The 72089-nt window shown below is 42.1% G+C and overlaps 1 protein-coding gene and 1 pseudogene across 3 annotated transcripts; one reads left to right on the top strand and one right to left on the bottom strand.

Annotated features, from left to right (window-relative positions):
- The first annotated feature begins 4188 nt into the window (after positions 1 to 4188).
- Positions 4189 to 5170, top strand: LOC133055549 (olfactory receptor 4C15-like; annotated as a pseudogene).
- A 30307-nt stretch (positions 5171 to 35477) lies between these two features.
- Positions 35478 to 63031, bottom strand: TMEM192 (transmembrane protein 192). Of its 3 annotated transcripts, none has more exons than XM_061142563.1 (6): positions 62933 to 63031; positions 55015 to 55161; positions 50702 to 50966; positions 43992 to 44126; positions 38354 to 38456; positions 35478 to 38032 (listed from the first exon to the last, which is right to left on the bottom strand). In XM_061142563.1, the coding sequence occupies exons 1-6, from the start codon at positions 62939 to 62941 to the stop codon at positions 37894 to 37896; spliced, it is 798 nt and encodes a 265-aa protein (XP_060998546.1). In that variant the 5' UTR covers positions 62942 to 63031; the 3' UTR covers positions 35478 to 37893. The 3 variants fall into 3 exon arrangements, with proteins under 3 accessions (XP_060998546.1, XP_060998545.1, XP_060998547.1); XM_061142562.1 differs by having other exon boundaries at positions 62915 to 63021; XM_061142564.1 differs by lacking the exon at positions 43992 to 44126 and having other exon boundaries at positions 62915 to 63021.
- Between the last annotated feature and the right edge of the window lie 9058 nt (positions 63032 to 72089).

Here is a 72089-nt window from a genome sequence, read left to right as displayed (position 1 = left end):
TGAATATATAAAAGGATGAGTACAGATATTTGTAAGCCTAGGTCATGGTAAAGCAGAAATTAGGAGTAAAAGGATTGTCACTTCTGCTCTCTGTCAAGGCTCTGGGAGTTTGTTCTCACTGATGGCAATTTTCTCCAGTGCATCTAACTGCATTAATGGTTTTATCAATATCAATATTGCCTTATCTGATTCTTCCAAGAACCTTATCAGTAGGTATTGTTATTATACACAATTACAGAATAGAATCTGAGCTCTTGAGAATTTTAAGTAACTTTTCTTATCACATAATATAACTTAGTACAAGAGCTTTGATTTGAACATAGGTCTCTATGAATCTGGACCTGATGTCTTTATTTCATTTCATTGTCTCTGCATATACTGATAGTCTTTACTCTTTAATATATAGTCATTAATTGATTCAATGATCTTATAAGGTTTGTTTCATGTTCATGTTTGTTTGATGACATACCTGAATATGGAGTTCAGAGTACAGGTGCTGTTTAGGGATGTCTAGTACCCTGGAAACAATTTGTTTTAAAGTAAGTAAAAACACACGTTATATATACATCTGTATATTTGCTAGTTTTATTCATATTTTCAATCATTTTTGTTAGCTGTCAGTGTTATTTATAAAAATCAACTCACTTTTAATCCTTTCAGAAAGCCCAATTATGCTTTTACTTACCTATTTAACAAGCATAGATAGTATGTATATGTAGACACACACACATACACACACACACTCATTTGCCACTTGACTGATAAATTTCCCATATGTACAAGGAAGGACACAATCATATTTCCCTGGTTGTTTAACAGTAAAGAATCCATCTGCCAATGTAGGAGACAAAGGTTCAATCCCTGCATCAGGAAGATCCCTTGGAAAAGGAAATGACAAGCCACTCCAGGGTTCTTGTATGGGAAATCTTATGAACAGATGAGCCTGACAGGGTACAGTCCATGGGGTCACAAAGAGTCAGACATGGCTGAGTGACTAAACAGCAACAAAGGACAATCATTCTTCAAAGTTGTGTCTTGCTGTAAGAAATGAAGTCAAAAGTTGGAGTAATATCTGGATGACTAATGGAAAAGCTTTCTGTGGGTAAGCTGTTTGGCTTTTTAAGTGAGAAAAGAGTCACTAAGATCAGTAAGGGCATTTTATCATAACCAGCAATTTCACATTTTCCAATTTGACCCTCATTGTAATTGTATAATTATGTGATTATCAAACTACTGCACCATTGCACTCATCTCACATGCTAGTAAGGTAATGCTCAAAATTCTCCAAGCCAGGCTTCAGCAATATGTGAACCATGAACTTCCAAATGTTCAAGCTGGTTTTAGAAAAGACAGAGGAACCAGAGATCAAATTGCCAACAACCCCTAGATCATCAAAAAAAACAAGAGAGTTCCAGAAAAGCATCTATTTCTGCTTATTGACTATGCCAAAGCCTTTGACTGTGTGCATCACAATAAACTGTGGGAAATTCTGAAAGAGATGGGAATACCAGACCACCTGACCTGCCTATTGAGAAACCTGTATGCAGGTCAGGAAGCAACAGTTAGAACTGGACATGGAACAACAGACTGGTTCCAAATAGGGAAAGGAGTATGTCAAGGCTGTATACTGTCACCCTGCTTATTTAACTTCTATGCAGAGTACATCATGAGAAATGCTGGGCTGGAAGAAGCACAAGCTGGAATCAAGATTGCCGGGAGAAATATCAATAACTTCAGATATCCAGATGACACCACTCTTATGGCAGAAAGTGAAGAAGAACTAAAGAGCCTCTTGATGAAAGTGAAAGAGGAGAGTGAAAAAGTTGGCTTAAAGCTCAACATTCAGAAAACTAATATCATGACATCTGGTCCCATCGCTTCATGGCAGATAGATGGGCAAACAGTGGAAACAGTGGCAGGCTTTTTTTTTGGGGGGGGGGCGGGGGGGTCCAAAATCACTGCAGCCATGAAGTAAAAAGATGCTTACTCCTTGGGAGAAAAGTTATGACCAACCTAGACACCATATTAAAAAGCAGAGACATTACTTTGCCAACAAAGGTCTCCCTAGTCAAGGCTATGGTTTTTCCAGTAGTCATGTATGGATGTGAGAGGTAGACTATAAAGAAAACCAAGTGGCGAAGAATTGATACTTGTGAGGTGTGGTGTTGGAGAAGACTCTTGAGAGTCCCTTGGTCTGCAAGGAGATCCATCCAGTCCATCCTAAAGGAGATCAGTCCTGGGTGTTCATTGGAAGGACTGATGTTGAAGCTGAAACTCCAATACTTTGGGCACCTGAAGCAAAGAGCTGACCCATTGGAAAAGACCTTGATGCTGGGAAAGATAGAGGGCATGAGGAGAAGGGGAAGACAAAGGATGAGATGGTTGGATGGCATCATTGACACAATGGACATGGGTTTGGGTAAACTCCGAGAGTTGGTGATGGACAGGGAGGCCTGGCAAGCTGCTGTTCATGATGTCACAGAGTCGGACATGAATGAGCAACTGAACTGAACTTATAGTTGTATGAAATGGGTAGGGACTTTACATGTGAATCTCCCTACATTACAGTAACTCATATACATTTGGGAGAAGTCAATGGCAACCCACTCCAGTACTCTTTCTGGAAAATCCCATGGACTGAGGGGCCTAGTAGGCTGCAGTCCATGGGGTCACGAAACCTGAGCGACTTCACTTTCTTTTTTTTTTTTTAATTTTTTCTTTTTTATTTATTTATTTTTCCATTTGTTTTTATTAGTTGGAGGCTAATTAATTAGCGGCTTCACTTTCACTTTTCACTTTCATTCAGTGGAGAAGGAAATGACAACCCACTTCAGTGTTCTTTCCTGGAGAATCCCAGGGAAGGTGGAGCCTGGTTGGCTGCCGTCATGGGGTCGCACAGAGTCGGACACGACTGAAGCGACTTAGCAGCAGCAGCAGTAGCATATACATTTGAAACAGACACATACCATGAGTACTGCTTGATCTGATTGGGCCACCTTGAATAAATGCTTAGCAATTAATAAAGCCTCGGGCTCTGGCTATAGTCAGCCTTCTTTTTCTATTCCTTACCTATGTGGTTACTGTCGGTTTATATCTGTAAATAATTATTATCTTCTGATTCTACATCATTGGCTCTGTGTCCTTCATCAAGAAGCATCAGTCAAATATGAACACAGGAATCAGGTTATAACTTCTACAGTGAATGGAGACTCTAGAGAATCCCCTCCTGTTCTGAAGTGCTTGCTATAAAAATTTTTGCTTCTTTTCCTGTAGAGTCAGTCACTTCCATGCTGGAGTCAGAGGTTCTGGGTTAAAATTCCAGAGCCAGCATCTGTTATTTCTTTAATTTTTTGTCTTTAAGCATGGGCTTTCTCCCAGTAAAACTGGGTAATAAGATCTAACGTGGACTGTTTCTTAGCCACTTAACTCTGAACAACTGCTTCCTTGCATTATTTAACTTAGTCATCATAACAGTACATATTAGAAGGTATTACTTATTTTTGTCAGCTTCTATTCTTGTTTTTAAATAATGAGTGATAAGAAAGCCAACTTAACACATGGATATTTATTATGTATTAGTCTACAGCAAGGTGTGTTCCCAATGATCTTTCTTTCTTTCTTTCTTTTTTAAAGAATGAATTAGTTGATTTTAAAGTCTCAATTTTTTTTTAGATTTTAAAGAAATAACTAGGAGTATAGCCATGATCCAAGCACTTCTTCAATTTTGTCTTATTTCTCCTTCTACTATAGATAAGGAAGTCACCTGATCACAGATGGCATGCACCCATGCACATGGCAGGCATGACCAATAAACTGCTTTTTTCCTTTCCTCATAACATGAATGTGGCTTCAGAATTCTCACAATTCACTCCAGGAAACCACTACTATTAGCGTATGACCAGAGTTGGCATTTGAGATAACAACTATTTCTTATCCCCACCCCAGGTGGATCCCTACTCTTTTACATTGAAGCTCTATCTTAAAACATTTAACAATTTATCTAAACTTCAATTATTCCTGGTATCCCCCTACCACCTTCAACAAATTTCTAGCTTTGTGTTCTCAATGAAAAAGCAAGCACAAGAACATGTCAATTTTTCACATGGATGCACCAATTTGTTGATGACTGTGATGACTCCCAAAACTGGTCTTAGACACAGTTGTCTTTATTCTAACTGTAGATTCTACATGCTCACTGAGGTACCTTTCACCTTTTCCTTGGAAATTACACAAAACCAAAGCTTTGTAAATGAGTTTTTCCTCCTGGGGCTTTCACAGAATCCAACCATGCAGAAAGTAATATCTGTTGTATTTTTGTTCATTTACATTGCAACTGTTGGGGGCAACTTGCTAATTGTGGTGACCATCAGTAGCAGCCCAGCACTCCAGGGCTCCCCCATGTACTTCTTCCTCACTTTTCTGTCCTTCCTGGATGCATGCTTCTCATCCGTCATCGTCCCAAAGATGATTGTGGACTCTCCTTTGGAGGAAAACCTTTTCCTTCAAAGGCTGCATGACCCAGCTCTTTGCTGAACACTTCTTTGCTGGGGTGGAGGTGACTGTCCTCAGTTCCATGGCCTATGACCACTATGTGGCCATCTGCAAACCCTTGCACTATTCTTCTATCATTAACTGCAGACTCTGTGCCCTTCTGATGGTGGTAGCCTGGAAAGGGGGCATCCTACATTCCATGATACAGATTCTCTTCATTTTCCAGCTGCCTTTCTGTGGTCCCAACATCATTGATCACTTCATGTGTGACTTTTACCCACTGCTAGAGCTTGCGTGCACTGACACTCACATAGTTGGCCTTTTGGTAGTCACCAACAGTGGGTTTTTCAGCATCTTAATCTTCTCCTTGTTGCTTATCTCCTATGGGGTCATCCTGCTGTTTCTGAGAGCCCATAGCTCTGAAGGGCAGCAGAAAGCCCTCTTCACCTGCGGATCACACATTGCTGCTGTGGTTTTGTTCTTTATCCCATGCATATTTATGTATGTATGACCTCCATATTCTTTTTCCTTTGACAACCTGGTAGCCATATTTTACACCATCCTAACTCCCTTGTTCAATCCTTTGATTTAAACTTTCAGGAACAAAGAAGTGGAAAGTGCCATGAGGAAAGTGTGGAATAGGACAATGGTGGTTTCTAATGAAAAATAAAACATTTAAAGTTGAATAAAAAATTCAAATTTTCTAATCAGACAAAATGTTATATGTATGAGCATTGTTTGACAGGGGTTGACTGTGGGGATCACAATAAACTGTGGAAAATTCTGAAAGAGATGGGAATACCAGACCACCTGACCTGCCCCTTGAGAAACCTGTATGCAGGTCAGGAAGCAACAGTTAGAACTGGACATGGAACAATACATTGATTCCAAATAGGAAAAGGAGTACGTCAAGACTGTATATTGTCCCTCTGATTATTTAACTTATATGCAGAGTATATTATGAGAAATGCTGGGCTGGAAGAAGCACAGCTGGAATCAAGATTGCCAGAAGAAATATCAATAACCTCAGATATGCAGATGACACCACGCTTATGGCAGAAAGTGAAGAACTAAAGGGCCTCTTGATGAAAGTGAAAGAGGAGAGTGAAAAAGTTGGCTTAAAGCTCAACATTCAGAAAACTAAGACCATGGCAACCAGTCCCATCACTTCATGGCAAATAGATTGGGAAACAGTGGCTGACTTTATTTTTCTGGGCTTTGAAATCACTGAAGATGGTGATTGCAGCCATGAAATTAAAAGACACTTACTCCTTGGAAGGAAAGTTATGATCAACCTAGACAGCATATTAAAAAGCAGTGACATTACTTTGTCAACAAAGGTCCGTCTAGTCAAGGCTATGGTTTTTCCAGTGGTCATGTATGGATGTGAGAGTTGAACTATAAATAAAGCTGAGTTCCAAAGAATTGATGTTTTTGAGGTGTGGTGTTGGAGAAGACTCTTGAGAGTCCCTTGGTCTGCAAGGAGATCCAACCAACCCATCCTAAAGGAGATCAGTCCTGGGTGTTCACTGGAAAGACTGATGTTGAAGTTGAAACTCCAATACTTTGACCACCTGATGCAAAGAGCTGACTCATTAGAAAAGACCCTGATGCTGGGAAGGATTGAGGGCTTGAAGAGAAGTGGACGACAGTGGATGAGATGGTTGGATGGCATCACTGACTCGATGGACATGGATTTGGGGGGACTCTGGGAGTTGGTGATAGACAGAGGGACCTGCCGTGCTGTAGTTCATCGGGTCACAAAGAGTCGGACACGACTGAGTGACTGAACTGAACGGAACTGAAAGTAATGTAATATTATAAAAAATAGCATAAGTTCCAGGAAATAATTTAGGTTTCATTCTTAGATCACTTATGAACTCTGATTTGGCAATTCAATAGCCTCAAATGAAAATTAAGTAGACTTGAATTTTATGCTTACTTAGAATCTAAAAATCAAAAAAGAATGAAAAAAATTACTCTCACTTCTTGATACTCATTTGATATTTTGGAAAATATTTCTGGAGGGAAGATAAAATTGTCTTAGAGATTAGGTTTTACATAAATATATATGTATTTACATATATATATATATATGTATTGGGCAGTGAACTTTTTCCCAACCTAATGTGTCTGCTGTACATCTGAAAATAACAAAATATTGTAAATCAACTCTATTTAAAACATAAATAAATAAACAATAGAAAGAAAAACATTAATATATTAATGTTTCAGATTTGACAAAGAACTGTAATTATTGTTGACATTAGCCCTTTGATATTGATAATAACTATAAACAGTTTGAAAGTGAAAGTGATGTTGCTCTGTAATGTCCAACTCTTTTGTGACCCCATGGACTGTAACCTACCAAGCTCCTCTGTCCATGGGATTTTCCAGGCAAGTGTACTGGAGTGGCTTCCCATTTCCTTCTCCAGGGGATCTTCCCAACCCTGCTCTCCCGCACTGCAGTCAGATGCTTTACCTTCTGAGCCACCAGAGAAACCAGTTCACACTTTGATATAACACAAATAAGAGTAGTTAACCACACATATTTCATCTATGGGCTTTTAACTGCCTTCAAAGACTTCCAGGCCTCTAGAAGAGATGGACTTAAGGAAAGTTTATGGAGAAGAGAACAGAATTGCCTCATATCAAGTCATATGAGTTGAAGTTTAACCAATTGTCCCCTAGGCTTGATTTTGCCCTTGGACTGTTTGAGCTAGGTAGCTCATTGCATATCACTTGGGCCTGGTTTGGAAGAAATAGTTTCCTTGGAGCTCCTGAGGCTTAAAGCCTACCTTAAGCATTTGCAAATTTTTGTGTGAATTTCTATAAATATCCAGTGTAGTAAAAATAAAACACTTAGCCTCATGATTTTTCACAAAAAAAAAAAAAAAAAAAAAGAGAGAGAGAGAGAGATACAGTGGGAAGGAAGCTGGCCACAGAGGCATTTATTTCTCAGACTTTAGGAATAGTTTACTCCAATTAAGTTTCTAAGAACCGAATTAAGAAATTCACTCCATTTTTCAGAGCATTCTCTCTGCTCCAATACAGACTTTGCTGTTCTGTCTGATCCAGTGTTTCCAGGAAGGAGCTGTGTGAATTATGGCTACATAGAGAGTTCCCTTTCTCCATAAACTTTACATTCCATCATCACTTGTGATAGAAGGCTATGATAAATCTCAATGAAGTATAATTTGGGTGTTTTATCCAAGCTTCACATAATTCACCTTCTAAGTAAATGAAAGTTGAAGATATGAAAAATACACTCTGTTGGAAGTCATCTGTTTAGTTGTAAGAAAAGAGGTAATTTTCTCAATCAGTCTGAAATATTTTCTTCTGTGCTGTGCTTAGTCTCTCAGTCATGTCTGACTCTTTGTGACCCCATGGACTGTAGCCTGCCAGGCTCCTCTGTCCATGAGATTCTCCAGCAACAATACTGGAGTGGGTTGCACTCTTCCAAGGGATGTTCCCAACCAAGAGATTGAACCAGGTCTCCTGTATTGCAGGCAGATTCTTTATCATCTGAGCCCTAAACACTGATAGAAGTTTCCGTCTTGGGGAGCTCCTGGTTCAAAGTCTATGGTCAGAGCTGATGCTTCTGGGACAGTATGAAATTGGGCTCCACTTTCTACACACCTGGGTTTCCAAGATCCTTGACAATCCTTGTTATGACACACAACAACAATCTCTCTTTAATGGGGTTAAGTGATGGCGTGGTTGTTCAGGAAGAAAGAAGCTGAACTGTGGGATGAAATCTCGGATAAAATGACTTTCTCTAAGATGTTTGCTCTCCTCCCCACTCTACGTCTTTCTATATCCCATCCCCGACTCTTCTTTCCCTGGTACCTGCTCACTCCTCTCTCCTGTTCTGACTACATTAGGATGCTTCTTTCCTCCTTTTCACTATTATTTAGTTAGATTTTTTTTTCTTTTTGCTTTAATATTAGGCTCAGCAAGCAGTTTAATGTGCTTGGTTTTGGAGTCAGGACAGAAAGTTAAGATATCAATTGCTAACCTTCTCCATGACTCATGATTTCTCTTTTCTAAGATGCAATCTATGTGATGATTAGAATTTGATATTTTATATGAAATGTATGGCGAATGCTGAGAGAGGCTACATAGTAACATCCTTTCTAGTTCTAGCCTAAGTGCCTTAATTAAAACACTGTGTATCACAGGTCATGCTTTGTAACTAGAAATGGATGAATCACATGGCCAGTCCAGTTACCTTGCAAAAAAAATAAAAGTGTATGTCAAATGAAATAGCACAAGCAAAAACTTGAATGATAAGATGATGGAAAAAGAATAATGTTTAATCTTGAATTATCTTATTCAATTTTATACACACACACACACACAGAGAGAGAGAGAGAGAGAACATAGGAGATAGAGGCAGATGGTCATTTAACTTAGGAAGAATGGGAAAATTTGGGCACCAAATATATTAAACAGTTAACAATTCAGAAAGTAAAAGTAAAATGTAAGGGTCAAGGAAGGAAAAAGACCTTCTATTACCATGATCCCCTCCCAAATCAAAGAGGCAGGTGGTCCAGAAAAGTTTGGAGATAATGGCTGAATTCAATAATAAAATTATCAGGTAGTACTGATTTAAACTAATGCATACATCCTGTCAAGGATGCTTTCCTGTTTTTATGTCCCGAAACCTTCACTTTTCTTACTTAAAATAAAATAAGATTGGTTGAACTGGATGTCATGGCTGTCTGTTACCTACCCAAAATGTGTGTGTGTGTGTGGTTTTTTTTAATGTTTAGATTTAATGAGAGTGCAGTTTTTCATGATGGGAGCATCAATATTTCCTGAGGCAATGCATGTTCCCTTTTTAAAAATATTTAATCACTTTTCTATCCAAACTCTTCCTCTTCTCATAACCAAGGTCTCCCTCTCTTTTGTTTTTATCCCCTACTGGAAACCTAAAGTATTAAAGTTGAATAATCGTTGATTTATTTTCTTTTTTTTTTTTTTTTAATAATCAGCAGAGAAAACTGCAACTTTCAATCAGAGTTTGCAATTATTGTGATATTTCTAATTTCTCATCAGTTCAGTTTGGTTCAGTCGCTCATTCGTGTCCGACTCTTTGTGACCCCATGAATCACAGCATGCCAGGGCTCCCTGTCCATCATAAACTCCCAGAGTTTACCCAAACTCATGTCCATCGAGTCAGTGATGCAATTCAGCCATCTCATCATCTGTCGTCCCCTTCTCCTCCTGCCCCCAATCCCTCCCAACATCAGGGTCTTTTCCAATAAGTCAACTCTTTGCATGAGGTGGCCAAAGTATTGGAGTTTCAGCTCCAGCATCAGTCCTTCCAATGAGCACCCAGGACTGATAGCTTTTAGGATGGACTGGTTGGATCTCCTTGCAGTCCAAGGGACTCTCAAGAGTCTTCTCCAACACAACAGTTCAAAAGCATCAATTCTTTGGCGCTCAGCTTTCTTCACAGTCCAACTCTCACATCCATACATGACCACTGGAAAAACCATAGCCTTGACTAGACGGACCTTTGTTGGCAAAGTAATGTCTCTGCTTTTTAATATGCTACCTAGGTTGATCATAACTTTCCTTCCAAGGAGTAAGCATCTTTTATTTTCATGGCTGCAATCACCATCTCCAGTGATTTTGGAGCCCCAAAAAATGAAGTCTGACAGAGCTTCCACTGTTTCCCCATCTATTTCCCATGAAGTGATGGGACCAGATGCCATGATCTTAATTTTCTGAATGTTGATCTTTAAGCCAACTTTTTCACTCTCCTCTTTCACTTTCATCAAGAGGCTTTTTAGTTCCTCTTCACTTTCTGCCATAAGGGTGGTGTCATCTGCATATCTGAAGTTATTGATATTTCTCCCAGCAATCTTGATTCCAGCTTATGCTTCTTCCAAACCAGCGTTTCTCATGAAGTACTCTGCATATAAGTTAAAAAAGCAGGGTGACAATATACAGCCTTGATGTACTCCTTTTCCTATTTGGAACCAGTCTGTTGTTCCATGTCCAGTTCTAACTGTTGCTTCCTGATCTGCATATAGGTTTCTCAAGAGGCAGGTCAGGTGATCTGGTAGTCCCATCTCTTTCAGAATTTCCCACAGTTTATTGTGATGCACACAGTCAAAGGCTTTGGCATAGTCAATAAAGCAGAAGTATACGTTTTTCTGGAACTCTTGTTATTTCAATGATCCAGCGAATGTTGGCAATTTGATCTCTGGTTCCTCTACCTTTTCTAAAACCAGCTTGAACATCTGGAAGTTCATGGTTCACATTTGCTGAAGCCTGGCTTGGAGAATTTTGAGCATTACTTTACTAGCGTGTGAGATGAGTGCAATTGTGTGGTATTTTGAGCATTCTTTGGGATTGTCTTTCTTTGGGTTGGAATGAAAACTGACCTTTTCCAGTCCTGTGGCCACTGCTGAGTTTTCCCAAATTGCTGGCATACTGCATTCAGCACTTTCACAGCATCATCCTTTAGGATTTGAAATAGCTCAACTGGAATTCCATCACCTCCACTAGCTTTGTTCATAGTGATGCTTTCTAAGGCCCTCTTGACTTCACATTCCAGGATGTCTGGCTCTAGGTGAGTGCTCCCACCATCGTGATTATCTGGGTCGTGAAGATCCTTTTATGTACAGTTCTTCTGTGTATTCTTGCCACCTCTTCTTAATATCTTCTGCTTCTGTTAGTTCCATACCATTTCTGTCCTTTATTGAACCCATCTTTGCATGAAATATTCCCTTGGTATCTCTGATTTTCTTGAAGAGATCTCTAGTCTTTCTCATTCTGATGCTTTCCTCTGTTTCTTTTCACTGATCACTGAGGAAGGCTTTCTTTTATCTCCTGGCTATTCTTTGGAACTCTGCATTCAAATGGGAATATCTTTCATTTACTCCTTTGCTTTTCACTTCTCTTCTTTTCACAGCTATTTGTAAGGCCTCCTCAGACAACCATTTTGCCTTTTTGCATTTCTTTTCCATGGGGATGATCTTGATCCTTGTCTCCTGTACAATGTCATGAACCTCCATCCAGAGTTCCTCATGTACTCTGTCTATCAGATCTAGTCCCTTAAATATATTTCTCACTTCCACTGTAGAGTCATAAGGGATTTTATTTAGGTCATATCTGAATGGTCTAGTGGTTTTCCCTACTTTCTTCAGTTTAAGTCTGAATTTGGCAATAAGGAGTTCATGATCTGAGCCACAGTCAGCTCCCGGTCTTGTTTTTGCTGACTGTATAGAGCTTCTCCATCTTTGGCTGCAAAGAATATAATCAATCTGATTTTGGTGTTGACCATCTGGTGATGTCCATGTGTAGAGTCTTCTCTTGTGTTGTTGGAAGAGGATGTTTGCTATAACCAGTGCGTTCTCTTGGCAAAACTGTATTAGCCTTTGCCCTGCTTCATTCCGTACTTCAAGACCAAATTTGCCTGTTACTCCTGGTGTTTCTTGACTTCCTACATTTGCATTCCAGTCCCTATAATGAAAAGGACATCTTTTTGGGGTATTCGTTCTAAAAGATCTTGTAGGTCTTGACAGAACTGTTCAACCTCTCCCTCTTCATCATTACTGGTTGGGGCATAGGCTTGGATTACCATGATATGGAATGGTTTGCCTTGGAAATGAACAGAGATCATTCTGTCATGTTTCAGATTGAACCCACATACTGCATTCTGTACTCTTTTGTTGACTATGAGGGCTACTGCATTCCTTCTAAGGGATTACTGCCCATAGTAGTAGATATAATGGTCAACTGAAATAAATTTGCCCATTCCATCCATTTTAGTTCACTAACTCCTACAATGTTGATGTTCACTCTTGCCATCTCCAATTTACCTTGATTCATGGACCTAATATTCCAGGTTCCTATGCAATATTGTTCTTTACAGCATTGGACTTTAATTCCATCACCAGTCACATCCACAACTGGGTGTTGTTTTTGCTTTGGCTCTGTCTCTTCATTCTTCTGTATTTATTTCTCCACTGATCTCCAGTAACATATCAGGCACCCACTGAACTGGGGAGTTCATCTTTCAGTGTCATATCTTTCTGCCTTTTCATACTGTTCTTGGAGTTCTCAAGGCAAGAGCACTAAAGTGGTTTGCCATTTTCTTGAGTCCAATCAACTCTTATTTGGCATAATCTCTTTTTCTATTCATGTTTTATTTTATGTTTATGACTTACTTTTAATATTTCTATATAATTATTTAAGGAGATTTAATTCAGTTCAGAGTGTTATCATTTTCTTCTGTTCTTTCTGAGTGTGTCTTTGAGTGCATGTGATGTTATTATGGAGACATATTCATTGTTTGGAATCTTCTGACACATTTTATGCTTTTTCCCCCTCCCTTTATAGTAGGATTATATGGATACAGGGGGGGGGGTTTGTTTTGTTTTTTATATAACTTATTGGAGTAAGCTTGGGTTTTGTGTGGCTTACAAGAATTCTTGTTTAGTGCTGTTTTCTTCTGTAGTGTAGCGAAATGAAGTATATGTGAATACACATACAGACATACATATGAATATATGTATACACATATATGCATATATATGTATATGTACATATATATATGTATTATTTTGTTTTTCAGTTGTTAAGTCATGTCTGACTCCGACTCTTTGAGACCCCGTGGGCTGCAGCATGCCAGGCTTCCCTTTTCTCCGCTCTCCCTCAGAATTTGCTCAAATTCATGTCTGGTGAGTCAGCGATGCTATCTAGCCATCTCATCCTCAGCCACTCTCTTCTTTTGCTTTCAGTCTTTCCCAGCATCACGGTCTTTCCCAATGAGATGGCTTTTCATACCACGTGGCCAGAGTACTAGAGTTTCAGCTTCCTCATCAGTATATACCTAAAATCTACATATAAATCTCTTTATATGTAAAATGCATGGTTATTGAGAGATTTTGATTATCATTGTTTATGCGTATGTTTCTTTTATCTTGTTTCTGGAAGAACCTTAATACAATTTACTCATCTTGCTTCTCTTAACATTTATAACTCTATTATTACCCTTTTTCTTTCCTCCTTTGTCTTAGAAAGAAATTTCCCTGAAGTTTTCACCTCAAATCCTATACAATGCCTAACCTTTTTCTTGCAGCCAGTGCTGTTTCATATCAGACTTTTGACCTGCTTTCTGGTTATGTAAGTAGAACTTTATTATTGATTTTACCTGTTCGTCCCACTGATAAGATCTCCACTTTCCTTTTCTCTTTTCTAAACCGTGTCTTTAGATTTCTTCACTCTACACATTTAGAATTATGGTAATTTGAGACCCAGAGGCCTTTGCACTCCTCATGAGTATTTATTTACTTACAGGCAAATTTCACTTCCTGAGGTTATCTTTCTCACAGTGATGCAAAAAGTATGGGTTATTCATTTGATTTCCCTGGTCTGAAAAGCTTTTGGAAGGATGGGTGGAAAGACTAAATTTTAGGTCCTAACAGTATCTTAAGGCCTTTATCTAGACCATTCCAGAAGAATGTTTTATCTATTTCAATTTTGTTGTTATCAGTATGCAATACCATATAATTTCTTTTGATTATCACCTAAATTATATCTCATATAGTAGTTTTCAATATGATAATCTATATTATTCCTTTGTACTTTTTAAGGAATGATTTTACAGTTTTAAATGGACAGTCTTATTTACTCTTATATTTGCTAGTAACCAATAAATGATAATTTTATTATTGAAAAATTGTTGTGTTTTACTTATGGGTTAAAATATAGTCAATTTTTTAAATTGCTTAGGAAAAACTGGAAAAACTGTATTCCTTACTAGTAGATTTCTGTGTTATATATGTAATTGTATTATTTGGGATTATAACAGCAACACGATCACACATATATATATAATATCATATATTGGTATGATATATATATTGATATATCATTATATCAATATATATATCATATATATTGGTATATATATCATATATATATATTGGTATGATATATATATTGATATCATATATTGATATCATCATATCATATATATCATATGATGTATATATCATTATATCATATATCATATCATCTCCTACAGCAACACAATCATATATATATATATATATATAATATCATATATTGATATGATATATATATTGATATCATATATTGATAGCATTATATCATATATATCATATGATGTATATATCATTATATCATATATCATATATCGTATCATCTCCTACAGTTTTTGGGTTATGAATTTTTTTGCTTTGGCATTGAAATATATATATATGTTAATAACAGTTATATCTTCAGTATGCATTCTTATTTTTGTAATATATTAATAGTATTTTTTTCTGTAAGGATTTTAATATTTATATTAATATCTGGACATATTATTCACCAAATTCTTGTGTATTTACTTATAAAATTGAAATGAAGTGTTAACATTCTTCATTACCCAAACTATGTCATTATGTAAGTGACCAAGAGCCAACACATCACTTCTAATTCAAAATCTAAAATTAGAACAAAGCTAAAAATCAAAGGTGAGTTGATGCTTGAATGTGATGAAGTAAATTACCACCTTTTAACATTTGTTTCCTTATTCCTGAAAGAGGGATGAAATTACCAACTGACCAAAAAAAAAAGTATAACCTAAAAGTTGAGAATTATAATTCCTTATTCTGTGGACTTAAACCTATAAAATAAGGGGTTTCCCTGGTGGCTCAGATAGTAAAGAATTCACTTGTGATGCAGGAGACCCAGGTTCGATCCCTAGGTCAGGAAGATGCCCTGGAAGAGGAAATGGCTACCCACTCCAATATTCTTGCCTGGAGAATCCCATGGACAGAGGAGCCTGGTGGGCTCTAGTCCACGAGGTCACAAAAGAGTTGAGCACGACTGAGAGACGACGCACAGCACAAACCTGTAAAACAACGTCTCAGTTAGTTCAGAGAAAATGCCTGGAAAGGGAAAGGAGAAGTCAGAATGTATATGCATTTTGCAACAAAAGCCAGGTAGTCAGACCATCAGAAGATTACCGGAAATTAAAGAAAACCAGATAGCTCACGTTAACGAATTTAGGGCTTTTCTGCGCCTGGGAAGAGGCAACAGTCTGGGCTCCATGAAACCACCCCTTTGAGCTGCACCTTGACTACGGAGGGCCAGGACCCTGTTCTTTTCTTTCCTGTGTTCCCTCAGGGTGCGGCTCTGTTTCCCTCCAGAGTTCCTCAGGCTCACCGGCCTGAGCGGGACGTGGCGATGCAGGAGCCCTGCTGATGTCTTGGTGGCCTCAGCAGCCTCCGTCGGTCGACATTACAGGTCACATTTTTCTTTCACAGAATAAAATATTTTCAAAGTTATATTTAAGCCATGAACATCTTGGTGTCTATTAGTTTCTGCTACTTTCTCTAGAGCAATCAAAGCCCATTATTTGTGCCTTGATTTAAACTGTGTCACTCTGCCATCTAGTGGATATGCTATTTGCATCACTTGTTAGGGAAAGACAAATTCATACTCTGCTACTAATTTGCAGAGGGATTTTATGCTACTTGTGGCTCAGAAGGTAAAGGATACTTCTAGATTGTGAGAGATTCTGGGTTCGATTCCTGGATCAGGAAGATACCCTGGAGAAGGGAAAGGCAATCCATTCCAGTATTCTTGCCAGGAGAATTCCAGGTGCAGAGGAGCCTAGTGGGCTACAGTGCACAGGGTTGCAGAGTCAACCATGACTGAGCGATTAGCACTTTATACTCTTCTATCCTATGAAAAAATTCTGCCAATTACTATGCAGTTTTGCTGAGAATGAGAATACAAATAGACAATGTACAGTCAAACTGGGAATGTTGGGGGGAAATGAAACCAACATTTCCTCCCCATTATGTCAAATTAGTATTTAAACTGGTATATAAACTTGAGGGGGGGGGATAATCTGTGTAATAAGAAATAATACTGAACTGAGATGATCAGATTTACTTTAATTCTTTAATCTTTTCTGAATATGTGCCAGACTGGAGGCCCAGACCAGATCAAAGAAAGATAAATAAAGCTGCCTGTGAGCACACTGAGTGGCCCTAGACACCAGGGTGCTCGTGATGGCCTGCACTTCACACTCGCCGTTCTCAGAGGCATCGACACATACATACCTGGGGGGGGGGGGGGGGGGGCGGAGTGCAAGTGTTAGTTGCTCTGTCGTGTCTGGCTCTTCATGACCCCATGGACTATAGCCCACCAGGTTCCTCCATTCATGGAATTCTCCAGGCAAGAATAATGGAGTGAGTAGCCGTTCCCTTCTCCAGGGGATCTTCCCAATCCAGGGATAGAAGCCAGGTCTCCTGCATTGCAGGTCAAATCTTCACCCTCTGAGCCACCAGGGATCTATCTAAAACTATGTATTTACACTCAATGCTGAATTTAGGAGGCTATTTTGAATTGAATTTCTTACTTTTTTAAGTATGCTCTGCCTGCATACTCTTACAGTAATGACCTCAGTTATGCGCTGTGCCCAGTCACTCAGTCGCATTTGACTCTTTGTGACTCTTCCCTGTCCATGGGATTCTACAGGCAGAAATACTGGAGTGAGCTGCCATGCCCTCCTCCAGCGGATCTTCCCAATCCAGGGGTTGAACCCGGGTCTCCTGCATTGTAGCAGGATTCTTTACCATCTGAGCCACCTGGGAAGCCCCTCCTCAGTTATAGAGAAGGGTTGATAAAGCTTGCATTGAACTGAATCCTTACATGTTAAGGTGGTTAGAATGCACTGTTTAATCACAGTAATAGATATTTTATTGGATGGAGAAGTTAAATCAACCTGTTAGAGATGTATAAATATACAGATAATTTTGAAACAGTACTTTGAGAACACCAAGCATAAAGTGATCTTACTGAAAGCTCTAGGCCAGGTGAGGACCAGTCACACAGTATGGAAAATGTAGAGAAAGATTGTGAAGTTTTATATCTTGTCGGAATTCTCCCTGAAGAGTCACCACCTTCCTTTGATATACATTAAAACTTGTGTCTCTAGAGCTCCTTCTTGTATACTTTAGTGAAACTGGGGAGCCCAGAGAGTCTGAGTCATTCACACTATTCTGTTTTTGGACAATTTGGAGAAAGAAAAAAAAGTCTTTTGTTACAGAAAGAGGCCCACTGTGCCCCTAGGTCGGGTCTGCCCCTTCATACACAGGCTGTGCTGCTGGGGGAGTCAAGGAGGTTCCTGAGAGACTCTGGCTCACCAGAGCTCTCCAGAGGTGCAGGGGGCAGGAACAGACGTGTGCATGTGGTTCTGACTTTGCCTGAGACGGTGGGTACTCTAGCTCGTCCCCAGGCTCAGGGGCAAGAGCCCTGAGAGAGGACCACCCCGAAGCGCTTTTCTCCCAGGCCTGGAAGTAGAGTGTGCGGGATGTGGGGAAAGCAAGCCTCCTTCAGGGAAGAAGTGGCAGCCAACCGGCGAGAGCTTGCAAACTGGCGTTTGGAAGGAACCAGGGTGGTCTTCCAGCAGGAGAATGCCAGTTCTACTCAGAGATCTGAAATGCCAGAATCAGAGCCCATCATGGCCTCCTGCTCTTGGCTAGACTTGCAAAGACATACCTGGCTTTAAGTGGTATGAACCGTGAAGGAGCAGGCTGCGGCAGTGTATCGGATGTGCCCTGGCCACCTCCGCTAGGTCAGCTCCGCTAGAGCCTTTCCACTCAAAATAGGCCCCAGGCTCCTTGTAGAGGAGGTGTGGCACCGGTGTCTCCACACTGCCAAGGCCTAGAGTCGTGGGGGCTCTGTTAGTGGGAAGGGAAGAGCAACTGGATGGATGTTCAAGCTCTTGCTCACCCAGCAGCCTCTGCGCACCATGGAGAGAAAGAGGCCCACTGTGCCCCTAGGTCGGGTCTGCCCCTTCATACACAGGCTGTGCTGCTGGGGGAGCCAAGAAGGTTCCTGACAGACTCTGGCTCACCAGAGCTCTCTGAAGGTGCAGGCGGCTGGAACAGACGTGTGCATGTGGTTCTGCCTTTGCCTGTGCCTGTGGGTCCCCTAGCTCGTCCTCAGACTCAGGAACAAGAGCCCTGAGAAAAGACCTCCCCTAAGCGCTTTTCTCCTGGGCCTGGAAGCAGAGTGTGCGGGATGCGGGGAAAGCGGGCCTCCTTCAGGGAAGAAGCGGCAGCCAACTGGCGAGTGCTTGCAAACCGGCATTTGGAAGGAATCAGGGAGGTCTTCCAGGATGAGAACGCCAGTTCTGCTCAGAGGCCCGACATGCAGGAATTAGAGCCCATCATGGCATTTGCCCTTGGCCAGCCTTGCAAAGATATTCCTGGCTTCAAGGGGTATTGAACCCTGAAGGAGCAGGCAGCGGAACTGTGTCAGACATGCCTGGGCGACTTCCTGGGGTCAGCTCCACTAGTGCCTTTCCACTCCAACTAGGCCCCGGGCCTCCTTGGAGAGGAGGTGCATACCAGCTATCTCCACACTGCCAAGGCCTAGAGACATGAGGGCTCTGTCAGAGGGAAGGGAGGAGCAACTGGACGGATGTTCAAGCCCTTGCTCGCCCAGCAGCCTCAGCGTACCATGGAGAGAAAGAGGCCCACTGTGCCCCTAGGTCGGGTCTGCTCATCACACACAGGCTGTGCTGCTGAGGGAGCCACAGAGGTTCCTGACAGACGGTGGCTCACCAGAGCTCTCTGAAGGTGCAGGGGGCGGGCTGGAAGAGCTGCATGTTGCTCTGCTTTTGCCTGTGAGTGTGCGTGCTCAGCTTGCCCCCAGGTTCAGGGGCAAGGCCCTGAGACAATACCTCCCCAAAGCGCTTTTCTCGCATGCCTGGAAGCAGAGTGTACGGGATGCCAGCAAACTGAGCCTCCTTCAGGGTAGAAGCGGCAGCCAACCAGCGAGTGTTTGCAAACTGGCCTTTGGAAGGAACTGGGGAGGTATTCCACTGGGAGAATGCCAGTTCTGCTCAGAGGCCCGAAATGGCAGAGTCAGAGTCCAGCGTGGCCCTGCCCTTGGCCAGCCTTGCAAAGACATTCCTGGCTTCAAGTGGTACTGCCTCCTGAAGGGGCAGGCTGCAGGAGTGTGTCAGACATGCCCGGGAGACTTCCTGGGGTTAGCTCTGCTAGTGCCTTTCCACTCAAACTAGGCCCCAGGCCTCCTTGGAGAGGAGGTGTGGACAGGGTGTCTCCAGACTGTTGAGGCCTAGAGGCATGGGGGCTCTGTCAGAGGGAAGGGAGGAGCAACTGGATGGATGTTCAAGCCCCTGCTTGCCCAGCAGCCTCAGCGCAGCAGGGGGAGAAAGAGGCCACTGTGCCCCTAGACTGGTTCTGCCCCATCACACACAGGCTGTGCTGCTGGGGTAGCCAGGAGGTTCCTGACAGACTCTGGCTCACCTGAGCTCTCTGAAGGTGCAGGGGGCTGGAACAGACGTGTGCATGTGGTTCTGACTTTGCCTGTGAGTGTGGGTGCCCTAGCTCGCCCCAGACTCAGACCTGGAGCAGAGTGCGCGGGATGCAGGGAAAGCGAGCCTTCTTCAGGGAAGATGTGGCAGCCAACCGGCGAGTGCTTGCAAACCGACCTTTGGAAGGAACCAGGAGGTGTTTCAGGGGGAGAATGCCAGTTCTGCTCAGAGGCCCGAAATGCCAGAGTCAGAGCCCAGTATGGCCCCTGCCTTTGGCCAACCTTGCAAAGACATTCCTGGCTTCAAGTGGTACTACCCCTGAAGGAGCAGGGTGCGGGTGTGTGTCACATATGCCCGGGCGCCCTCCTGGGGTCAGCTCCACTAGTGCCTTTCCACTCGAACTAGGACCCAGGCCGCCTTGGAGAGGAGGTGCAGACCGGGTGTCTCCACACTACCAAGGCCTAGAGCCATGAGGGCTTTGTCAGGGGGAAGGGAGGAAAAACTGGATGGATGTTCAAGCCCTTGTTCACCCATCAGCCTCAGCGCACCATGGAGAGAAAGAGGCCCACTGTGCCCCTAGGTCGGGTCTGCTCCTTCACACACAGGCTGTGCTGCTGGGGGAGCCAAGGAGGTTCCTGACAGATGCTGGCTCACCAGAGCTCTCTGAAGTTGCAGGGGCCTGGAAGAGACATTCATGTTGTTCTGCCTTTGCCTGTGAGTGTGAGTGCCCAGCTCGCCCCCAGGCTCAGGGGCAAGAGCCGTGAGAGATTACCTCCCCGAAGCGCTTTTTTCCCCTGCCTGGAAGCAGAGTGCATGGGATGCAGGGAAAGCGAGCCTCCTTCAAGGAAGAAGTGGCAGGCAACCGGCGAGTGTTTGCAAACCGGCCTTTGGAAGGAACCGGGGAGGTATTCCACTGGGAGAACGCCAGTTCTGCTCAGAGGCCCGAAATGGCAGAGTCAGAGCCCAGCGTGGCCCTGCCCTTGGCCAGCCTTGCAAAGACATTCCTGGCTTCAAATGGTACTAGCCCCTGGAGGGGCAGACTGCAGGAGTGTGTCAGACATGCCCGGGCACCTTCTTGGGGTCAGCTCCACTAGTGCCTTTCCACCCGAACTAGGCCCCAGGCCTCCTTGGAGAGGAGGTGCGGACCGGGTGTCTCCACACTGCCAAGGCCTAGAGGCATGGGGGCTCTGTCAGAGGGAAGGGAAGAAAAACTGGATGGATGTTCAAGCCCTTGCTAGCCCAGCAGCCTCAGCGAACTGTGGAGAGAAAGAGGCTCACTGTGCCCCTAGGTCGGGTCTGCCCCTTCGCACACAGGCTGTGCTGCTGGGGGAGCCAAGGAGGTTCCTAACAGACTCTGCCTCACCGGAGCTCTCTGAAGGTGCAGGGGGCTGGAGCCGACGTGTGCATGTGGCTTTATCGCTGCCTGTGAGCGTGGGACCCCTAGCTCGTCCCCATGCTCAGGGACGAGAGCCCTGAGAGAAAACCTCCCCGAAGTGCTTTCCTCCTGGGCCTGGAATCAGAGTGCGCGGGATGCGGGGAAAGTGAGCCTCCTTCAGGGAAGAAGCAGCAACCAACCGGCGAGTGCAAGCAAACCATCGTTTGGAAGGAACAGGGGAGGTCTTCTAGCGGGAGAACACCAGTTCTGCTCAGAGGCCCGAAATGCCAGAGTCAGAGCCCAGTATGGCCCTGCCCTTGGCCACCCTTGCAAAGACATTCCTGGCTTCAAGTGGTACTTCCCCGCGAAGGGCCAGCCTGCGGGAGTTGTTAGACATACCCGGGTGCCTTCCCGGGGTCAGCTCCGCTAGTGCCTTTCCACTCAAACTAGGCCCCAGGCCTCCTTGGAGAGGAGGTGCGAACCACGTGCCTCCACACTGCCAAGGCCTAGAGGCGTGAGGGCTCTGTCAGAGGGAAGGTAGGAGCAACTGGACGGATGTTCAAGCCCTTGCTCGCCCAGCAGCCTCAGCGCACCATGGAGAGAAAGAGGCCCACTGTGCCCCTAGGTCGGGTCTGCTCCTTCACACACAGGCTGAGCTGCTGGGGGAGCCAAGGAGGTTCCTGACAGACTCTGGCTCACCAGAGCTCTCTGAAGGTACAGGGGGGTGGACCAGACCTGTGTATCTGGTTCTGCCTCTGCCTGTGAGTGTGGGTCCCCTAGCTAGACCCCAGGCTCAAGAGCAAGGGGCCTGAGAAAAGACCTCCCTAAAGCGCTTTTCTCCGTGCCTGGAAGTAGAGTGCGCGGGATGCTGGGAAAGCGAGCCTCCTTCACGGAAGAAATGGCAGCCAAAAAGACTCTTAGAAAGAAGAACACCGCTGGACGCATCTTCCTCTCCGACTTCAAACTACATCACGGAGCGGTACAAGAACTGGCACGAACACAGCACGTGGACTCGAGGAAGGCATAGAGAGTTCAGGAGTGAAGCCACATATACGTGGTCAGTTCATGAACATCAAACTGGAAACAAGCAAGAGGAAAGGACAGTCTTCTCAAGAAACAGTGTCAGGAAAACTGGCCACGTGCACTGAAGAACATCACTGGCCATCCTCTAGATCATCTAAAAGAAATCTAACTGAAAACCCGCCATTTTGCACATGGAGCTCTCCCCACACACACACCCCCCCCCCCCCCCCACGCCCCGAGTCCTCTGAGATGGACCTCCGGTCAAGCGCTCAGCTGGACACAGGAAACGCCTACTTTGTCCTCATTTTTCCCTCCTGCAGCGCCTCCCTGCTGGGGCACTGAGGCAAGCCCACTCCTCTCAGCCTGGACACAGCCCCATTATCCAGAAGCCCGAGCCCTGACGGCCCTGAGGAGAGAAAGCTCCCACCAGCTGGTCACTGAGCCCAGTTGGAAGGCAAAGCGTCCTGCGCCCTGCGGGCCGCCGGAGAAGAGTGGGCAGCCCCGCGCTCCCAGAGTCCAGACGGCTCACCCAGGAGCAGCTCTGCAGCGAGCGCTCAGACTGGAAGCCCAAACCCAAATGGAGCCAAATAGCTCCACGACCCTCCTCAAAATACGGTAAGGAACAGTCAGAGCATGTATGGAATGCGGCCATAAAAAGGATCACATCTGAGGCACTTCTAATGAAGTGGATGAACCTAGAGCGTATGAAACAGGAAAGTCAGTCAGAAAGAGAAAAACCTGGACTCTAGAAGGATGGTCCTGAAGAATCTGTTCACGTAGCAGCAGTGGAGATGCAGACATGGAGAACAGATGAATGGGGAGAGCAGCACGGATGCATGCACACCAACCTAAGCTGGGAATTTGCTGTCTGACTCAGGGAACTCAAACTGGGGCTCTCGGATAGCCTAGGGAGGTGGGAATGGGCGGGACGTGGGAGGGAGATTCAAGAGTGAGGGACCACAGGTACCCCTATGGTTAATTCATGTTGATGTATGACCAATCAAACCAATATTGTAAAGCAATGATCAATCAACTAAAAATAAATAACCGTTAAAAAAAAAGGAAGAAAGAAAACCAAACAGATGGAATGAAATGAACAGAAACACAAACTATGTAACTCACACCGTAATTCAATTACAAAAGAAAAGACTAAAAATTTTAGAAAAACAACAAAAATCTACATGACCTTTGGTCTGGTGATGAGTTCTAACACACAACAAAAAAGCCAACTTACCAAATTGTGAATATAAATTATTTAAAACATTGACTTCTACAATTTTATACATTTACTCTGTGAAGGACCTTATTTGAGAGAACCAAAAGACAGACTGTTAAATAAACCACTGACCACCCACCCTTGCCAGGCAACGGAGAAGAGAAAACACTTGCAGGAGTCATCTTACCACAGGAGGTCCTGGTAAGGATCAAGGAACTCAGAAGCTACCACCAACCAGGATTCTGGAGAGGTCCAAAAGAGATGGGAGACTCCAGTCCAGAGGTCCTACCAACTTCCCAGGATCCTCCTCGCTGGAATCCATCTCGGCTGAGTGGTGCGTGTGCCCCCAGGAAGGACGCCAATTCAGAATGACTGGCAAGAGACAAGCCAGAAAGGAACCCAATGACCATAAAACCTGAGACTGTGAGGTTCTCTCTGTTTCCCTCTGGCAGAGCAGTTCTCTCCGTTTCCCTCACCCTCCGGCCCCCCTACGCACTCCTGCTCCCGCTCCCGGGTGCGCCCCGCCCCTGGAGAGCTCACAGGTGCGGCGCCTCGCCAGGGGCGACGGGGCGGGCCGGGCGGGCTCGCGCTCCCTGTGCTCCCCGCCCGCCCGCACACCCAGTTCCAGGACAGACCCACGGGCCTCGCTACTGCCGCCAGGTGAAACACCTGAAACACCAGCAGATCCATCCCACAGAGACAATCCAAGCTTTTTATCCGCTCATCTGTCTCTAATTTAGGGATCAAACTATGACTACAGAAAGGAAAGATGACCTGACCTAGGACGGCCATGATATTCTATAGAACCAGAGAAAATTGGTTATAATTAAACTGTTTTTTTTCTTAGAAACGATAAAGCTGGTTCTTTTGCATATGCAATTATTCAAAACAGTTGCTTCTTACAAAGGCCTGCCTAGGGCAATGCATGAAGGGAACCCTTTCCAGGGCCTTGGGAGACTTCGCTGGTAGCTCAGGCGGTAAAGCTTTCCACTTACAGTGCAGGGATGGGTTCCATCGCTGGCTCAGGAAGATCTCCTGGAGAAGGGAATGGTATTCTTGCCCATCCCCATCCCCCTCCCCACCACAACCACCCCCACCCCCTAAAAAAAAGAGGCTCAACCGGACATTTTAAATCTCAGGCGGAAAACTAGAAGATCTCTGTCTGTCTGCATTTATGTATGTCTCAGTGTGAGTCTTCTGTTATTTCATAATATTGCTCAAGTTGTGAGTTCTTATCGAAATGGTCAAAAGAAAAGGAAGCCCTTACAAATCAAACAGCTCTAAATACTAGAAAAAATTGACCTAAATGAATTTCAGATTCACGTGAACTGGGAAATAGTCAATATTAAATATCTAGTATTTTTTTCCCTGCTACTCTACTATAGACATGTCTAAGAGTCATTAACATGAAGCCCAAAATTGTCATTGTGCCTAGGTTTATTATAAGTTAAAAATCGCTATATTGTCATATCTGTCACAAGCTTGTCAACAAAGAAAGTACCTCTAAAAACAATAACAAAGAAAACCCCTAAAAAATGTAAATGTGGTATGAGCTTTTAGATAAACTCTTAATAATAATTATACTCTAAAATACCTGTCTATAATAGTCTCGATTGAAGGCAGAGGAGAAGGGGATAACAGAGGATAAGATGGCTGGATGGCATCACTGACTCGATGGACATGAGTTTACCCTTGTTCACAGAGGAGTAACACGTTCACATATCTGGCTTTGTGTCACAGTGGAGGTCGGTTTGCATTTTTTCTTATGACTGAGATTTATCATCTTTTCAGAGGCTTATAAAGCATTTGTTTCCTTTTCTGTCTATGTTGTTTGTATACTTGGCCCTTTCTGTGGCAGTCATTCTTCTGTTAGAGAATCCTGCTCTTAGTCTGTGTAAGGGGAATTACCCACCGCACCCCAATCCGCTGTGTCTTCTCTCCTCTTACACAGCAAACAGCTCTGCGATATCAGCTGGGTATCCCACAATTTGTGATTCTGAAGCCACTTACCTGGAGATATAGCATCAGCTCCCACAGGTTTAGGGGTTCAGTCTCACAAAGCTACTGCCCCCAATTCCATTCCCACACACTTGGGGAACCATCACAAGCCTAGGTTGTCATTTGTGCTTCCCAAAACCCACTCTTTTGTTTCCTTTAATTTCCTAGAGCAGTTCATAGAGCACAGGAAAACACATTTCCAGTTTACTCTAATAGGAATAACTTGGGAACAGACAGATGGAAAGGATGCATAAGGCATGATGTGTGGGAAGGGGCACAGAGCTCCCTTCTACCCATTTCTGGGCACAGCACCCACTCCAACCTCCACGTGCTCCCCAAGAACACCTGGGCCCCATCTTTTGGGGTTTTATGGAGGCACAAATGAGTAAATCATTGGCCACTGGTGACTGGGTCAACCACAATCCTCTCTCTCTCCCTGGAGGCTGGTAAAGAAGGGACTGTAAGTTCCAGTCCTCCGATCACTTGGTTGCTTTCTGATGCATCAAAACCCAATCCTTAGGGTCTTTCCAAGAGTCACCTTTAGAACATCAGCTCAACTGCAGTTGAAAGGGGCTTCCTTCCCTTTAATACCTTTGGAGCTATTCAAGAAATGATGACAACAGACCAAATATTATAACAAGATGTTCCCATTGGTCTTATCACATAGGAAATTTTAAGGGTTTTAGATGTGAGGGGGTCATTTTCTAGGTAGGTTGATAAGAAGTCTGGGGTCCCTGAGGAGGAGAGAGGGGTGTGGGGTTCTCAAGGAGGACACAGGAGCCTAGAGTTCTCATGGAGGAGAAAAGGACAAACTTTTTCCTACATTCCTTAGTCTTAGTCACATAAAACATTTTTTTTTATTGTTGTTGTTGTTTTCTTTAAGCCCAGAGCTGATGATTACACAACAAAAAACTCAGCTTAAACTCTGTACTAAGGATTATATAACAATGTATCCTGCTTAAGGATATGATTTTCCTTCTTGAGAACCTTCTAACTAATCCTGTTATCTTAAAATGTGTATTATGGGAGTGGGTCTGGTAAGATCTTTCTATTGTTAGCTCTAATCCTGTCATTCTAAAATGTAAATTGTGGGAATGGGTCTAGTAAGACCTTTGAGACAGTCTTTTGATTTATTGTAATAACTAATTAAAAAGCATATTAAAAGTATATAAAAGTATAAAAGCACTCTCTGTCCCCCTCCTGATGTCTATGTCAGAAGCTTTGTCCTTTTTTATACTTTAATAAAACTCTGCTACACAAAAGCTCTTGAGTGAGCAAGCCTAGTTCCTGGTCCCAAAGCTAAGTCTTCAGAGATCACAAATTTGACATCATTCACAGCGTTCTATGCCAAATATATATTTCTTAATCACAACTCAAATTCTTAGCCTGTGACTTGAATTGTAGATCATTTTTACCCAGTTTCTTATTTGTCCTAAAACTTTTGTCATGATCACCTTACAGCAGTTTTTTCCCAAGGGGAAATTTTAGTTTCTATGCAGTTAAATATATCAGGCTTTTCACTTATGGCTTCTATGCCAATCCTAAAAGTCTTAGACTTCACCTCTCTAAAATGATTGTAAAAACATAACCATTGTTTATTTCTAATATTTTAATGGTTTCATTTTAAAACATTAATGTTTGAATTAGCTGGATTTAGAAGCTATGAATTTTAAGATAGAGAAAATAACCTAAGTTTTTTCTTTGGTGCTTTACCCAGTGGTTTTAATATCACTTAGTGATTGAGCTAACTTTTCTGTGGTGATTTGTGTGTGTGTGTGTGTGGTGATTTTAAGTGTCAGTTTTATATACTAAATTCACATACACACTTTGGGCTATTTCTTTATCTCCTATTCCATTTCTTTGATCTGATTGTTAATGGACAGTATTTAACTGTTGCTGTTATTATAATAATGACCCCAGTTTTCTATAGCATTAGTCTTCTCATAGATTGCCTGGACAAAAATTGACATGTTTGTGGTGTCAACACTCTGAGGACATGCCACACTTTTGCAAGTCTTCTTTTGTAACTTTTAGTAATGCTCTTAAGTTTTCTTCAAAAAGATTTGGATTATTTAATCTCTTTTTGTTGTTATTACAGATGAGGCCTTTTCTTGAATTGTATCTTCTAACTGGTACTTATCTGTATAAAGCAATGAATTTTTATATATTAAGTTTTCACCCAGGTATCTTATTGAATGCTCCTATTTCTATTGCTTTCCAGGAATTCCAAAAGCATATTTATATACTCACAGGTAGCAAAAACATCATAAAATTCTTTTTGTGGTTGTCCAGTCACTGTAATTCTTTTCTGTTTCATTAAAGTGAATATTGATTAGAAATTATTATGGGGGGGGGGGGAGACCACCATTCAAAGAGAGGGTCTGAACTAGGCAAGATGCATGAACCAAGTACCTATTATGGTCCTGTGAAAATGTCCATCCTTTATATATATATATATATATATATATATATAAAACAACAGTTTTTCTAGTAGGATTTTTGGAGTTTTCCTGGTATTCAATCATATTATTCAGTCCTAAAAGATGATGCTGTTAAACTGCTGCACTCAATATGCCAGCAAATTTGGAAAACTCAGCAGTGGCCACAGGACTAAAAAAGGTCAGTTTTCACTTCAAAACCAAAGAAAGGCAATGCCAAAGAATGTTCAAACAGTTCAAACTGTACAATTGTACTCATCTAAAACGCCAGCAAAGTAATGCTCAAAATTCTCCAAGCTAGGTTTCAACAGTGTGTGAACCAAGAACTTCCAGATGTTCAAGCTGGATTTAGAAAAGACAGCAGAACCAGAGATCAAATTGCCAACATCCACTGGATCATTGAAAAAACAAGAGAGTTCCAGAAAACCATCTACTTCTGCTTCATTGACTAGGCCAAAGCCTTTGACTATGTGGATCACAACAAACTGTGGAAAATTTTTAAAGAGATGGAAATACCAGACCACCTAACCTGCCTCCTGAGAAATCTATATGCAGGTCAGGAAGCAACAGTTAGAACTGGACATGGAACAATGGACTGGTTCCAAATTGGGAAAGGGGTATATCAAGGCTGTATATTGTCACCTTGCTTATTTAACTTATATTCAGAGTACATCATGCAAAATGCCAGGCTGGATGAAGCGCAAGCTAGAATCAAGACTGCAGGGAGAAATATCAATAACCTCAGCTATGCAGATGACACCACCCTTATGGTAGAAAGTGAAGAGGAACTAAAGAGTCTCTTGATGAGAGATGAAAGAGAAGATGAAAGAGGAGAGTGAAAAAATTAAAACTCAACATTCAAAAAACTAAGATCATGGTGTCCAGTCCCATCACTTCATGGCAAATAGATGGAGAAACAATGGAAACAGTTAGAGACTGTATTTTCTTGGGCTCCAAAATCACTGCAGATTGTGACTGCAGCCATAAAATTAAAGGATGCTTGCTCCTTGGAAGAAAAGCTATGACCAACCTAGACAGTGTCTTAAAAAGCAGAGACATTAATTTGCCGATGAAGATCTGTCTAGTCAAAGCTATGGTTTTTCCAGTAGTCATGCATGGATGTGAGAGTTGAACCATAAATAAAGCTGAGCACCAAAGAATTGATGCTTTTGAACTGTGATGTTTGGAGAAGACTCTTGAGAGTCCCTTGGACTACAAGGAGATCAAACCAGTCAATCGTAAAGGAAATCAGTCCTGAATATTCATTGGAAGAACTGGTGCTGAAGCTGAAACTCCAATACTTTGGCCGCCTGATGTGAAGAACTGACTTATTGGAAAAGACTGTGATGCTGCAAAAGATTGAAGGCAGAGGAGAAGGGGACAACAGAGGATGAGATGGTTGGATGGTTATCACTGACTCAACGGACATGAGTTTGAGCAAGATCCAGGAGTTTGTGAAGGACAGGGAAGACTGGCATGCTGCAGTTGATGGGGTTGCAAAGAGTCAGACACGACTGAGCAACTGAACTGAATTGAATCATATAATCTGGAAGTAGTGGTAATTTTCATTATTTTTTTTCCATCTATAAAGATCCATATATTTTATATCATCTGAATATTCTATTGGAACCTCCAGAATGATAATGTGTGAACATTTTTGTCTTAATTCTAATGTTAATGGGAACATATCTGATGTTTTCTACTACCCTTGTCTGTTTTCTGTTGCATTCTTTTCAAATTGAAAATGTTAAATAAGCATGTTTGACTCTTACATTGTAAATATTTTCCCCACATATTCTTAATTTTATATATGGCACCAGACATCTTCTATATCAGTGTATATGTTTATATATATATATATATATATATATATATATATACACACACACACAAATAACATTATGTGTATACATATACTTACTCCCCTGAAACTATTTCAGTGTATTATGAAATTTTTCACTCTTATAATCATTACTGCCATGATTTTACATGTCTTTGTGCACTTGTGAATAATGTAGGGAAATGGTTGTATTTTTTTTTTTACTTTTAAATCTTTTTTACATCTTAAATTAATTTGTTACATTCCAGTCAGGGGAGAGAAAAAGTAAGTAAGTAAATTACATAATATGGAAGGTGGAAAGTGCAATGGGAGAAAAACAAACAAGATGTAGGGGCAGAAAAATCTTCTTCCTTCCTTGTTTCTTTGACTGGTTTAATAATATAATGGCTATAGGCCATTAGATTACCAGGAGAAAACAATTTAATTTTGTACACATGGGAGCCCCATAAAAGCATGACTTGTAAAGAAGTGACCAAGCAGTTAGCTACTCTTTTTCAAGAAACATTTATATCTATAAATAAAATCTCTATGTGTAAGGGTATCTCCCTCTCTGTGCCAGGGTGGGGGAGATAGTTCTACATCTTATAATCTGACCAATGGAGAAGACAAAGACCTAAATCTACATGACAGTGACACTCTCCTTAGCTGTGCCTTTCCTGTAGCCTCCATGACTGGCTTCTCCACCCTTCAGCATGCTCACTGGTCCTTTGCCGGAGGTATTTAAGGTGGTGGCTTGGGGCTCCCTTGTGGCTCAGCTGGTGAAGCATCTGCCCACAGTGCGGAGACCTGGCTCAATCCCTGGGTTGGGAAGATCCCCTGGAGAAGGGAAAGGCTGCCCATGTCAGTGTTCTGGCCTGGGGAATCCCATGGAGTCCATGGGGTGGCAAAGAGTCAGACAGGACCGAGCAACTTTCACTCTGTGTCACTCTTGGGCCGTTTGGGGATATCACTCAGTATGCCTGGCGATCTCCCATGTACACAGAAGGTATACATGCTGATAAAGTTTGAGGGTTTTTTGGTATACTGTTTACTATCTTTTATTACAGTGGGTTCCCAGGAAAGAACCTAATAGGGCAGAGGAAAAATTATTTTTCCTTCCCTAAACAAGGTTTGTTTATTTAGAGCCTTCTTGGCTCTAAATTCTGTCTGGTGTTAAGTATGACTTCTACTCTCCTGGTGTTACCAGATCAATCCTGAGTCTGCATGCGCACCATGCTGCAAAGCCAATCTAATGACACCAGGTTGTGGTGAACAAGTATAGCATTTATTTCAGCTCCAAGTAAGACTGGGCAGCTCATGCTCAAAAGACCCCCAGACGGCTTTCAGGACAACTGGGATGAGGGTTGCAGGGTACATGGCTTTCTTCTGATTGTTTGGTGGCCCAGTAACCAGGTGGTTTTAAGAATCTTAATTATCAGCCTTCTGGTTCCAGCCAGTCTTGAGCTACATACTCATCCTTAATTTGTAGTTACCATCCTACATATGGGTCTTAGTTCCTGCAGAAAAACTCAAAGATATGCATCAGATTGCTATATATGTCACTTGGGGAGGAACCAGGGCTCTTTCTATCTCTGCACTATTGTTTCTTGGGGCTTCCCTGGTGGCTCAGATAGCCAATAATCTGCCTGCAATGCAGGAGACCCTGGTTTGATCCCTGGGTTGGGAAGATACCCTGGAGAAGGAAATGGCAACCCACTCCAGTATTCTTGCCTGGAGAATCCCATGGACAGAGGAACCTGTTGGGCTACACTCCATGGGGTCACAGAGTCGGACACAACTGAGCAACTAACACTGATGATGATGATTATTTCTTGACTGCTTTTCCTTTGTGTCTGTATTCCCTCTCTCCACTAATTAGTAACTTCTTGTGCCTGCTCTTTGGAACTCAGGGAAGGCCTAGGAGACTAAAGCCTTTTTTATATATAAACAAGAAACAGGGGACACAGAGGGTCTTTTGAATCCAGCAGGGCCATACAGGGTCCTACTGTTTCACTGCTGAGGGGAGGGCACCTTTCACATGGCAGTTTTATCTCCTGCTTTCACAGGGACAAAGGAGAATAAGAGCTTACTTCTTTTTTTTTAAGTGACTCTTTTATGAGTGGTGGGTTTTCTCTTGTGGGTTCTTTTCTGCGGGGGTTCTTTTTTTTTGCTGGGCCAGGCAGCATGTGGGATCTTAGTTCCCCAACCAGGGTTCAAACCAATGCCCCCTGTAGTGGAAGGCAGAGTATAAACTACTCAACTGACCACCTGGTCAGCACCAAGAATTTACATTTTTGTAAGTGGTTGTTTCTCAATAACTTTAGTTCAAAATAACCAATATGCCAAACTGACCTATTTTGAGGGGATATATATTCAGAACCCCTACAAGGTAAGGGAGATAGAGGGGGTGAGTGTGAGCAGGAGGCCTCAATAAGCAAGAGACATGTGAACATAGACTTGAAGGAGATAAAGTTCCATAGGAGTTGATCTTTCCAGGCAGAGGGAACAGGGGCGCAAAGTCCTGAGTTGCAGATGTGTCTCACAGGCCAGAAACAACATGACCAGAGCAGAGAAAGTGAAGGAAAAGCTGAGGTGTGTGGGAGCTGATTTTCTAGAGCCCTGCATGTCACTGCCAGGGACTTGGATTTTTATTAAACATTTAGGACTCCCCTGGTGGTTCAGCAGTAAAGAATCTGCCTACAGTGCAGGAGACCTGGGTTAGATCCATGGGTCAGGAAGCTCCCCTGGAGAAGGGCATGGCAACCCATTCTAGTATTCTTGCCTGGAGAATCCCCTGGACAGAGGAGCCTGATGGGCTACAGTCCATACGGTCACAGAGTCAGACAGGACTGAAGTGACTAAGCAGCAGGGAATCATCAGAGTAGCATGGCATATGTGTGCTTCAGCATGTCCTCTTTGGCTGCTACATTAAATGCTGATGTTTGGGGTGGGGATATGTGGGGGAAGAACATTGGTTAGAAGCTGAAAGTCCATGTAAAGAGACTATTTCAACAATCCATGTGAAGGTGATGGATTCTGGCTCTATTTTAAAGGAAAAGCCAGCAAGGTTTGCTGATAGATTTTGTGGGCATGTGAGAGGAAGAGGAGCTACCCTGGTGGAGATAGAGAAGGCTGTGTTGGAGGGCTTAGTTTTGCAAAATGCCTTTTAGGCATCGCAGTGGGGATCTAGAGGAGCAGCTGGGTATATGCATCTGGAGGTCAGGGAGGACACATCTGGAAGGGGCCAGCTTGTACAATTTGCTATAGCCATGAGGTCAGCAAGAGCAAGAACTGATGGAGAAGAAAGAGGACCAGGAGACACTAACATCAAGAAAAGTAGCCTGCAAAGGAGATAGGACAGGAGGCCAGTGAAAAGGAAAATTAGGAGGTTGCAGTGTCCTGGAAGCCTGAGTAAAGAAAATCAAGTGAGGAGAGAGTGGGGAACTGAAAGGACCATGGCAGGCAGGCCAAGGAGGTGCACTCAGTCCCCTTTGCCTTGATAAGAAGTTCCAGTAGAGAAGCTGGGTAAAAAAGCTGGGTCAGAACAGAAAGAATGGGAGGGGACAATTTAGAGACATGTTTACTACAATCTTCTTTAGGAAACCTAGGAAATGTCTTGAGATTTTTGTGATTTGTGATTGTCATATATTTGAGGTTTGTTTCCTCAAGAATTCAAGAGGCTGCCAGGTGGGAGTTTTGTATTTAAGGCTCACAAGAGCATTTCTGATCAGGCTGTAAGACCACTAAATACTGGTGTCTTCTGTAAAAAGTATGAAGCAGACATAAAGTTCATTTTCTCTGCCATTCAGTTTTCTGAATGTTTATAGGATACAGAAGCTAAATTCTTTCCCTAAGTCATATTAACATTAAAATCTCCACGAGGCCTGATTTACAAAAAAAAAAAAAAAAAGCATCTGGCTTGTTTGTCTGCGTTCACTTCCACCCTCCCTCTATCTTACTCCTCCCAACTGCACCCAAGAATGTAGGTTCCATGACAACAGAAACCATCTCTGTCTGACTGATCCCTGTTGCCAACACCTACAACACTTCCTGGTGCACATTAGCTCCCACAAAATGTAAGTGTTAAATGAAATGAAATGCCTGTGTACAGATGTTACAGAATCGCAAGTCTGTGTGCCTGATACACAGTAAGACCCATCAATACTAAAACATTAGAGTGTGGAACAGAGAAAGGTTTATTACAGATTCATACAGGGAGATGGGTGGCTCACACCCTAACCACAAAGTTACTGAAAGCTTTTAGCAAGCCCCTTTAAAAGCAAAAATTGAGGGACAGGTAGTTAGTTGTTGCAAACTTCTTGGTGTCAGATCCTTTGTTCTTGGGGTCCGGTAACAATTTTCCTGTAAATCTCTACCAAACGAATGTTATTCGTTTATTATTAACAGAATAATGTTACTCTGTCCTGACAAGAAAGGGCAAAGTCCCAAGGCACAACTTTCACTCTCCAAGGTCCCAGTCCTGGCTAAGAGGAGGCAGAGCTCAGCTCCTCAGGGTCAGGCTCCGCACGCTGCCCACCTGTCACCCCTGATGGAGTCGGGCATCCGACCAAACTGGCCCTCAGTCTCCTCAGGCTGCCCGAGTAGGGGAGACCAGGTCTCACAGACTGTGACCCAGACAAACGGACACTGCAATTAGGTCACAGACAGGTTCACTGCTGCCTCAAGGCCTGGGCCTCGGCATGGAGGGCCTGAGTGAGGGCTCTGGAGCCCTGCAGGACAGAGTGTCCAGCCTGCTCCCTGGGCCTGCCAGCTCACCCATTGGCCCAAGGCTGGGTAAGCTGGAGGGCCTCCAGGAGAAGCCTGAATCTGCCTCTTACCTCACTCTCCACCTGATGACCACCACACCACTGACCCTGGCTGAATCACTTCCCTAGTGTTCCCTCATTGACAGTTCCTTGTGGGCAGGGCCCACTGTGGTGCTGACCAATAGCTGGGCAGGGCAACTAACAGCCGTTCATTGATGCTTGCTTGTGGGCAGGGCCTACTGAGGTACCAGCCAACAGCTGAGCAGGACCTGTTGCCTAGCAACAGGGTGCGGAGTAATAAGGCACAGCAATGGCTGCCTGCTGGGCTGTGCTCATCCTGCTGTCACACGGAGACACTTCTGGTTGTCACAACTAGAGGTTGCTACAGGCATCCCAGTGGTCATACTGCTAAACATCCTATGATGCAAAGGACAGTCCCTGAAACAAAGATTATACAACTCAAAATGCCCATAGCGCCAAGGATGGAGAACCCTGTCTTAGAGAAAAAAGGAAAAAGAATTAACTCAATTCACATAAGACCTCTGTTTGAATCTCTGGATGAAGAAAAAGGCCCCCAGCAGAAGCCTGTGTGTGTGTGTGTATACATATATATTTGGCCTTGCTGTGCAGCTTGCATCTTCCTTCCCTGATCAGGGATTAAATCTGGGCCCTCAGTAGTCAAAGCGCAGAGCAGCCCTAATCATTGGAACTCCAGGGAATTTCCAAGTCTGGATATATTAAAATTCCCTCAAGATACTCCTGGCTTTCACCCAATGTACTTTAGGGATCTATTTGTGTCAGTCCCACCAATGCTGCAGGGACAGAATCCAGGCTGTAGTTGAAGAGTTCATGGCAAAAGAACCCCAAACAAATTAGAAAACATTCCCAACAACTATAAACTGAAGACTATCCTGATATAGAAAGGCAGATCATGTTTGTTAAGAAAAAGAATATCCTAGGAGAATAATAAGCAAAAGGCTTACGCATGTACATCACAAAAGATTTGTAAAAGGACAAAGAATGAAAGAAAAAAAAGTCAAACTTATTAATATTCAAAGAAATGCAGTAAGTCATGATGCTACTGTCATTTGAAACACAATTTTCAAATTAACAATATAGAAATACATCACAGCTATAAACATACACACGCACTATAAAATGTACATCACAGCTATAAACATACATACGCACAACAAAAAGTACATCACAGATATAAACATACATACGCATGATAAAATGTTACTCCACCTGCCTTTGTTCATTCAGCACCATGGACTCTGCCACCCATTTTCCCATCCCACCCTGACAGTCTGATCTTCCTGAAACTAAAACCAATTGCCACGTCCCTGCCTAGAACTCTCCAGTGGGACCCATTCCAGCGCAGGGTCAGGGTCCCCAGAATCTTGGTTGTTCCTCCTCCCAGTCCTGCCTCACACTTTGGGCTCAAGTTATACACAGCACGTATGGTCCTCAGTAGCTATCGCACTTCTTGTTTACTCATGAATTTCCCTGGAGTTCCTAAAGCTTTCTCCTCCCCCCTCCCCGCCAGAGAAATCTCTGACCTGGAGCCCCTGTGCTATCTTGCGGTTGCTGCCATCATCTCACACAGCACAGAGCCTGGAAATCCTAGTCCTCTCCTTAGAGTGTAAGTTTTAAACAAGGACTGTCTCACTAATTTTTCTATCCATGGTGCTAGCACATTGTCTCTGGTGCACAGAATGATTAACATTTAAACTGTTTGGTTCATTCTTTTTTAAATTTCTTTTATTGTTTGAAATGTTCAGCATTTTGTTTAGAAAAGTGTGTTGGTGATTATACAGACATCCCATCAGAACTTGACTGTTCTAACATTTAAACTATACTTTTCTCTGTAAACCAAAGTTCATCTCATAACCTTAGAAACGGATGATAGATACAAATTGAATTTGAAAAATATATATGAGCATTAATCACCTACCACCAGTGCTTTCCTTAAGGAAAACAGCTAAAGGCAAAAGCTCTCCAGGGCACAGAGACAAATTTCCACAGCTTTGAGAAATGCTAAAAGGAAGGGAAAAAGAAAAAAAGGGAGGAAGAGAAAGTCAGGAAACCTGGATATAATTTTACATTTAAAAATACAACTTTGGGTTTAGTTTGTGAATGCTGTCACTTTTGGGGACTCAATGGGGCTGACTGCAGGTGACAAGCAATCAATCACCTGACCTCAGCAGAAAATCCTGAGAGTGCTCTGAGAGGGCTGTATCTGAAGGAAATAGACGTGTACCATTTCATAAGTGTGGGATGACCCACTGAAGTCATTCTTTGTCAAACAGTTATGTATAGCTCAAAGATTTTTAAATCAAATATTCATTATTCAGCTAAATACAAAAGAGATTTTTAGCAGCATACCTAATCACAAATATCCCCTCTCTCATTAAGCATTCAAGCAAGAAGTTTTCTGAGGCAGCATGGAAAGGTGCCAAAGCAAACTGATTAATGAAAAGGGCAAAGCAGGAAAAATGGAGGAAAAATGCCATTTACACATAGAAATGCTTCATTTTATCTGAAGAATTATATATGTTTAATATCTGTATATAAACAGTTGATAAGACATTTTTCCCATAATTTTTAAGTATAATCCAAGACGTAAAAAAAGTTCTTTTTTTTCTTTCAGACAAACTAAAAGCCACAGAAGACTCCTTTTAAATCGGTGAACTTATTGATTCAATGAGAATTGGTCAATACTGAAACAGCAATCTCTCAAAGAAGGGTCAAAGGAAAGAAAGAGAAAGCCTGAAGTCCTCTCCGTTTCAGGCGCTGCCAGGCACAGCCCCTGCTGCAGTCACAGGCGGCACCGGTTGGCCTAATACTGCTCCAAGTAAACTTCACATCTTCTGGAGGATGGAAAACTGTAGGGTTTGGAAGGTAAATCACCTAGCGGGAAATTCTTTATAAAAACTATAAGGGCCAAGGATATCTAAAACCACAGAAGCATATAAAATACACAGGCTCCATGGAAAAAACCACTAATCATGAGAAATGATGACTTCTCTCACCTGTATAAAAGTGGGAAAAACTCATTTGATCAAAACCCCATTTTAAGTAGGTTGTCATGTCAGACTTTCTTTACAAAAAGACAAATTATCACCAAGTTTCAAAGAGTATGGAAAAAGTGTTGGCCAAGGAGATGTTTAAACTACACTTTGACCTAGGATAAACTAAGTGGTTAAGTAATTTCAAAATGTGCAAAATATATATCTTCCATGAGTTATCAAGGCTCTTCAAAGTGCCTTTCAAATGATCCATGTGTCCTACTTATTAAACAGTCACACAGGTGAGAATCAGATTCAGGTTTCCAACAGAAACTGTAGAATGGTACTTGGCAAAGCTGCAATCTCCTGTGACACCTTGTCAGGGAGTTGATCAGTCTTAAGTGACTCTGGTTCCTCTGGAATTGCTGTCAAATTCCACTTGGCTGAGAGCCGAGGTCAGAGGATGAGAAGGACAGCAGCCGCTGACTGAGGAGCGCGTTGTGCCGCTTCAGGTACACTATGATGTCTCCCTGCTTCTCCACAACCTCCTCCAGGCTTGAGAGAGGCCTGCATAGAACCAAGGTGGCCATGGTTACGTATGTTTACCAACAGTCTCTTTGCTAATGGAGCCCTACTATTTTTCAGGTTTTTTGAAGAAAATTTTGTTATTTTTCTTAGACATCACAAGCCAAAGCAATATCCCCCAAATGAGATTCTTTCTTTAGACTTAGTTTCACCACAGCTGAGAGGAGAGAAATCAATCAAACACAGTTGTAAATATAGTCTAACATATGCAGAGTCCTAAACTCCAAGCATCAGAATGCTCTCTAGATTTTTAGATGAAAAAACTTTTAATTCTCTTTCTCTAATCTTTCACTCTGCACATACCTGAATCCAGTCTCTGAGGTAATATTGTTGGAGTAAGCATAGATTTTCTCTTCTTCAAGTACGTCAGGCTGTGGCTTGGCTTTGTTAAATTTTTGGATTTTCACTAAAATAAGAAAGTCATTATTGTCAGGTTATCCAATCACAAAAATTTTTTTAATTCCATTTATTCAAATTACATTAGGAATTGCCTATTCTTTTCAAATAAAATGTAAAAAAAAAAAAAAAAAGCACTTCATAAAGTGAAAAAACAAAAATGGGAAAAATCAACTAAAAGGGAATGGAAATGCTGATGCAGAGAGGCAGGAGTAGAGTCAGAAAACAGCCATCAGTGGTCACTGCCAGGAAGTGAAGACACATAGAAGAGCCAGAGAGTTTGGTGACTTGGAGGCCACTGATGAACTTGAAGCCCTAATCCCAACATGACTGTCCTTGGAGACAGTGCCTTTGGTGAAGTAATCAAGGTAGAAACAAATGGGATTGCTAATCTGATACGTGAAGAGACACCAGACATGCACTTACACAGAGCCAAGGCCGCATGAGAACACAGTGAGAAGGCAGCCATCTCCATCCCAAGGGAGAGACCTCAGCAAAGTCATCCTTGCCACACCCCAATCTCAGATGTCCAGCCTCCAGAACTGAGAGAAACTAAGTTTGTGTGTCTTAATCATCCAGTTCTGGACGCCCCAGAAGACTAATGCCACTGGCAGAAGTCAGCTGCAAAGACAAGGCTGCTGTTCCCAACCTCAGATCTGTCTACACACCTGCATGTCTGAATAACAGCCACTGTCCAGGCACCTACTCCAACTGTGTAACCACCCCAGGACATGGCTGGAATAAGCACTCCCACCAGAGATGGTACAAGGAGACAAAGAGGCTGAGGCAGGTCTCCATGATAGGCAGTGACTGCCCTTGAGAATTATTTCTGCAGCTCGAAATGCATGGAGTATTCAGCATGTGTGGAGGGGAGAGGAGGTGAGTTAGGCCCTGGCACAATTTTTAAAAACTCCACAGGAGTCTTTCATTTCCTGTAATAACCCTTGAGATATAATTTACATATGATGCAGTTCACATGTAATTCCTTTAATGTGTACAATTCAATGGTTCAATACATTCAAAGACTTGTGCAACTATCTCCACAATTAATTTTAGAACATCTTACCACCCCAAAAAGAAGCTTGGTTTCCTTGAGCAGTCATTCTTCATGTAGCCCAGCCTCTAGGACTAGGCAACACTTATACATCTCTATAGATGTGCCTGTTCTGGTCATTTCAAGTATTATAGAATCATAATATTTATGACTGTTTTTTCCTGTGGGCATAATGCTTTCAAGGTTCATTCATACTGTACATGTCAGTGCTTCATTTCATGTACTCCTTTTTTTGTGCCTGAACACTATCCTCTGTATAGACAGAATATCTTTTGTTGGTCTAGTCATCACTTTATGCCTTTTGGGTTGTTTCTACTTCTGTGTGTGTGTGTGTGTGTGTGTGTGTGTGTGTGTGCGTGTGTGTGTGAGTTGCTCAGTGGTATCAGACTCTTTGTGATCCCAGGGGCTGTAGCCTGCCAGGTTCTTCTGTCCATGGAATGCTCCAGGCAAGAATACTGGAGTGTGTTGCCATTCCCTTCTCCAAGGATTCTCCCAATCCATACTATAAATAATGCTACTTGGAACACAAAGTGTAGAAGTAGGCAGACACCCAGAAGTGCATGTGCTGAGTCATATGTTCAATCTGTCATGGAACTACCAGGACCCAAAGATGATTTTGATGTGACTCTCAGCTGAGAACAAGGCAAAAGAAGCTTAAACAATGATGTTAAAGAGAAATGTGGGAAGGTTAGGAGATATGCAGAGGGTTCACCAGAAAGGACCAGAAGCAAGTGAGATGCCAAAAGAACGAAGTGAGGGAATGCAACAAGAAGCCCTTGACTTTCAGGAGATGGTCAAGAGAATTAGAAATGAGAAGCCCCTCACACAAAAACGGACACATAGATCAATGCAGCAGGATAGGAGCCCAGAAATAAACCTATACACTTATGGCAAATTAATCTATGGCAAAGGAGGCAAAAGAATACAATGGAGAAAAGAAAGTCTGAACTTCAGTAAAAGGTGCTGGGAAAACTGGATGGCTACATGTAAAAAATAAAATTAGAACACTCTCCAACACCATATGCAAAGATAAACTCAAAATGGTTTAAAGATCTAAATGTAAGGCTGGACACTATAAAACTCCTAGAGGAAAACATAGGTAGTATAGCCTTACATAAATCGCAGCAATTTTTTTTGGATCTATCTCTTACAATAATGGAAATAAAAGCAAAAATAAACAAATGGAACATAATTAAGCTTAAAATCTTTTGCAGAGCAAAGGAAATGATAAACAAAACAAAAAGAAAACCTAAAGAATGGGAGAAAATATTTCCAAACCAAACCATGACACCAACAAGGGATTAATTTCCAAAATATAAAAACAGCTCATACAGTTCAACATCAAAAAAACAAACAACCCAAACAAAAATGGGCAAAACTCCTAAATACACATGTCTCCAAGAAGATATCAAAATGATCAACAGACATGAAAAGATACTTAGCATCACTAAATAGAGAAATGCAAATCAAAACTATAATGAAGTATTGCCTCACATCAGTCAGAATAGTCATCAAAAAGTCTACAAATAATAAATGCTGGAGAGGGTGTGGAGAAAAGGGAACCCTCCCACACTGTTGGTGGGAATGTAAATTGGTGCAGCCACTATGGGAAACAGTACAGAAGTTTATTAAAAAACTAAAAACAGAGCTACCATATGATACAACAATCCCATTCCTGGGCATATATCTGGAGGAAAAACATGGTTTGAAAGTGTACATCCACCCCAATGTTCATTGCAGCACTGTTTACAATAGACAAGACATGAAAGCAACCTACATGTTCACTGGTGGAGGAGTGGAGAAAGAAGATGTGATACATATATACAATGGACTACTGCTGCTGCTGCTGCTAAGTCGCTTCAGTTGTGTCTGACTCTGTGAGACCCCAGAGACAGCAGCCCACCAGGCTCCTCCATCCCTGGGATTCTCCAGGCAAGAACACTGGAGTGGGCTGCCATTTCCTTCTCCAATGGAATACTAGTCAGTCACTAAAAAGAACGAAATAATGCCATTTGCGGCAACATGGATGGATCTAGTGATTATCATACTGAATGAAATAAATCAGAGAAAGACAAATATATGATATCACTTATATATGGAAACTAAAATATGATGCAAATGAACTTATTTGCAAAACAGAAATAGACTCACAGACACAGAAAACAAACTAGGATTTCCAAAGGGGAAATGGGGAGGGAGGAATAAATTAGGAGTTTGGAATTAACAGATATACACTACCATACATAAAATAGATAAACAATGAAGACTTACTATATGGCATAAGGAACTATATTCAATATCTTATAATAACTTATAATGGAAAAGAATCTTAAAAAGCATATATATATATCTGAACCACTTTGCTGTACACCTGAAACTAACACAACACTATGAGTCGCCTACACTTCAATGAAAAAAAAGACATGAGCAGCCCATTGGCTTCCAGAGGCACAAGCACAGTGCCCTCATCCAGGAGCAAGCAGGACTGAGCACTCGGCTCCACCCTGCAGGCTGGGGGAGTTCAGCAAGAAAGATGAGGCCACCAAGGGGGCGGGCAGGGTCCCGGGGAGAAAAGAATGCATCTCAAGGAGGGAGCAAACCACCGTGTCCCGTGCTGCTCTGGAGATGAAGGGTGAGACCTGACTGCCCCAGGAGGCTTGCTTCTGAATCGGAGTTACGTTCATATGGCATCTCCTTATAATGTTGTCTTCCACATAATAACTCCTAGATAAATGAAGAAACTTGGAACAACTTTAAGTTTCTTGAATTCAGGAACAGAAATAACACTTAACAGGGTATTAAAATAAAAGTTAAGAGGCAGAAATGAAAGACGTAGCTCAACAATATAAAAATGTCCAACTATCAGACTCATCTTTGTAGGTTTGTTTTTTTTTTCTGAAGATATTCCACTTTTTAAATTGAAGTATAGTTGATTTACAATGTAAATGAAGTATAGTTGATTTACAATGTTGTGATGATAGTATCTGCTGTTTGTGGTTTTTAAAATAAGATGCATGCAGTCAGCATTTTACGGATCGCAGGCCAGGCAACAACATGAGTGCAATCTACATAGAACAAGAATCTTCCACTCTTTCTTTCTGCTACAATAAGCCCAGGAGAGCTCTCACTAAACTGCAGGACATGGGACATGGACCTGCTGCCCTTACACTCCTTTCCTCCTGAGCTGAAGCCAGAACATCAGGGCTGCTAGAAGACTGGTAACTGAGCAGCAATTTTTGAAGCTTGACTTGTTTTTAAACAAATGGTGAGCTAATCAAATCACAAAGCTTTTAAGTTTCATGTTCCTAATTTTTTCCTGCAGAGGCAGTCCAGTGCTCAATGAAAAAATCCATTTGTATTTCCAGAGATTAACTACTTTACTACAGACAAGTTAGTCAAGTTTAGGTTAGAATTAGTGTATCAAAGAATCACGTCATGAAGAGTTACTATCCACATTACCAAAACTAGGCATCTTTCAAATCTTTTTAATATAGGGAGGAAAAATGCATGTATCAGGAAATTAACCTTAAATTTTTTGTGATACAATTCAGTGTATCATAACAAAAGCAATATTTGCCCTAGAAGTCTCAATTAGAGGCACAAAATAGTAAAATGGAACACGGGTTTTGGTCCAAGTGACATTTCCTTCACAACTGAAGAAATTATCTCTTTCAAATGGGACAGATAGGGTATTTTATTGTCACAAAACAACTGTTGATCAACACTACCATTATTAGCTGTATTACAGATTTTGGTGCATGTCAATATTGCAACAGGAGTGAAATCTTGATTTCTTCCAGGCTTGGATTTTTTTCTGTTCAAGAATCCTTCCACCTATTTTTCATGTTAACATACCTGAAGCTTATTTAATTTTACCCCTCAGACTTTTGAGAGGCAGCCAGACAGAGCAATCAGACAATTCTAAATTTAGAAAGAAGTGGGTTCTTAAATGGCTTATCAAAAACAAGTTTGGTCTAAATGCAGTTTTCATGTATTAACTTATTTACTTTCATTTTTTATTATGATTTTGACCCCACCAGCACGTGGGATCTTAATTTCTGGATGAGGGATAGAACCCATGCCTCTGCAATGGGAATTACAGAGTCTTAACCAACATGACCACCAGACAGTCCTATCTTTTGATATTTTCTAATTTAAAGCCAGACTTACATCTCAGTTGCCTTTGAGGATGCAGAATTTATGGATTTTTTTTTAATCATTTCTGTTTTTTAATGAAAAGCCTTCATTCTATTTAATAAGAATTTGTTGATGACACAAATTTAGAAATATGACTCGCTGGTATGTTCCTAGTGGTTTGAAATTAGAGGAGTTTGGATGTGGTCAGCAATGAGAGACATGGGTGATCAATAGGGTCTCAGCCACGTAGAAAAGCTTTCCTGCCAAAAAGGTAAACGAGCTGGACTTCAGGTGGGGATGCAACCTGCAGTTAAAGACCTTTCTCAGTATTAACAGGCTCCTTGTTCAGCTCACCTGTGTACACAAGCAGGCACGTCAGGGAACAGATCAGCTCCAGGGCCAGGATGGCCAAAATGAGGTCCAGGTACCATGTGCTGGGCTCAGGGAAGGAGTGCTGCAGGCAGAGGAGGAGGAGGAGTGCCGTGCTGCCTGCAGGGAGGAGATGTGCACAGCTGGGGCGCAGCCGGGGTCCCAGAGCCCCGGCCACCACCACAGCAGGGGGACCACAAGGGCACGCGCACACCCCCAGTTACTCAGCAAGAAGGAAGTTAGAGGATGGAAATCAAACACAAATAAACAACACTGCCAAAAGTAAATGATGCCCATAACACAAATAGAGAAGAATCTGGACTTTCTTAAAACTCAAGGAGTAAGTTTCTACGAGGACCCAGTGGCCCCTTCTGGTCATGCACCATAGTCAAGGGCAGGGCAAGGGTCCAGAAAAACCCAGGACACGCTGCTGACCTTGGACAGATGATCCAACACTTCTACTTGGCTGTGACATGTGGGATGACAGTACCTTCCTCACAGAGCTGCTATGAGGAGTAAATGAGTTTGTGTGTGAAAAACACTTAGATTGATGCCTAGCCTATAATTATTCAATAAATAAGAGCTGTTTCCCCCTGCTCAGATATCCATTATTTATTTTTGAAGATCATTTTAACTTCAACCTGTACTTTTATTTTGAAGACTATCAAAGAAAAGTTTCGGCGTCCCAGGTGGCTCAGTGGTAAAGAATCTGCCTGCCAATTCAGGGGCTGGAGGAGTCATGGGTTTGATCTTTGAGTTGGGAAGATCCCCTGGTAAAAGAACTGGCAACCCACTCCAGTATTCTTGTCTGGAGAATTCCGTGGACAAAGGAGACTGGAGGGCTACAGTCCATGGGGTCACAAAGAATTGGATGTGACTTAGCACGCACATGCATCAAAGTAAAGTTTAGGGGCAAAAATCATTCCTATAGTGCTTAATCTTGGATTTTCCTAAAACTAACACATTTATCTAAATCTGATTATGGTTGGGGAGATGCCTATTTGACTTACCTTTTACTTCTTGGCACAATGGGATGATTTTGAGTCATGATTTTAAATAACGTATCAGAAGTCCCTCTACACAAAGCAATAGTCTAGCACAAATCTCTAAGGCCTCTCTTACTCACAAAGGCCAGTGTCTTAGCATGTTGACCAAGAGCTCAATTTATGAATTAGTTTTATGTACAAGGAATATTTAACTTTACAGCTTTAGGAACAGGAAAAAACTAGGGAAAACCCTCTGCAGGGAAAGTAAACAGTTTCCAAAGGATTTTTGACATCCTGAGAAGGCCTGTGTGAGCAGGGTGGCAGGTCACGGGCTGAACTCGCAGGCGGCAGCAGAAGACTGCTGAGGTAAGACACTCTCCTGAGTGGCAAGCACTGCAGACAGTGAGGGCACCCCACCCACCCTGCCCATATCTCAGGGAAGGGTTAAGGTTTCAAATCAATGAAAAAACAACTAAACGTGCAACTTGCTATGTAGCTAATAATATTTGACAGTTCAAGATTAAGGAAGGAGAAGAGACAAATTAGATAATTACTTTCAGCTTACTGGAAGGAAATCAAAGCCCTTTCTCCAATCTCCACAAAATAAAGTAAAATCAATTTATTTTTCTCTCTGCAGAGAAAAACAAGTGTCAAGATGAAGCTAAACAATACCCAGAAATATTATCATAGGCAAAAAAAAAGAATGGTTACACCCTTCAGATTAGCTGGAAGTTCTATATCCTCATAGATTTATGTTCTTTTTCTTCAAATTAGAAAATATATATATTTAAAGAAAATAGAAACAAAGTAAACATCTGTGCCAATCTCTTAGATTTTCTGGGTCCTTATATAAGCAACTTAAAAGTTAAGGGTCATACATATAGCAATAATTTGAAAGTCAGAAGAAAGGCAAAAGATAGCTAGGACATGGAAGCAACCTAGATGTCCATCGGCAGATGAATGGATCAGAAAGTTGTGGTACATATACACAATGGAATATTACTCAGCTATTAAAAAGAATGCATTTGAATCAGTTCTAATGAGGTGGATAAAACTGGAGCCTATTATACAGAGTGAAGTCAGTCAGGAAGAAAAATGCCAATACAGTATATTAATGCATATGTATTGAATTTAGAAAGATGGTAACAATAATCATATATGCAAGACAGCGAAAGAGACACAGATGTAAACAGCAGACTTCTGGACTCTGTGGGAGAAGGCAAGGGTGGGATGATTTGAGAGAATAGTATGAAACATGTATATTATCAAATGTGAAACAGACCGCCAGTCCAAGTTCTAAGCATGAAACAGGGCACTCAAAGCCGGTGGCACTGGGACAACCCTGAGGGATGGGAGGATGAGGGAGGTGGGAGGGGGGTTCAGGATGGGGGACACATGTACACCTGTGGCTGATTCATGTCAATGTATGGCAAAACCACCACAGTATTGTAAAGTAATTAGCCTCCAATTAAAATACATAAGTTAAAAAAAAGATTAGACAATCTCTTGGTGGACCTCAACAGTACTACCTCCAGACCATCACTGGAGAAACTGAACAGTCAGTATACAGATAGGCTTCCACTTTTGCTTTGTCAGAGGCACAGAGCATAAGTGACATCTTCTGACGAAAAACAAGTACTGCACATTATTGCACATTAGCCGTGAAGTGAAAGTTGCTCAGCCATGTCCAACTCTTTGGGACCAGGCCAGAATACTGGAGTGGGTAGCCTTTCCCTTCTCAAGGAGATCTTTTCAACCCAGGGATCGAACCCATGTCTCCTGCATTGCAGGCGGAATCTTTACCAGCTGAGCCACAAAGGAAGCCAAAGAATATTAGAATGGGTAGCTTATCCCTTCTCCAGGGGATCTTCCCAACCCAAGAACTGAACCAGGGTCTCCTGCATTGCAGGAGGATTCTTTACCAACTGAGCTATCAGGGAAGCCCACACATTAGCAGAAGAAGGCAGAAACAGCTCTTCCTCTGGGGGCATTAAAGACCGACCCCTTGGAGATGTGTCAGGACCAGTCATCCCACTACAATGCTTCTTTCTCTGCAATCCCTGGGCCCTCCACTCCCACTGAGAACCTCACTGAGCAGATGAACTCACAGCCTGACTTTTAAGAAAATGCACTACAGAATACAGAAAAAAAAAATACATTAAATTCTATAGAGCTGTTTTTCTGTGAAAAAATTAAATTTCTAATTTGGCTTCAAAATGTTTAAACATTTATTCTGAACTCAAATTGAAACAGAGGGCTTTTTTTTTTTTTTTTTAAGGTAGAAACCTTGACAATTAAGCAAAAATACATAAGAGAGTTCAAATTAATTCCATTAAGCCTTTAAAACATCTGCAGCAATAAAGAAAAGCAGGTAGGCATATGTTCAAAGTCCTCGATGGACTTTCTGATCTTGCATTCATAAATTGTTTTCCACATTTGTGTTTTAAATAATATGTCTTATTATAAAACAATCTCTATCTTACTGCAAGAAAAGCACTAAGCTGTTGTTTGTGTTTTTTTTTTCATTTATTAGTTGGATGCTAATTACTTTACAATATTGTAGTGGTTTTTGCCATACATTGACATGAATCAGCCATGGATTTACATGTGTTCCCCATCCCGATCCACCCTCCCACCTCCCTCCCCATCCCATCCCCCTGGGTCTTCCTAGTGCACCAGCCCTGAGCACTCGTCTCATTATGCTGTTGTTTAGTCATGAAGTCATGTCCGACTCTGTGATGCTATGGACGATAGCCTGCCAGGCTCCTCTGTCCATGGGCTTTCCCAGGAAAGGATACTGGAGTGGGTAAGAAAAGCATGAAGCTTCATGTAAAATAAAACAACTCTCTCTTACCCTACAAGTACAAACTAGCATCAGCTTTATATCTCCTTGAGATAAATAAGCCTGCTAGTACCAAGAGGAATGGGGGGAGTCACATTTCACCCAGGAATACCTTGCTCACAATGAAGTGGACAGACAGTGCCACAGTAAAATATGCCTTTTTGTCATACAGGTTGTTTTAAGCTGATTAGTTTTAAGAAGTGGCAGACAAAGATGAAGTTCTGAAAACCAACTAGGAGTTACCTTTTAGGAGAGACATTTACATTTACAAGGGAAATCTCCATTTATAAGGTTATATCCCTCTCTATACCAAGATAAGATAAGAATGCCTTCCTAAGTGAACAAAGCAAAGAAACAGAGGAAAATAATAGAATGGGAAAGACTAGAGATCTCTTCAAGAAAATTAGAGATACCAAGGGGACATTTCATGCAAAGATGGGCACAATAAAGGACAGAAATGGTATGGACCTAACAGAAGCAGAAGATATTAAAAAGAGGTGGGAAGAATACACAAAAAAACTATACAAAAAAGATCTCTGTAACCCAGATAACCATGCTGGTGTGATCACTCACCTAGAGCCAAACATCCTGGAATGTGAAATAAAGTGGGGCTTAGAAAAAATCACTACGAACAAAGCTACTGGAGGTGATAGAATTCCAAGTGAGCTATTTCTAATCCTAAAAGATGATGCTGTTAAAGTGCTGCACTCAATATGCCGGCAAATTTCGAAAACTCAGCAGTGTCCGCAGGACCGGAAAAGGTCAGTTTTCATTCTAATTTCAAAGAAGGGCAATGCCAAAGAATGCTCAAACTACTGCATAATTGCACTGATTTCACATGCTAGCAAGGTCATGCTCAAAACCCTCCAAGCTAGGCTTTAACAGTATGTGAACTAAAAACTTCCAGATGGACAAGCTGGATTTAGAAAAGGCAACAGAACCAGAGATCAAATTGCCAACATCCGTTGGATCACAGGAAAAGCAAGAGAATTCCAGAAAAACATCTACTTCTGCTTCATTTTGTACTCTAAAGCCTTTGACTGTGTGGATCACAACAAACTGGGGAAAATCGTTAAAGAGATGAGGATACCAGACCACCTTACCTGCCTGCTGAGAAACCTGTATGCAGGTCAAGAAGCAACAGTTAAACTGCACATGGAACAACAGACTGGTTCCAAATTGGGAAAGGAGTATACAAGGCTGTATATTGTCACCTTGCTTATTTAATTTATATGCAGAGTACATCATGTGAAATGCTGGGCTAGATGAAGCACAAGCTGGAATCAAGATTGCAGGGAGAAATATCAGTAACCTCAGATATGCAGATGATACCACACTTATGGCAGAAAGCAAAGAAGAACTAAAGAGCCTCTCGATGAGAGCGAAAGAGGAGAGTGAAAAAGCTGGGTTAAAACTCAGCATTCAAAAAACCAAGATCATGGTGTTCAGTCCCATCACTTCAAGGCAAATAGATGGGGGAAAAAATGGAAACAGTGAGAGACTTTATTTTCCTGGGCTCCAAAATCACTGCAAATGGTGACTGCAGCCATAAAATCAAAAGATGCTTGCTCCTTGGAAGTAAAGTTATGACAAACCTAGATAGCATATTAAAAAGCAGAGACATCACTTTGCCAACAAATGTCTGTATAGTCAAAGGTTTGGTTCTTTCAGTACTCACGTGTGGATGTGAAAGTTGGAACATAAAGAAGGGTGAGTGCCAAAGAACTGATGCTTTTGAACTGTGGTGTTTGAGAAGACTCTTGAGAGTCCTTTAGACAGCAAGGGGATTCAACCAGTCAATCCTAAAGGAAATCAACCTTGAATTTTTATTGGAAGGAAGCTGAAGCTTCCAAACTGAAGCTCCAATACTTTGGCCACCTGACGTGAAGAGCCGACACATCAGAAAATACCTTGATGCTGGAAAAGATAATAAGCAGGCAGAGAAGGGGACGACAGAGGACGAGATGGTTGGATGGCATCACTGACTCATTGGACATGAGCTGGAGCGAGCTCTGGGAGACAGTGAAGGACAGGGAAGCCTAGTGTGCTGCAGTCCATGGGGTCGCAAAGAGTTTGGACATGACTGAGGGACTGAACAACAACAAATACCATGATGACTCTAACTCTCTACAAACTCTAATCATGGAGAAGGCAAGAAATCAATGGAAATCTGCTTAACAACCTTACCAGTGCTTACGGTGCTTTTCCTGGTCACCTCTCAGAACTATTGCCCCCTGCAATCTTTCCCATCTTCTTTGGTCTTTAGCTGTAGATATTATTGAAGTGGGTGGCTTAGGCCATTTTCAAGTCACTCAGTTCTCTTGGGTCTCTACCTTGTATATTGTTGTTGAGTTGCCAACTGTGTCTGACTCTTTTGTGACCCCATGGACTATAGCCTGCCAGACTCTTCTATAAATGGGATTTCCCAGGCAATCATACTGGAATGGGTTGTCATTTCCTTCTCCAGGGGATCTTCCCAACCCAAGGATTGAACTTGCATCTCCTGCATTGGCAAACAAGTTCTTTACCACTGAGACACCAGGGAAGCATCTCCCTCGTATACAGGAGGTATAGTGTTATTAAACTTCTGTTTGTTTTTCTCCAGTTAACCTGTCTTTTTTTGGTGGAATTTCAGCTAAAAACCTAGAAGGGAAGAGAAAATATTTTTCCTCCCCTATATAACACAGATTTCAAAGAGAAATACAAGAAAAATTTCAAGACATTAAGGTGACATGAATTTTAGTGGCCACATCACTCTCACAGAAATAACAACATATATTTGATTATAAAATCAAACACTTTATTCTGCTGTCATTTATGCCACTCAAGCAAGCTGCCAAAGAGCTGAGGGAGACAACTGAACTTACCAGTGGAGTGTATCATCAGCGGAAGTCTTTTCAGATGTCTTGTTGACCGGTAGATCTTGTTATAACCTCGGTTTCTTACTTTGCAATGGTGATACTGGACATATTGTTCAAGAAGGAAATACAGAATCCACAAAATAACTTTTCCGAGGATTATGACTGTCTGCACTTTCAATGGGTTGGTGTAGTTTCCCGGGCACATGTCCTCCATTGGATTGGGGTAAGAACAAAGCACACCTGTTAGAAGCGCTAAAATAACAAACACAAGCTGGTGGGAAGGAGACAGCAGGATTAACCTTCAGTATGCGGATTTCAGATTTAAGAGACACCAATGTCCACGCCCAGCACATACTCTTAAACCTGTGACTTTCACTACCCTATTTTTCACGAATTAAAAAATACATTTTTGCTATTTTTACAAACTTTTTAAACAGATAATCTGGAGAGAAATTTTCAGAAAATTTGGGGAACAGACAAAATTGCAAATAAGAAAATAAAAACCACCCTAAATCCCATCTGCTAGAGATGAGTACTTCAATGTTAAATGCAGTCTCCTGTCCACTTCTTTTATTAAAAAGAGTAAAAACAATTAATTCAGCACCTCAAAAGTAACTAATAAACATCATGCATTAAAGTTTATTTCTAATTTCAGTTTTAAGAGAATTAAAATAATTGTCCAATTAGATTGACAAAATTTTAAAGACTGGTATCAAAATATGGGCAAACAGACAGTCTTACAAAATGCTGACTGGTCTGGGATGTGCTGTTGAAAATAATTTGGAAATATCTTGACTGAGAAATCCTATCTTAAGGACCCTGTCACTCAGAAGTAAAAGATATTTTACTGCAGTTTTCTCTGTATTTGAAAAGAAAAAAATGTAAACTGCCCAAGTATATGTGTGTATCCATAGCAGAACATTTGAATAAATTAAGGTATACTCACTCACATAATAGAATGTTATTCAGCTATAAAAGAATTAACTGAAGTTCTATGTATTAGTTTGGGTGGATATCTATGACATGTTAATATTTAAAAACACTAAGGTGTAAAGTAGTAGTTGAAAGTGTGGTCTCCAGACCAGTTAGAAATGCAAATTCTCAGGCCCCAAATCAACACCTCTGGGGCAGCAGCCAGCAGCCTGTGGTGTAATAAGCCTGTCAGGGTGTCTGATGTATGTTCAAGTTTAAGAAATGTTGTTTAGAAATAAATACTGTAGTACCCATTCTTTTTTTCCTTGGAAATGGGAGACCTCTTTTTACAATGTGGTAATCTTTTTGTATATATTTCTATGAACTTAACAAAAGATACTGTAAGAAATACAACAAACTCTGAGATACATTTATTAACTCAGGGAGAAGGGGTGAAGCAGAGAAATGGGAAGATTATATCTTTGTATACTATGTTTTACTTGTTATAATAAGGAAGTATTATTCTGTAATATTTAAAAAAATCAAATTAAAGAAAATTTTAAATGCCGTCATTAGCATCCATCACCAAGCAGGCACCTATCACCAAGCAGGAAATCTTATCATGTAATAAATCTATTTAAAATGTATGTGATTTGTCAAGAGCAGTATTTGCTATTAGCAGCTCAAGATACATATCCTCATAAAGCAAAAGTGGAAAAGTCAACATACTCCCTCTACTTTAATGTACTGTACATTGAACCTAACTGAACCACTTTATACAAAGTAGCATATAAAGGCATTAATTTTTCTTGTTCTTTAACACAAGATTATCTTAGTCCTAAAATTAGGGCAATCAGTGCCATTATAGCAAAGGCAGGCAATTTTTTTTTAAGTGTTGTGTGCATGTGTATGTATGTATGTATCACATACATAAAAATTATGTAATACAAATTACACAAAAAGGCACCAGGAAAGAAGTGCTTCAGCTGCTGTCTGGAGATTAGGAAGCCATGGCAGACCCAGGCCACTTACTAGAGGTATATGAGGAACACAGGTGCACCTCTGTCCTAAGTGCAGTCAGTTCTCCCACAGAGCAAGCTCACTGGGGCGGCAGCTGGGCCAACCTCAACCACAGTCCTCAACCACAGCCACGCTCCTCATGAACACCCAAGAAATGGCAAGATTTTGCCCTCTTTTGATTTTTCACATTTCAGCAAAGAGCAACTGCAGCCCCTAGTGCTTGAGACTGCAGTCATCAAAAAGAGGAAGAGACTTGGAACAGAGCCCCCAGTAAGCCTCTAAGACCATTCACACACGTGTCTTGTTTTTATGATGTTGAACTTTACTTATCTCTTTTTATTGAGGAATATAACTGACATAACATTGTGTAAGTTCAAGGTGTGCAATGTGTTGATTTTAAACATTCATATGTTGCAAAATGATGGCCACCATAGCTTTAGCCAACACCTCTATCATATTATATAATTACCATTTCTTTTTTGTAGTAAGAGCAATTATTTAGTTTCCAAGCAACTTTGAAATTTATAATATTATAGTGTTGACTATAATCACTATGTTATGCGTTAGATCTCCAGGATTTATTTATCTCATGGTTGACATGTTTTAAAAATCCCCAGACATTTGTAATTTTATCATATAAAACATGGGAAAACATTATACTGATTTCTCTGTTAACATTAGTTCCTAGGTGTAAATAAATTGATAAATGTCTGTCAACATATAGATTTATCTATATCTTTTTTTGTTTGTTTTTATAACTGAAAAAGTAATACATGATATGGTAAAAATAATTTTCAAATAGTACAAAAGGTAAACATTAAAACATATCAGGTGTCCCTTCCATTAAGGTGCTCAGTGCAACTAGTATTAAAAGGGTCATGTCTGCTTCTGGAAATACTCTATTACAGAATACAGAATAAATGTTAATGTTTCCAGTACCAATTCCAAGGGGGTGGGTGAACAGGAGGTAAGCAAGCCTTTCACACCAGCTTTAACACCAGCTGCGTGTACTGCAATTCAACTCAATTCTGACACTATTCACCTGGTATATCCATTATCCACCTAAATTCACTCCCACTATCCACCGAGGTATCAAATTCCCTCGGATTATAGGCTCAGTACCACAAGACTACCTCCATTTCAGATGCTAATTGCAAGTCCAGCTTGTAACCAGTGTTTCTTACCCACTGGCTACAAATCAAAGATCCCCACCAACTCCCTCTTGGGCTCAGTTAGTTTGCTAGAGGGGCTCACAGAACACAAGAAACCTACTTACTCTCCAGATTACCAATTTATTACAAAGGATATTAAAGGATGCACATCAACAGCCCAATGAAGAGACACAGTGGGTGAGGTCCCAAAGGAGCTCCCGTCCTGGTCGAGTTTGGGGTCTGGCAGTATGGCACATCACGAGTGTTCTGGCTCACTAACATAGAAGCTGTCTGAACCCCTTCTTTTTGAGCTTTTATGGAGGCTTCACTACATATGCCTGATTGACTAAATCACTGGCCATCAGTGAATGATTCAACCTCCAGCCCCTTTCCCACCCCCAGAAGTCAGAGGGTAGGACTGTATGTTCCAACCTCTGTCCCTGCTTAGTTTCCCTGGCTGTTGCCTCCATCCTTTAGGTGCTTTTCAAAGTCAACTCATCAACATAAACAGAAATGGTGGAAATATGCTTGCTATGAATATCAAGACACCCAGTTCACCTTTATGACACAGAAGTGATTTTAGGACCTGAAGACAAAAGACCAAAACTCATAACAAAGGTTACTCCCATTGCTCTTATTGCTCAGGAAATTCCCAGTGTTTTTGGGAGCTGAGAGCCAGAAACCATGGATGACAACCAAATGCACATGAGAACTCTACTCTGATCACCTGAATGACCAAATATATTTCTTGTAAGTCACAATATCACCCACATGCCCAAAAGCTCTCTCAACTCCCTTTTAAAATATGCAAATAGGAACATTCTGTTCACATCATTGTAAACCTCATTTTTTTCCATTCAACAATGAATCATGAAGAGTAAGTAGTTTAAATACATATGCATCTACCCCAAATTTCTAAGTTTCTCTTTTAATATTACATTAAGCATTCCTTCATACGGAAAGGACATACAAAACATCTGGGCAGTGGTAGCTTGCAGTTCCTTCATATTGCAGACAACATTGCTATCATAAACAATAACCTTATGTGTGTGCAAATATGTCTACAATAAATTCTTTGCAGTAGAAGTATGAGTAAAAAAGTATGCACACTTTAAATGCTAATAGATACAGCCAAACTGCCCTCTGCCCTCTGAGGAGGTTAAAAATTTTTTTTAGAAACATCACCTCTAGAAAAACATCACCTCCAAATGGATCACTTTCCCCCAGCCAACTTACATGTATCAGCAAGAGAAGATTTGCTATGATGACTGTAGGAAGAGGGTGGAATCTGGGCCAAAAATGAGCATGTAAAGAGTGATGTGGAAGATGCTGGGTGTCCAGAAGGGGGTCATCTTCAATACTCTGGATGAGATCCAAGGAACCCTGGGATACAAAAAAAGGAAGCAAGCAATAAACACCACTTTCTGGATTATGTTTTCAAGAAAAACTACTAACTATAAAGCTTTAAAATTCATTACAAAAATTACAGACAAGAAAACACACTTCCTACCTAAAGCCAAATTTGAAAAAATACCATAAACCTCTTAATAACTACTGTAAATAAATTGGTAAAAATAACAATTATTAAAACAAGTAAAGGAAATATTGATTCTTTATCTCCAAATAAGGTAATACATAATGGGATTAAAGCAAATAATTTTCTTCAAGCCCTGAAAACTTACTGATTTTTAAAATACTTTACTCAACACCTTTATTGAGATATAATGTATATAATATAAAATATACTAGCTTAAGTATACAATAAATGTCTGTATATTTATAGTTACGCAACTATTACAACAATTTTAGAACACTTGCAATGTGCTAATCATGCCCATTTATAATCACTTCCCATTTCTGCCCCTAGACCTAGGTAACTGCTAATCTGTCTTTATAGATTGGTTCTTTTTTTTTTTTCCCCGACATCTCATGTAAACGAAATCATAAAAAATGTGCTGAGTCCTGCTTCTTAATACTGAATGTTTCTGAGTTCATCTGTGTTGTGGCATGTATCAGTAATTACTTCATTTTTTTTAATTAGTTCATTTTTATTGATGAATATGGTATTTCACTATATGGATATATCACATTTTGTTTGACCATTATAAGTTGATGTCTATTAATAATAATGCTGCCTCATACAACTCAATAGCAAAAAAACAAAACAAAAAACAATTCAATTAAAACATGGGCAAAGGAACCAAATAGATATTTTTCCAAAGAGGACATACAGATGGCCAACAGATACACAAAAAGATGTTTAAAATCCCTAATCATCAGGTAGACACAAATCAAAACAATGAACTATTAACTCACATTTGTCAGTATGGCTTTTATCAAAATGATGAGATAATATGTGCTAGAGAATATATGGAGAAAAGGGAACCCTTGAGCATTGATGGTGGGAAAGTAAATTGGTACAGCCACTGTGGAAAACAGTATGGAGGGGCCTTAAAAAATCAAAAATAGAACTATTATATGGCCCAGCAAATCTACTTCTGGGTATATTTCAAAAGGATACAAAATCTTATCTCAAAGAAATATCTGTACTCACATGTTCATCACAGCATTGTTCATAATAGCCAAGACATGGAAACAATCTAATATATTTTTATACAACAAATTATTATTTAGTCATAAAAAAGAATGAAGTCCTGTCATTTGCAACAACATGGATGGATCTTGAAGGAATTATATCAAGTGATATAAATCAAATAGAGAAAGACAGTTACTGTATGATCTCACTTTTATGTGGAATCTATAAAAAGTGAAGATAGATACAGAAAATAGATTGGTGGTTGCCACAGGAGGGGGATGGGAGAGTAGGGAAATGGGTGAAGGTGGTCAAAATGTAAAAATCTGATGGTAAATAAGTCCTGGGGAAACATAATTTATGGCGCAGTGACTACAGTTATCTGTAAGGTACATATATTTGAGTGTTGTGAAGAGAGTAGATAATTTTTTTCACAACAGTAAAAGATGCTTATCAGTTTTCACATTTAATAGCCATACACAAAAAAAGATATTTACAATTGCAAGTCATAATGGAAACATGATTAACCTAACAGTATAAAATAACTGCATACAATTTGGAGAGTAAGTAAAGTGATGTGGTAAGAGGAAGTACATACATACATATGTTTTCATCTACTCAGCCAGTGTATGTCTTTTGGTGTGCATTTAACCCATTTATATTTAAGGTAATTATCAATATGTGTGATCCTATTACCATTTTCTTCATTGTTTAGTGTTAACTCTTTGTAGGTCTTTTCCTTCTCTTGTGTTTCCTGCCAAGAGAAGTTCCTTTAGCATATGTTGTAAAGCTGGTTTGGTGATGCTGAACTCTCTTAACTTTTGCTTGTCTGGAAAGCTTTTGATTTCTCCATCAAATCTGAACAAGAGTCTTACTGGGTAAAGTATTCTTGGTTGTAGGTTCCTCCCTTTCATCATTTTAAATATATCATGCCATTCTCTTCTGTTGAAGGGAATTTCTGTTGAGTTTCTGTTGAGAAATCAGCTAATAGTCTTATGGGAATTCCCTTGTATGTTGCCATTTCCCCCATTGCTTTTTAATATTTTATCTTTGTTTTTAATTTCTGTCAGTTTGATTACTTTGTGTCTTGGTGTATTCCTCCTCAGGTTTATCCTGCCTGGGACTCTGCATTCCTGGATTGGTTGACTATTTCTTTTCCCATATTAGGTAAGTTTTCAACTAAAACCATCTCTTCAAATATTTTCTTGGATCCTTTCTCTCTCTCTTCTCCTTCTGAGACCCCTATAATGTGAATGTTAGTGCACTTAATGTCGTCCCAGAGGACTCTTAGGCTTACTTCAGTTTTTTTCTTTTTTCTTTTTTTCTATATTCTGTTTTATAGCAGTGATCTCCACATTCTGTCTTCCAGGTCACTTATCTGTTCCTCTGCCTCAGTTATTCTTCTATTGATTCCTTCTAGTGTATTGTTCATCTCTCTTTTGTTTGTTCTTTTGTTCTTCTAGGTCTTTCATAAATATTTCTTATATCTGCTTCATTTTTTCCCCAAGATTCTGAATCATCTACACTACCATTATTTTGAGTTCTTTTCCTGGAAGGCTGCCTAGCTCCACTTCATTTAGTTATTTTTCTGGGGTTTTATCTTGTTCTTTCATCTGGGAGATAATCCTTTGCCTTTTCATTTAACTTTTGTGATTGTGGTTTTCATTCTGGAGGCTTCGGGATTGTAGTTCTTCCTGCTTCTTCCTTCTGCCCTCAGGTGAATGAGGCTGATGGGAGGGACTGGTGGTGGGAAAAACTGGGTCTTATTCTTGTGGGCTGGGTACAACTTTAATCCAATTATCGGCTGATGTGACAGGTGGGGCTAGTATTTCGGCCTAAGGCAACCCAGCCCTCGGAGAAGGCAATGGCACCCAACTCCAGTACTCTTGCCTGGAAAATCCCATGGACAGAGGAGCCTGGTAGGCTGCAGTCCATGGGGTCGCTAAGAGTTGGACATGACTAAGTGACTTCCCTTTCACTTTTCACTTTCATGAATTGGAGAAGGAAATGGCAACCCACTCCAGTGTTCTTGCCTGGAGAATCTCAGGGATGCAGGAGCCTGGTGGGCTTCCGTCTATGGGGTCGCACAGAGTCAAACATGACTGAAGCGACTTAGCAGCAGCAGCAGCAGCAACCCAGCCCTGGAGTCTACAGGCTCTATGGTAAGTCTAATGCCTCTTCTGAGAGGGCTCACTTGCCAAGGAGCACCTCCCAGGACTGCTGCTGCCAGTGTCCCTGTCCCCACAGTGAGCCACTGACAACCCACACCTCCACGGGAGACCCTCCAACACTAGCAGGTAGGTCTAGTTCTGTCTCCTATAGGGTCACTACTATTTTCCCCTGAGTCCTGGTGCATGCAAGAGTTTGCTTGTGCCCTCCAAGAGTGGAGTATCTATTTCTTCCAGTCCTGTGGAAACCCTGTAATCAAATCCTGCTGGCCTGCAAAGTCAGATTCCTAGTGGATTCCTAGTCCCTTTCCCAGATCCCCATATTGGAAAGACCGACATAGAGTTCAGAACCCTCACAACAAAGGGAGAACTTCTTAGGTATTATTCTTCTCCAGTTTGTGGGTCACCCACCCAGAAGGTATGGGATTTGACTTTATCATCATTGTATCCCCTTCTATTGTCTCACTGCAGTCTCTCCTTTGTCTTTGGACACGGGGTATCTTTTTTGGTGGGTTCTAGCATCCTCCTGTTAATGGCTGTGCAACAAGCTGTGATCTTGGTGCTGTTACAGGAGGAGATGAGCACATGTCCTTCTATTCCACCATCTTGATTTGATCTCCGGATTTAACATTATACATATATATATATATATGATATATATATATATACACACACATATATATGTATATATATATATATACATATATGTATAAAAATACTGTTGTTGTTCAGTCACCCAGTTGTATCCAACTCTTGGCGACCCCGTGGACTGCAATGTACCAGGCCTCTCTGTCCCTCACTATCTCCCAAAGTGTGCCCAAGTTCATATCCATTAAATCAGTGATGTCTTCTAGCCATCTCATCCTCTGACACCCTCTTCTCCTTCTCCCCTCAATCTTTCCCAGCATCAGGGACTTTTCCAATGAATCGGCTGTTAGCATCAGCCGTTCACACATATATGTATGTATATATATAAATATATAGGGCTTGCCATGTGGCTCTAGTGGTAAAGAAACTACCTGCCATGCAGGACACAGAAGAGACATGGGTTGGATCCCTGGGTCTGGAAGACCTCCTGCAGGAGGGCACGGCAACCCACTTGCCTGGAGAATCCTATGCACAGAGGAGCCTGGTGGGCTATAGTCCATAGCGTCTCGAAGAGTCCAATACGACTGAAATGACTTAGCACCAACACCACACACACACACACACACACACACGTGTGCATATATACATACATACATATGTGTGTGTGTGTGTGTGTGTGTGTGTGTGTGTGTGTGTGTGTATGAGGCTTCCCAGGTGGCTCAGTGGTAAAGAATTCACCTGCCAAGCAGGAGATGTGGGTTCGATCCCTGGGTCAGGAAGATCCCCTGGTAAAGGAAACGGCAACCTACTCCAGTATTCTTGCCTGGGAAATCCCAAGGACAGAGGAGCCTGGCAGGGCTCCATGGGGTTGTGAAGAGCTGGACATGGCTTAGTGACTTAGCTTATATATTTACTTCCAAAGTAAATATATATATAATATATAAATACATATATTATATATTTAATATAATTTAATTATGGTTATTAATAATTGACTGTTGTTAATTGATATTAATATATATTTAGTGTGTATATTAAATATATATAACATTTATACATTATATAATATATATATATTTACTTTGAATGGGGTAGAGAGGGGGACAAATGGTGTAAGGGTGGGCTCTGGGCACCAAGATTATAAAGATAACACAGAAGTCTGGGACATGACCAGATCTGGGATGGGCTTCTCAATTTCCACTAGCAGGCATTCAACACCACTACATTTTTTTTTTTTTAATTCAATGCCTAGATAGCTTCCTGATTAGTTTGTCATAACTCAAGGAGCAATTCTGATGATTTCTGTTTTCTTCATGACTTTTATTCTTCTAGCTTTCTCAGCAGCTGTCCCACCTCCCTGGGTATTCCCTTAGCTAATGTCCATGAACACCTCCAGGGGCCATTTTTCCAATCTCTGTGCCTCTTCATCCCTCCCCACCTGTCAAACGGCTGTCTTGCAAACATGCTGCCTTCCCTGATGCCTCAATGCTGTTCCCTCTGCCTTTTTTTCATTTTGACACTGTAGTTCTTATTTCTGTAAGTTTGAGTGGGTCTATTTTATATCTCTCATGTCTTTTTAACCTTTGAAACATATAGAAAAGTTATGGTAGTTTTTTTAAATGTCCTTGTTTGCTATTTCATGTCATTTTTTAATGAATTTTAATTAATTTATTATGTCATATTTCCCTGCCTCTTTGCATGGATGGTCATTTTTTCCACTTTATTGAGATATAATTAACATGTCACATTGTGTAAGTTTGTGTATCATGAGTTGATTTGATACACTTACATACTGCAAAATGATTACTATGATAGCATTACTTAACATCTCCATTACATCACATAATTAGCAATGCCTGGTAATTTTGGATTGGATGCCAGACACTGCAAAAAAATTTAACTCTTTGGGTGGTGGATACTTTTGTACTCCTGTAAATATTCTTGAGCTTTTTTCTGGATTCAGTTAAGTCACTGGAAACAATTTGATCTCTTTACTCTTTTAAGGTGCTTCTTAGGTGGGACCATACCATGTTTGGTCTAGTGCTAAATATTTCCTACAAGTGAAGCAAGACCTTTCTGAATACTCAATACCATGTGATTATGAGGTTTCCAGTCTAGCTGGAAGAACAAGCACTAATCCTGGCCCTGTGTGAGAGTACTGCTCCTTCTAGTCCTTCTGGGTCGTTTTTTTTTTTTTCCCCCTCAGTTGTCAGGGCATTACCTCAGAGGCATACAGAAGAGGACTTAGCTGAATAGGGACTCTGCATTCTTTGAAGCTCTCCCTCTGTACAGCACTCTGCTTTCTGGGTTCTCTGTCTGGTGAACCCAAGCTGCTTCCGTATCCCCAGATTCAGCTCCACCTCCTCAACTCAGTCTACTGAAGCCCACCCAGTGCCCCTACCTCTGCCAGAGTCCCTGCAGGACTCCTGTCACTGCATCCCTTAAGCAGCCCTTGTTTGAATCCTTTCAGAGGATTAGGTGTTCATCTACCCTATATCCTTTCAAATAAATCCATTTCTTCCTTAAAGTAGCCAAAATTGGTTTGCAAACAAAGAACACAAACTAAAAGTCTTTGCCTCTTTTAATTCATTTAGCTGTCTGGGCCTAGGACATGGCACATAGTTTTTAGCTTTCTCTTGGGTGGGAGAAATCATATCCACAAATACCAAAGGTAGGCAATTGTTCATACCTAAAGTGACCTAGCTATGTAGCTATTGGTGAAACATTACTCTTCAATTGTTGGTGAAACAAATTTCTAAGATTGTACTAGTCCTAAAGCTAAAAGTTACAGATCCAAGAACCGGGAGGTAGCTTAGCACCAGGCAAGAAGCATTTACTGCACACATTTTTATGAGTCTAATTTTCCATTTAGATACTCATTTTCTCCACACATTTTCAATTCATGAATCTCACCCTTTAAAAATTCAAAAACAATCCATTTCTAAAAAAATATATGAGTCTCAAATCTACTTGCAAGTGTTACAGTTAGCTTTCCACTTTCTCATAGTGGAAAAAACATGGTTTTTAGTCCTATCATTAGAAATTGTTTGGTCTTTATTTAGTCAAGATAATTGAACTATGGTCACTATTTGCACAAGAATCTAAGGTATTGTAGGGCTGGAACTGTATTTCAAGTGTCTTGCCTGATGCATCTCATTCAGTGGCAGGAGCATAGTAATATTCCTATTAATTTATTAACTCAAATCAGTGCTTTAATATAACTTTGCATTTTCTCAAGAGCAAGAATTTTGTGTCAATGGGTAATCTAGTTAATTCTGGGCACAAATACATGATTTTCCTAAAAATGTTTTAATACACTTAAGCAAAGACTTTTACAGTTACGCCGCACTCTGTACAGGGTAACTAGTGCAGTGGCTTCTTAATAATCTGGTTTGGATCCATCTTAAGTAAGGAGATTTAAAAATCCCTTCACTCCTACCAGTCCTCCATTCAAAACATCACATTGTTTTCCTCCAATGTGTGTTTCCGGGTGATGATAGCGACAGATCTGCTCTCAGCGCCAAGGCCGGAGGCCAAGAGGAGGTGGACTCGCTCCTGCGCCCGAGCCTCCCAGCGCCCGAGGCCCAGCGCGCACCGCGGGCCTCCCCAGTTCCGGAACCCGACACGCGACCGCAAGGGCTGGGCGCCCCTCCTGCCTCCTCTGCCGAGAAAATAAGCCCAGGGCCAGCAAGGCGCGGACCCCGCCGGCGCCCCTGTGCCCCTCCCGCACACCGCAGACCGGCAGCCGCGCGCAGAAGGATCCCCTCCGCCAAGACTGCTCCCAACCCCGTCTCTGCCCAGTGCGCCCAGCATCAGAAGAGGAGGAGGCCGGCCGGTCGCTCGCCACCTGCAACTGAGCACTCACGTCCTCCATACTGCCGGCCGCCGGAGGCCGCAGCCGGGCAGCCCAGTCTCCGCACCTGCGCCCACACCGCCTTCCGGAACACGCCCTGGGGCCCGCCCTTTGCTTTCAATTGGCCGAAGCGTAGAGGCGGGCCCCTACTACTCGCGCCAGGGCCCGGCTTCCGGCAGCTGTCCCAGACCCGCCCCTCGCCCTCGATTGGCAGAGGGGCAAAGGGACTAGTCCCGCCTCTCGCGAGCTATTGGTAGATTCCGAGGGGGCTGACCCGATACCTCAATCCCGAATGGCCGAGGAGAAAGGGGCGTGATCCTGCCTAAAGTCCATCCCCGGGAGGCCGCTGTCTCTGGGAACGCTGCGGTGCCTACGGACTGCGAAACCTGAGCTGGTGTCCTAGGTTGGCCAGAGATTTGGGCGCTAATAGATGCGTTCTAAGTCCAAGAATTGAACTATTTTTGGCCGTCAGCTGCTTCTTTGTAAAGCATTACCTTTTATCGGCCTTCCTTAGTTACTTTTTGCAGCGTAGGTCTGTGCATAGGACCAGCGGTAGAATCCCAGGTTTTCATTGATAGCGCAAAACTCCACCAGCAGAGGAACACAAACAGAATAAAAACTGGTTTCGAGGACACACTTAAAGATTTCACCAGTGGGAAAGGAGGCAATAAGAGGGGCTTTTGGACTTTTTATTTCAAGTGAAATTGAACAAGAAATTTTATGGCATTTTTCTGAGAATACACTATCTTTTGTTAAAATGTGAAAATGAAGTCGCTCAGTAGTGTCCGACTCTTTGCGACCCCGTGGACTGTAGCCTACCAGTCTCCCCCGACCGTGGGATTCTCCAGGCAAGAATACTGGAGTGGGTTGCCATTTCCTTCTCCAGGGTATCTTCCCAACCCAGGGATCCAACCCGCGTCTCCCACACTGGAGGGAGACGCTTTAACCTCTGAGCCACCAGGGAAGCCTGGTTAAAATATAAAGAAAGTTAAAATTTTTGTCAGTATTAGCCCCCATTCTATTCTGATATTGTAGTAATACACTTTCATACTTTTTTAATGCTTATTTGTACATTGTGTATGGTGTAATCTTGTTTATATCATTGTTGAAATAAAATTATTTAAGTATCAGCAAAGATGGAAGAGCAAGCAGATCAAGCCAGTCAATCCTAAAGGAAATCAACCTGACTATTCACTGGAAAGACTGATGCGGAAGCTGAAGCTCCAACAGTTTGGTCACCTGGTGTGAAGAGCCGACTCATTAGAAAAGACTCTGATGCTGGAAAAGATTGAGAGCAGGAGGAGAAGGGGGCAACAGAGGATGAGATGGTTGGATGGCATCACCGACTTAATAGCTATGAGTTTGAACAAATTCAGGGATGTGGTGAAGGACAGGGTAGCCTGGCTTTCTGCTGTCCATGAGGTCACAGACAGTTGAACTTAGCAACTGAGCAACAACAAAATAAAAGATGAACTTTTGATCTTTCAAATCTCAACGCAACTTTAAATCTTCAAAATTTTCTGAGACTCTATGAATTATATCTCAAGAGCTTTGTCTAGATGTGCATTTCCCCTCAACATTTTATTTTAAAAGTTTTCAAACCTGGGAAACTGAAAAACTAGTACAGAGAACATCTGTATACCCCTCACATTGATTCAACAGTGGTTAACATTATCTCAACAGTTAGTTGCTCTGTGTGAGGGCTCATGCTTGTGTGTGTGTCACATGTTTTTAAATTGAACTATTTGAAGGTAGATTGAGTTCAAAGTGAAGCTGTTTCTAGATAGTTCATTGCCTAAAAGGAAGGATGTTTTCATGTTAACTGCAGGTTTCCCTGGTGGCTCAGATGGTAAAGAATACACCTACAAGAGACCTGGGTTCCATGCGTGGTTGGGAAGATCTCCAGGAGAAGGGAATGGCAACCCACTACACTATTCTTGCCTGGAGAATTCCATGGAGAGAGCAGCCTGGCAGACTCCAGATCATGGGGTCACAAAGAGTTGGACACAACTGAGCAACGTTCACTTTCCTTCTTAACTACAATAATTGATTATGCTTAAGAAAACCAATAGTAATTCCATAACTGCAAATCCATGACAAAAATTTCCAAATTGTCCTGCAAATGTATGTTTTGTTGCTTCCCTTCACCCAACCATCTAGGATCCAATTGTTGGGAGAGTGTGTAATTTCCTCAGTTCTGTCTCACCACAGCAAAGATTTGAATGGTGGGCCGGTGTTACAGCTCCATTACAGCTCAGAGTTTTATTGCACAAAGGATAGTACACCCTGGAGGCATGAGGGCAGGCTGAACCCAAAGGAGAGACCCCAGCATGTCTTAGCTCCCTCTTTTTAAATGTTTTGTCTCCTCACCCTCTGAGCCTGTGCTATGCAAATCAGGGCTAGCCAGGAAAGGGGTGTGTTTGTTTCACCTGAGTTTCTCACTCTGGTCTGTGTATTTTTCCTTTGTTCCTTTTGTGTGGGCTTTTCCCTTTTTTTGTCTTTTTGCCACCACCACTTTAGACTCCTTTTTCCTATCCTAACTACCTAAAATATTCCCCTCAAGAGATGGGAGGCCCAATTCTTTGGGATTAGGGGCACCGAGGTCTCTTTGGCTACTTCCTGCTAAGCTGGGTCAGCAAGGGGCATTGGGCTTCCCCTCTTGCTAGTCTCAAGCCTCAGAGTCCTTATAGTGGTATCCGTCTAAGGGTGAGTGATAGATGTTTTCTGCGGTTGGTATAGTTTTATATATCCTTGTTGAACTAGCACTGCATTTTGTAGCTTGTTGACCTGGGCAGAGACAAAATGAGTTAAATAATTGATGCTACATGGAATAATTATAAGTAGTGTCAATATGGTGCTAATAGGGGTTAGTAGGGACATTAGTCAACTCCAAATCCCCCCTCACTGGGAGAAAGATCCCCAAGGAGAGATTATAGCCACCCTGAGGACTCTCCAGCTCATTCTTTGAGATCCTTTAGGATCTGAATATTTTTCTTGAGGACTGTGAGACTTTCTTCAACTTGGCTGGAGGGGTTTAGCCAGAAACAACACATCTCATTCAAGATAGCCCAAGTACCTCCTTTTGGAACCATCCCATATGATCTTCTTGAAAGCCCTTACTCTTAGCTTTATGAGTCTCACCTTCAGTATATAAAGGAGTTTCTGGCAAATTAATCTGTGGAACTAGGGTGGCAAGCCCTATTATGTCATGGTTCTGTAATGCTGCTCTCTTAGCTGCCTGATCAGCTGCTTGGTTCCCTCGTGCCTCTTCCATGCTCCCTTTTTGGTGTCCTTTATGGCAGGACACTTGATTGAGGACAGCACCATTGATTGATTACAGCACCATACTTGATTGAGGACCCTCTGGTGGTCAAGTGGCCTCTTCCTTTCCAGCATGTGCATGTAGCACCAGAAAGGCATACTTGGAGTCACTGTAGATGGCTACTCTTTTTCCTTTTCCCAGCTTTAAAGCTTGAGTCAGAGCTATGAGCTCAGCCAATTGGGCTGATGTACCTGGTGGCAACAGTTAGCCTCTATGGTCTCGAAATTGGAGACTACTGCATATCTGGCTCTTCTTTTTCCATCCAAGACAAAGCTGCTTCTATCAATGTATCAGATTTCCTCAGCATTGGTCAGAGGATCTTTGGGCAATCCCTTTCAGGGTTTTGTCCATGGTCCAAAGTTTCTAGGCTGGAGTGAAAGGGGAGAGAGCCCTTGGGGGTAGGCAGGGGGGTAGCTGGGTTAAGAGCCTCACAAGGGGATATAGTCAAGTCTGGATTTTCACCAGCACTACTTGATACCTGAGGATCCTTTGATTGGACATCCATAAATGGCCTCTCCCATTCAGGAGTTGTTTCACTTGGTGGCTGGTAAAAATAGTTAGTTTTCTCCCAAGAGAGAGTTTTAAAGCATCTTCTATCAGGACTGCAGTAGCTGCAAGATTTCAAAGGCAGGGAGGCCAGCCTCAGGTGGTTGGGTCAAGCCTCTTGGATAAGTAAGCTACTGGCTGGGGCTCAGGTCCCAACCTTTGACTTAACACTCCCAAGCCTATTCCTTCCTTTTCGTGGACACATAGTTGGAATGCTTTTTCTGGGTCTGGCAACTTCAAGGTGGGTACTTGAGTTAAGGCTTGTACACTAAAGTAGCCTCTACCTCCTTTTGAGGAGTTCCCCTCTTCAATGGGATTGAATCATCCAGTTCCTTTAAGCTTTCACGTAAGGGCTGGGCGGTAGACCATAGTTGGGTATCCAGATCCTACAATACCCGGTTAGCTCACAATTGTTTTAGAGTTGTGAGGAAAGGCAACTGCAGGATTCCTTGTTCTCGGTCGGTGGACAGCCTCCTGGACGCAGGCATAATCTGAACTCCCAGGTAAGTGACCCTTGTCTGAACCATCTATGCCTTAGCACAAGAGATTTTATATCCCCTCTCTGCCAAAAAGTTTAGAATTTGAATCACACTTTACTGGGCATTTCCCTCATCTACAGATTAGTAGGTCACCTACATATTGTAATATTTTCTCATTTGGTCCCAGATCCAGATCTAGGAAATCATAGCTAAGAGCCTATCCAAACAGGTGAGGAGTATCTCTGAACCGCTGATGTAATAATGTCCAGGTTGTTTGTTGTTTCTCTCCTGGAGCCTCCCATAGTTTTTGGTCCCTCCCTATTGGAGAGGGAGTAACGGGTAGTAACCAGAAGCTGTAAGGCTCTAGGGGCTGAAAATCTTCCCATCACAAGGGTGGTTCCCAGCTTAGTGAGTATATTTCTTCCCAATAAGGGAGTAGGACACTCAGGGACCACCAGAAACTGGTGGGGAAAATATTTGCCCATCCCAGTAACAAAGAAGTGCTCAGGTGAATCTTTCTGTAATTGTTTTTCCTGTAGCACCCAAAATGGTATAGGTTTGGGAGGAGAAGGCTCTGGAGTAGGAGGTCAGGATAGAGTAGGTAGCCCCTGTGTCAACCAAAAGAATTCTTGGGTCTGCCTGCCACGTTCAGTTGTACCCTCGGCTCCAGCCCTGTGATGGTCATCTATGACAGGCGGGCTAGCTGGAGTGGGCCACTTCAGTCCTGTTGAACCATAGTGAGTGAAGGCTTGGCACTTGACCTTGAGACCGTACTGCCCAGTGTCCCAATTGACAGCATTTGTAGCAAGTTGTTTTAGGAAGTTTACCACGATTTTGACACTCTTTGGCCCAATGTCCCACCTGTCTACAGATTAGGCATTCATCTCGTGCCTTGTCCTTCAAGGACTTGGAGTTTGCCATAGCGCTTCCCTGGAGGGCAGCCAACATCTGGGCATGACTAGTCTCTCCTTCTCTCCCTTTCCTGGGCCTTGACCTCCCTCTTATGGTCTGTTATAAAAGGTATTGGTGGCCATCTGGCCCATTTTGTCTAAAGTGGAAGCAGGGTTCTGCTGCTGTAGCTGTTGAAACTTTATCCTTATATCTGATGCATATTAGGACAGGAATTTGTCCTTTAAAATCACCTGTCTCTTGTAAGAGTGTCAGTCCAGATTGGTAAACTTTTGGAGGGCCTCTTTTAGCCTTTCCAGAAAGGCAATCAGGTTCTTGTTGGGTTCCTGAGTTGTTGCTGAGACTGGACATAGCACCACAACTAATATGCTTCCTACTACTTCCACGGGTGGACTTCCTTAGGGGTGAGTCTTTCTGAAGCTTATCCTACCCAGTACTGTTGCAACCTGGGAGCCAGGCATCCCTGGGTCAGGGTGCAGATCCCCAGGCAGGTCAAGGCATATCAGCTTCCAAGGGTCAACTTCCTGGGACCCCTGGGCTGGTGGATCCCCAAGCAGGCTGAAGTATGACAACCTCCTGGGGACCAGATCTCTAGGAAGGTCGAGACAGGTCGACCTCTTGGGCCCCCTGGGCTGGAGTTGGGTGTCTCCAGCATAACAAGTGCTGGGTAGGATTAAGGGGTTGTAATCTTAACTCATTGTCAGTTTGTCCACTGTGATGTAAAGCAAACCAAGCCTGTGCCCTGAGACTGGGAACCTGGCAAAACAGCTGCAAGGCTAATTCTCTTAACCTTTCTGTGGGAATGTAAGTCCCTGATTTCCTCCCCTAGTCCTCCATAAGAGAAACATTTCATTGTCATAGATCCACTCTAGGTAATAACAGAAGTAATGATAAAGGAGTGGGTTACTGGCTGGGTGGAGTGGTGTTGCCTACAGAAGGGGCAGGGTTGTGGTTGTAGGAGTTGAGGCAAAGTGGCTTAAGGACAAAATGACAAGAGGCAACCAACTGATTTTCAATAAAGTGGAGTGGAGATTTGATCCAGGGGGTACATTCACAGCTTTAGGAGAAGGGTGGTAAGGGTTTGGGCCCAAATGGCCTGCATAGCTAACTCCCAAAGTGGCAAATGTTGTCCCTGGTAGCCCAATTGCCCCTGAAGGGATGCCACCAACAGATGGACTTCTAGCAGGTGTTATGTGTCTGTCACCCGCCCTAGTGCATCCACTGAGCGGTGCTATTGTCACACATGTTGTAGGAAACATGGAAGATGAAGGCCTGAATCTCTAGAGGGATTGCCTATTATACCATCTTTCCCACACAAGTGCCAGCTATTTTCTTTTCTTTTTTTAAATTAATTATTTTTTTTTTTATTGAAGGATAGTTGCTTTATAGAATTTTGCTGTTTTCTGTCAAACCTCAACATGAATCAGCCATAGGTATACATATAACCCCTCCCTTTTGGGACTCCTTATTTTCTGATTGTCCTGCCAGAAGATTGTAGAGGCAACATTGTGGTCCCAGACAGGGTTCACAAAAAGAGCATGAGACAGGAGGGAAGGGGGCAGGGCACAACTTTTGAGAGAATGACATAACCCAAGAACATAACATAAACCAATTAAATCAAATGGGTCCAAGATGGCAGACAAGTCGACTTCAACTAAGCCTTGATCCTCAATCTGCCAGTTAAATGACACACCCAGAGGTGCCAGGACAGTTTCAAGGCATTTATCAAAAGACAAAGAGTGGGCAGTCCCCCAATAGTTGGAATGATCCTCCCACTTATTAGCATATGAAATTGCCCAGCCCTTAAAAACTAACCACACCACATTTCACAGCCACCACACTCGCCTTCTGGGATGGCCCACACTCTGTGGAGTGTGTTTCTCTCTGAATCTGAACAAATCTACCCCTTACCTATCCCTGTGTCTCTCACTGAATTCTTTCTGCAATGAGACATCAAGAATCTGAGCTTCATTAGGCCCTAAAACCAGGCACCATGGGTTTTGGCCAGGCTGGAGTCCTGGTCAGACATGACTGAGCGACTAAGCACAACACAGCACAGAGTCCCGGTCACATGGATTTGAGTTTTAGCCTTAGGTAAACGGTTTCAAGCACAACTTTTGGAAATGGAAAGATGATGACCTGCCCAATACTTTGTAAACAGTGCTATAAATGGAGAGAGGAGCTGAAGGATGGGAGGAAAAAGCAGTGGGAAGAATGTGCCAAGGAATCCCCTTCATAACCTGCTGGAAAAACTGCTAAATGCCTGACCTGTGCCCACAGTTTTCATTGGCCTGATCCTTGGGACAAAGGAGATTAAGGAGAGAAGAACTCTCACTTGCTTGGACAACAGTTACTAGGGCACAGCAGATAGTGGAGCCTTCAGGACACACTGGGGAGTAACCCCTACCAGAGTCTCTCGGTTGTGCCCACTGTTTGCAGAGGGTTTGAGGAAATAAGAAATGAAAGATTGTAAATGAATTGATTTTGTTAGCCATATGTCCTTCCAGCCATAGGGGTGAGGACTTCTTACCCTAACTGGAGGTCTTCTGGAATCTGAGACTGAGCCGTGTGAGCTTTCTGCTGAGTGTGTGCTTGCTGTCCTGGTTTCCAGCATGCTGGGCTTCTTGTCACTTCCACTGCACTGGGTTTCTTTTTCTGCAGTTTCCACAGCATGAACTTTTGCCACGTTGGGCTTCTTCTGTGCTTGGTCTCTGCCTCACTGGGGCTGAGCCAAGGTTGCCTCAGCTAGGTTACATCCAGGTCATAGCACCAGATATGTAGGGAGAGTGTGTAATTTCCTTGGTTCTGTCTCACTGCAGCAAAGATTTGAAACAGTGGACCAGTGGTACAGCTTGGTTACAGCTCAGAGTTTTATTCTGCAAGCAAAGTATACCCTCAAGCAGGCTGACCCCAAAGGAGAGCCAAGACCCCAACCCAGCTTGACTTCCTCTTTTTATACATTTTGTCTCCTCCCCTCTGAGCCTGCCCTATGCAAATCATGGCTAGCCAGGAAAGGGGAGTGTCTGTTTCATCTGAGGTTCTCATTCTGGTCTGTGGATTTTTCCTTTGTTCCCTTTGCATGGGCTTTTCCCCTTTGTCTTTTAGCCACCACCATTTTGGACTGTTTTTTTCCTATTCTAACTACTTAACACAATCAAGGTTCACATACAACATTTAGTTATTATGTCAACGTGTACAGTATATTGCTTTCAAGAAGGTAGTGTAGAAGGACATGTGCTCATCTTCTCCTGTGAGAACTCCAAAAGGGCAACTAGCTGCTGAACAACCATCAGCAGGAAAATATTGGATCCCACCAAAAAAAAGATACCCCATGCCCAAGGGCAAAGGAGAAGCCCCCAGCAAGATGGTAGAAGGGGCGAAATCACATTTAGATCCAAACCTCATGCTTGCCAGAGACACTCAGAGGGCACAGACCAAATGTTGTGCATCAGGACCCAGGGACCCCACAAGAGATTGAACCAGACCTTCCCTTAAGTGTTTGAGTGTCTCCTGCAGAGGCATGGGTCAGCAGTGGCCTGCCAATGGGACAGGGGCTCTGGCTGCAGCAGACCTGGGAGGCATGGCATGTGGCATAAGTCCTCTTGGAGGAGGTGGTCATTAGCCCCACCATACAGCCTCTGAGCAGAACGCCCACAAACTAGAGAACAATTATACAAATAAGTTCTTGCAATATTGCAAAAGTTCTAGGGCCCACAATAGATTTCCCAACCTGGAAATCCAGCAAAGGGATTGAGAACCCCAGGGAATTTGACCTTGAAGGCCAGTGGGATTTGATTACAGAACTTCCATAGGACTGTGGAAACAGACTCTCGAAGGGCACAAACAAAACCTTGTGAGCACCAGGACCCAGGAGAAAAAGCAGTGACCCTATAAAAGACAGAGCCAGACTTTC

This window comes from Dama dama, chromosome 5 (assembly GCF_033118175.1).
Source record: "Dama dama isolate Ldn47 chromosome 5, ASM3311817v1, whole genome shotgun sequence".
Classification (NCBI taxonomy): domain Eukaryota; kingdom Metazoa; phylum Chordata; class Mammalia; order Artiodactyla; family Cervidae; genus Dama; species Dama dama.
This window is presented reverse-complemented; position numbering and strand designations above follow the sequence as displayed.

Bases quoted from the DNA above. Each gene is read 5' to 3' on its own strand.
- TMEM192 (XM_061142562.1), bottom strand. From the start codon at position 62,941: ATGGAGGACGTGAGTGCTCAGTTGCAG. The intron at 38,457-43,991 runs GTGAGCTGAACA...TTCTTATTTTAG, and splicing joins GTGCCTGCTTGTGTACACAG to TGAAAATCCAAAAATTTAAC. The intron at 38,033-38,353 runs GTATGTGCAGAG...GGTTCTATGCAG, and splicing joins ACCTCAGAGACTGGATTCAG to GCCTCTCTCAAGCCTGGAGG.